This window comes from Miscanthus floridulus, chromosome 1 (genome assembly GCF_019320115.1).
Source record: "Miscanthus floridulus cultivar M001 chromosome 1, ASM1932011v1, whole genome shotgun sequence".
Lineage (NCBI taxonomy): Eukaryota > Viridiplantae > Streptophyta > Magnoliopsida > Poales > Poaceae > Miscanthus > Miscanthus floridulus.
In genome coordinates, this window is record NC_089580.1 from 14,213,255 (window position 1) to 14,284,685 (window position 71,431).

At 47.5% G+C, this 71,431-nt stretch overlaps 2 protein-coding genes, 1 long non-coding RNA gene and 1 pseudogene across 13 annotated transcripts; 1 reads left to right on the plus strand and 3 right to left on the minus strand.

Annotated features, from left to right (window-relative positions):
- Positions 1-30,924: 30,924 nt before the first annotated feature.
- LOC136452328 (uncharacterized) lies at positions 30,925-38,116 on the plus strand (annotated as a pseudogene).
- A 316-nt stretch (positions 38,117-38,432) lies between these two features.
- Positions 38,433-41,547, minus strand: LOC136547122 (uncharacterized). 8 transcript variants are annotated; one of them, XR_010781547.1, is made up of 6 exons: positions 40,727-41,534; positions 40,519-40,633; positions 39,652-39,700; positions 39,405-39,500; positions 39,191-39,303; positions 38,433-39,106 (listed from the first exon to the last, which is right to left on the minus strand). It is a non-coding gene; the product is annotated as an uncharacterized lncRNA (long non-coding RNA). The 8 variants fall into 8 exon arrangements; XR_010781520.1 differs by having other exon boundaries at positions 39,652-40,633; positions 40,727-41,544; XR_010781529.1 differs by lacking the exon at positions 39,652-39,700 and having other exon boundaries at positions 40,727-41,532.
- A 1,743-nt stretch (positions 41,548-43,290) lies between these two features.
- On the minus strand, positions 43,291-49,010 carry LOC136473575 (uncharacterized). 4 transcript variants are annotated; one of them, XR_010762682.1, is made up of 8 exons: positions 48,670-49,010; positions 48,497-48,572; positions 47,957-48,065; positions 47,770-47,867; positions 46,395-46,520; positions 46,091-46,188; positions 45,685-46,001; positions 43,676-43,808 (listed from the first exon to the last, which is right to left on the minus strand). XR_010762682.1 is itself a non-coding variant. In XM_066471229.1 (6 exons), exons 1-6 carry the CDS (start codon positions 48,811-48,813, stop codon positions 43,675-43,677), a joined length of 687 nt encoding a protein of 228 aa, XP_066327326.1. In that variant the 5' UTR covers positions 48,814-49,009; the 3' UTR covers positions 43,291-43,674. The 4 variants fall into 4 exon arrangements, 1 of the variants encoding a protein (XP_066327326.1); XR_010762681.1 differs by having other exon boundaries at positions 45,685-46,020; XR_010762679.1 differs by having other exon boundaries at positions 45,685-46,188.
- A 1,740-nt stretch (positions 49,011-50,750) lies between these two features.
- On the minus strand, positions 50,751-51,411 carry LOC136473589 (uncharacterized). Its single transcript, XM_066471248.1, has one exon. The coding sequence runs from the start codon at positions 51,394-51,396 to the stop codon at positions 50,908-50,910; it is 489 nt and encodes a 162-aa protein (XP_066327345.1). The 5' UTR covers positions 51,397-51,411; the 3' UTR covers positions 50,751-50,907.
- Between the last annotated feature and the right edge of the window lie 20,020 nt (positions 51,412-71,431).

The window sequence follows — 71,431 nt, forward strand, 5'->3', positions numbered from 1 at the left end:
GGTCGCTTCGGGAAGACAAACCGTCCAGCATGATTTTGGTGGGAGAGGATAGGGATCACAGGCGCATGTCCCGCGACGTGACGTGACGGTGCGCGTGGTAGGCCCGGAGATCGAGGCGGATGGTTGCCCTTCTTGCATCCGTCGCCCCTATAAAACCATGGGGTTCGCCCCTAGGGTTCTGTATTTCGCCCCCTTGCCTTCGCGTTCGAAACCTCCACCGCCAATCGCCCTAGCCTCCTACGCCCGCGCTACCGCCGCCATCAAACTCGCTGCTGCCTTCTTCTCCGTGCTGCTCTCGTTGTCGCAATGGACCTAGGGTATAAATCCAACATCTCCCTTCGGCGCCTGGAGGGCCTCGTCCGCCGAGGCCTCCTTTGCCTGTTGACCACCATCGAGGAGTGGCCACTGCTGTAACACCCCAGATGTTTGTCACCAGTAAGCAATGGGTTGAGCTCAAATATGGCATGTTGAGTAGTGATGGAGATGTCAAGATCAAACATATGGAAATAAGCCCCAACCTAAACTCGGATATTGCACCCTTGCTTTACATATAGCCCCTTTTCAAGATATATGCTTGGCTGGTGTTATTGGAATATCTTCATGTGTCTCACATCGATATCCATCTATATTGATCACTGGAAAAGTTTCATGAAGTTTGGAATCAAAAAGTCACATGAAATAATAAGTTATATCCTTGTTGGAATGATTTTACTAAGTGCTTGAATTGCACTATTAAGTGAATGAGAGCATGAGATGTCAACCAAACCTTGCAACCTTGCCAAAATGACTCTAGATGAATTCTACAACAAAAGTCATGAAAGGTTCATGTTGGGCAAATGCCAAGAAAACGCTCCAATGGATCAAAAAGGATAATTTAAGCTCCATCGTGATCCTAGTTTGGTCAAAGTAGAATAGTAGGTTCTATACCAGTTTTGAGGTTGGACCTTAAATGAAAGTTGTAGTCCATATCATGTAGAACAAACTTTGTTTTTGGACCAAGAGCTAGATCAACTTGGAAATAAGTCAAACAGAGGCTCGAAGTTGGAACCTGCTGCTGATTTCAGCACTTAGAAATATTCTAAGTCTAGAAATTCATCGACATCGGCATTGACGTCTCGCGTTCTCCGAAATTCGTTAAGCAACTCGATTTGGTCCAAAGATAAAAGTTGGAGTATACGTTGTGGAGAAGAGCGTGCAAAAAGATAGCACCAGTTTGACTTTGGTTGGATGATCAATTTTTGCGTTTACTTAACCGCTGTCAACACGTTGACAGTGTCAACTTTGGACTTGATTAACCGCTGATCTACAACTCAAATGACTTGGCACCCTTAATAGAAAACGTAGAGCTTCGTGCGGGCTTCGATCTTCGTATTCGGCCCATGTCCTGATTCGGCCCAGATCCAGCCCAAAGCGCCGCCCACCATGCCTCGTTCGTCACCTGCCACGTGCTCGTGGAAATGCCCGAATGGGTAACACCTGCCCAGGGCGTGGCAGCCATGCGCGATTTGAGCACCCCACCGCTCGGCCGCGTGTCCCAGCCTGCTGGCGTCGAAGGGGAGCCGCCCCAGGCTCACTTGGTGCCTCTCCCGCACTCGCTCTCGCCTCTCGCTCGCCCACCCTTGCCTCTGCCGAGCTCCAGGGCGCGCGCCCGCCATGGCCACCCATGGAGCTCCGGCCGCCGCTTCCGTTTCCGCCTCCTACTGCCTTCTCGTGCCGAGCCAGCGCTTCCACGGTCTTCGCATTGCCTCCCTCCCTCCCTCGCATGCGCTCGTCGCGGCTATTTCCGCCAGGGAGCTGCCGCCGTCGGCATGGCCACCACGGCGCCGGCACCCTCGCGTGGCTGGGCCACCATGGGACGCCCGGGGCTGAGCCGAAGCCCTGAGCGGGTGCGCACGGGCCCTTGGTCCCTCCCCACCACTTCCCCCGCCGGCGACGAGGCTCCTCCGGCCGGCAAACAGCGAGCTCCTGCGCTGCCCTTCAAAAATTCGCGTCAGGGACCTTGCCTTAGAATTCGACTTAAGGGAAGGGCCTAAATGCACTGTCATTGACTCAAGTGAATAGTGCCTCGAGGGACCTATTTGTTGTAAATCGGGTGAAACTTTGGAAATTCATAGTAAATCGTAGAAAATTCGTAAAATAGTAAATGAGGACTTTTTGGAATCCTTGTGAAATTCTCTATGCACTAGATCTATAATATGTCAGGTTTTAGTTTAAAGTTGTAGCTGTAAAAATGGATTTGTGCAGTTAGGGTTTGAATGCTAGTCTTATTTGTTTTTTTTATAACTGCAGTTGTTGTGCTCAAATAATTGTGAAATTTTTGTGGAGTGCTACTAAGGTGATTGTTGTTGTCTGGTAAAAATTTCAGGAGTTTAGGATTTATATTTTAAGAGTTATAAAAATAACAAATGCCTTGTATTGCTTTGCTTCTACTCTGAACAGTTCTGCATGTTTGAATTAATTGGCTCAGTTAAGTTATGAATCATGACTTGATGAAAATACATGAGTTGTAGTACTTTTCTTAAGCTTTCCAAAAAGTTAAATATCATGATTTTTGGGTAAGTAGATCTTGAGTTATACTTGCTTAAATCTCTGTGGCTGTTTCTGCCCAAACCCAGACAGGGTTTCCTTGTTCTTACTGTGGGGCCTTCTTAGTAGTAGAATTAGCTTTAGGTGTTTACAACAAAGTTGTTTAGAATTTGCTAAGCTTTCTAAAGAGTCTAGAACCACATTTATTGGACATATATAACTCCATTTATAGCTGTTTAAAGTGGCATGTCAGTTTCTGTCTATGTTTTGGACAGAGATGCAATTATTGGATTAATTGACCCTTCTAACTGTAGAATCATCTTAATATGAGAATAAGAAAGTTGTAGGTAACTTCCTAAGCTTTTCAAAAAGTTATGGTTCATGTTTGTTGGAGGTCTAGAACTCCAGTTATGCTTCTCTGAAGATGCTATCAGTTTTCTATACCACTGCTGTTGGGCTGGATTTGCAGTTTTGCTTGTGCAATTATTTTCGTGGTGTAAATGATGTTTGCTATGGTTGTAGTGAATACAAAAGTTGTAGAAAATTTCATGATCTTGCTTGTGTTCAAATTGTAAGGTCATAGGCCAGATAGTGTAGGAGTTACATGACTTTTAAGTCTTCTGTCAGGTTTTGATTTTAGTCGGAGCAGATCTGAAAGATGCTAGGGTTTGATCTAGTTAGGATTTGAATGAGTTTTTGGTGATAATAACAAAGTTGTAGATAATTCATGTATCTAGCTCCTGTTAAAATTTGGTGGTATTTGGCCTTGTGGTTTGTGAGTTATGCCTATTTAAATTTGGGTTACAGAATTGAGTACTCTCTGCCTTGTTTAGACCAGTTTCTGTAAATGGGTATATTTGGCTTAGTTAACTTGAGAATCATGCTAAGATGATTAAATATCAATTGTCGAAAATTTCATAAGCTTTCCAGAATGTCTTCTTGCAAGTCATTTGGATTTGTGTAACTCCAGTTATAGCTAAATCTTGTAGCTGTTGTTTGCACGTCCAGAAATTGATAGATTCCAATTATAGTTGTTTGCTTGTATATTGCTAAGTGTGGCTCATACCTTTGATGATGGTTGAGTTAGAGTACCTGAGATCTTGGGAAACCTGTGTCATGCTTGGTGTTGTCATCTTCTTTGCTATCGTGGCATGATAAATTGTGCGATATTTATAGTAAGCAATGCGAAGTGCTTGTGCATGTTAACGTAACCTTGTGCTTGTCTTACTTACTGCCTGCGATGCATTGTCTATTGCACTTCCATGTATTCATACACATGCATCTTGCATCTCATTTAGGTACGCTAGATGAACCACGTGAAGGATGTGATGTGGAGTCAAACCCGAAGACGATGTTTGGTGGATCTATCCCGAAGATGGAAGGACTAAGCAAGTGCTAGAACCGGAGATGTCACCAAGTCAGTGCAAGCTAACTGAACTGACTTGTGTCGGATCCCAGGCAAGCCCCGGAGCATTTTAAGTCTCCTAGTATTTTACAAATGATTACTTAAGTACTTATGATTGATGCATTAGGTTATAAGAGTTGAATGGAACCACTTGATGCATATAAATTCCTTGTCCAGATATTACACCTTTAACCGGTATAGGTCCAGGATCGAATATATGCTTAGCCATGCTTAGACCGGTAGAAGTCGGGTGATATCCTGTCACCTGCGAGATATAGGTGGATACCGGAGCACGGTTGGCTATATTTGCTATCGTGGAAAAGAACCATGGGGTAAAAGTAAATCGAGGCCGGGCGGAGTCTATGTCTAGGTTGACTCATGTGATTCCGTCTGTGTCGATTAAGGACCGTACCGTTGTTGGCGCTTCTGACAAGATTGAACGCATGCCTATCACTTAGCTGGCCGGATAACTCGTTCCGACCGCGAAGCCGAGTAGCTCAACTCAGGCCGGGACCCGTTCTGTTGTGCGCTCCTTCCGGGGGACGATCAGACTGAGCCCAAGGGCAGGCTAGGCCTGAACGTCCTGGCATCTGGTGTCCCAGATTGTGCGGCGCGGTACGGACCCGCGAAATGTGTACCTGAGTTGTACCAAAGGTGACCTAAGGTGACCGTTGATCTGGTCTGCCTGGGTTTGTGTTAGGAATAAATTCCCAGCTGGTTGAAATCGATTCGAATCGCCGTCTCTCCCGGATAGTGAGAAACTTGGCTAGTCCCAACATCGTAGTAATTGTATTATGGAAGATGATGGTTCGGATAAATATGGAATTACTACACCTGCTATGGTTACTATTGTATGCTCTTAAAATGATATACCACATGTTTGGCATAGGATAGTTGCTAATCTAGAGATGGATAGTTATAATTAACTTGATGATAGAATTATAATTGTATAATTGAGTTAATCGCTTTTTATGCCAAATGTTGTCAAGCTACCTCCACTTATAAAGCCTTGCATACTCCTTGGAGTCAATTTATTTCTAGTTTATGACGGGTAAGTCTAGCTGAGTACATTCGAGTACTCAGGGTTTATCCCACCATGTTGCAGGTGCAGGTTTTGACCTACTGAGGATGGTGGCTAACCACCGGTGGGCTCGGTGACTCTATATTCACTTCTCATCTACATGCTTTTGTCTGAGGATGTCACTTATGCTAGCAATGTATTTGAAACTCATATTAATGAAATCCTTCGAAAGCTATCTTGTTTTCACCAATCGATTTTGAAACCCCAAACTTGTACTATTAATTGTGAACTCATTGTAATATTATTTCCGCTGCAACTCTGTGTATGTGATGTGTATTTGCTTAATCACGCGATCTTGGTTGTGATGTTGATTTACCGAGGTCCTGCGTGACACTCGGCGGACTACCGGGTTTATATAAGTGAGAGTATGCGCGTGTCAACGTGTTAAGCGGGGACAGCCATACTTGATCTTATATAAATTGGGCGGTTCTGTCACAGCTGGTATCAGAGCGAGATTAAGCATAATATTGTCATGTATGTCGTTTTAAAAACAAAGTTTTGGTTTTAAAAAGCCTATTTTGACTAAAACTTTAGCGATAGGCAAATCTGTCAAAACTTAATTGCAAAACTATGCTAGCGACATCCTCCTTTATGCCCAGTTAAGGAATATTAGGTGGCTATCTAAGTACTAACTTTGGGGGATGTACTTTATTGCATTTTTTTTTCTTTCGTCGTCCATACGGCGTGCTATTGTATGGATGCCATTCACTTGAATGGTAATGTATGGATCAATTGCCTCTACGCCCAGGTAAGTGTGAGTTGTGAGAGCATGACCGTCCGACTATCGGTCTAGGGGAGAGTTAGCTATGGTTACTGGAATATTTACATGTCACATACATGTATATATGAAGGTACTTAATTGCGGGTATAATTATCGGGTAGCTATGGATATCGAAGTATATACATTTGGGGATGTATATATGGAGAGTATCTTAGTTTACTGCTTTCATTGTGTGCTTATTTATCTCTTGTGGGGATGGGCTGCAATGAATTTGCCTGCAGGTATGCTAACCACGAATACGTAGATTGAATGTAGCTGACGACTAGCTATATGTCGAGAGAGTACGTGTTATGCCACCGACATAGAACGTGATTGCCGCCTTAGGCTGGCAATTTTGTGAGGACGAGTAGGACGAGCATGCATCATGAATGTGCTTGTGCATAAATATGCTTCCCTCACCTTGTTTTAATACTAAGTAACTTGTGATCAATGTGATGTTACTATCTTCCCTGTGTGAGGATAGACAAAATGCCTTGTTCCATGCCGCTTGAATAGCTGTGCTTGAAGATAGTGGGTGATTAGCTTTGCCTTGTATGTTTGCTTCTAAAAGAAATAGATGACAAAGTTAATAGTTAGCAAAAGGTTCACCCCTTTGAAAACTAAATTGCTAAATGTAAGTAAAACTTGTTTTGTAGAGATATCCACCTACTCTGTAAAAAGGAAATAAAGGATAACAGTACCTTACTACCATGTTCGCATAATATGTGTAGTAGTGTTGCTGTAGGTGACTGCTTATTATGAACGAACCTTGTGCTTAGTAATAGTCGCTTAAGCTAATTAGATTGAGTATTTCGAAATGCTTGCTTAAGACCATGATGTAGGTGCGGATGCTCGTAATCTAGATAGTGCCGTAGCTGTCACTCCTTGTCCTCGGAAAGCATATGAGTGTTGAAGAGCGCTATCCTAGAACAACGTCCAAGTTTTGGTAATCTCATGGTTGTCATTTTCAATTAAGTTCTCTCTTAGGAGCCTGAGCCTGTACATGTGGTTGCTAGCCATTGAACGTTGTGCTACAGAGACCTTTATCCATGTCTTTGCCTAACCTTAAGCCCAAGCTTAGCTCCATTCTTTGCTTGCATGTGTCATGGTTGTCCCACTCTTGTGTGGGAGGACTTTGCTCTAAAATCCTTGTCGAGCCTTATTGCTCCTTCTTCTACAGATGATCTGGTGCAATGCTAATCGCTATCTATCCTAGCTTTGGAACCTTTTCCTCGTAGGTCATGTTGTTGCTTTATCAACTGAATCCCTAGTCAGTGCATTGGCTCTGTCCCTGGCATCCCGTTGTTTTGTCTCCAACTTTTTCAAGTCTCTGTATGTTCATCAGTCTTGATCTCATGTTGCTGCTCGGCAAGACCAAATCTCATGTTCATCATTATATGGTAATCACTTTGGTGGACACAAGGCGTATTTGGAAATTTTGCAAGAGTCCCCGGCTCAGTTGTCTTCGGCAATTGGACTATGTTTTCTTGCGCTGTGTTTTGATCTTCGGATCCCCTACTTGTTGACTCCTAACCTTGTGACTACCTTTGTTGCTATCCCTCCTTCTCATTGTGCTTGCTCTTATGCAACCAAATTTGTGCTACGTGAGAATGCTTGTGGGTTGTATGTTCAGTAATGGTGACACGATTAGCGAGCTATGGTGCCGCGACGAAACCGAGGGCATCCTGTGGACTGCAGCCACAAGGTTGTGCTGCTCGGCACGCGCTGGTATCGAAGTTTCTAGTCATAATCCATTGCAGGACTGCATCGATGTGTTATTTTCACGTGAGCTCCTCCTTGATTATCTCTCCTTCTCTTGTCAAAAGATCTGTACATCAAACTAGATACCATAGGACTTCCTTCTGGAGTCGTCCAAAGGATAACCTTTGAAGAACAGGTCACTGACATAAACCATAACAGACTGCAAGACGGTAGACAAGTGACTCTACTTGACGGTCCCTGTAATGACGTCGATCATCTAGTGAGCAACTTATGTCATTCTCGTTGGATTGGAAAAGGAGGCTTCAATGTCCAATGTAGTTCAACAAAGCTAGTTTTGCTATAGTGTTAGTCAAATCAACTTACTGCGCCACTGCACCATAAAGTCAAATTGTGCTCAACCTGCTTAGTGGTGTACTATTTCTCCAGAGGGTGAATAACTACAACCTTTGTTGCCTTCCAGACCTCGCTATCATCCTTCTTCAGCAAGGATTTACAAGACGGACTTGTTCTTTGGTACCTTCCAGGTATTTTTACCCAAGAGGTTGCATCAGATTCAACCTAGATCACTGTTGCAACTTGGGTCCAAAGGCTCCCTAAAGAATGATCATCGAGAACATTGGGCCAACAGAGTCAGCTATCACATTCACCGCTCACTCAACGGACTCAGATAATACGGTGTGGTCATCAGAAAAAGAGAACTGCACACATGGAACCATTGCAACGAGTATCCTTCAGGAGATTATGATCTAGTGCAAAGTCCATATGGTCTATGCTATATCCACTAGGGAAGTAGATGTTACAAGAATTTAGTCTACGCTTGTATCACTCTTCGTACATCGAGGATGAAGTACGTAGGACCGTGCTATCTTGGATTCCTCCCAATGTAACAATGCTTTATGGACACCAACGAAGAAAATTCTTCAGACCAAACTTACTGCGAAGAGCAAGTATCAAAAAGTGTCTTGACCCAATTAGCCTCTCTGATACTCCAAATTTAAGTAGCCTAATGCTATCACTGATGTTGGAAACTAGATGACAAGTTTCTCTTCCCTTAAAAGTCTTTCGCATCGAATCTCGGGACGCGATTCCTTTAAGGGGGGAAGGCTGTAACACCCCAGATGTTTGTCACCAGTAAGCAATGGGTTGAGCTCAAATATGGCATGTTGAGTAGTGATGGAGATGTCAAGATCAAACATATGGAAATAAGCCCCAACCTAAACTCGGATATTGCACCCTTGCTTTACATATAGCCCCTTTTCAAGATATATGCTTGGCTGGTGTTATTGGAATATCTTCATGTGTCTCACATCGATATCCATCTATATTGATCACTGGAAAAGTTTCATGAAGTTTGGAATCAAAAAGTCACATGAAATAATAAGTTATATCCTTGTTGGAATGATTTTACTAAGTGCTTGAATTGCACTATTAAGTGAATGAGAGCATGAGATGTCAACCAAACCTTGCAACCTTGCCAAAATGACTCTAGATGAATTCTACAACAAAAGTCATGAAAGGTTCATGTTGGGCAAATGCCAAGAAAACGCTCCAATGGATCAAAAAGGATAATTTAAGCTCCATCGTGATCCTAGTTTGGTCAAAGTAGAATAGTAGGTTCTATACCAGTTTTGAGGTTGGACCTTAAATGAAAGTTGTAGTCCATATCATGTAGAACAAACTTTGTTTTTGGACCAAGAGCTAGATCAACTTGGAAATAAGTCAAACAGAGGCTCGAAGTTGGAACCTGCTGCTGATTTCAGCACTTAGAAATATTCTAAGTCTAGAAATTCATCGACATCGGCATTGACGTCTCGCGTTCTCCGAAATTCGTTAAGCAACTCGATTTGGTCCAAAGATAAAAGTTGGAGTATACGTTGTGGAGAAGAGCGTGCAAAAAGATAGCACCAGTTTGACTTTGGTTGGATGATCAATTTTTGCGTTTACTTAACCGCTGTCAACACGTTGACAGTGTCAACTTTGGACTTGATTAACCGCTGATCTACAACTCAAATGACTTGGCACCCTTAATAGAAAACGTAGAGCTTCGTGCGGGCTTCGATCTTCGTATTCGGCCCATGTCCTGATTCGGCCCAGATCCAGCCCAAAGCGCCGCCCACCATGCCTCGTTCGTCACCTGCCACGTGCTCGTGGAAATGCCCGAATGGGTAACACCTGCCCAGGGCGTGGCAGCCATGCGCGATTTGAGCACCCCACCGCTCGGCCGCGTGTCCCAGCCTGCTGGCGTCGAAGGGGAGCCGCCCCAGGCTCACTTGGTGCCTCTCCCGCACTCGCTCTCGCCTCTCGCTCGCCCACCCTTGCCTCTGCCGAGCTCCAGGGCGCGCGCCCGCCATGGCCACCCATGGAGCTCCGGCCGCCGCTTCCGTTTCCGCCTCCTACTGCCTTCTCGTGCCGAGCCAGCGCTTCCACGGTCTTCGCATTGCCTCCCTCCCTCCCTCGCATGCGCTCGTCGCGGCTATTTCCGCCAGGGAGCTGCCGCCGTCGGCATGGCCACCACGGCGCCGGCACCCTCGCGTGGCTGGGCCACCATGGGACGCCCGGGGCTGAGCCGAAGCCCTGAGCGGGTGCGCACGGGCCCTTGGTCCCTCCCCACCACTTCCCCCGCCGGCGACGAGGCTCCTCCGGCCGGCAAACAGCGAGCTCCTGCGCTGCCCTTCAAAAATTCGCGTCAGGGACCTTGCCTTAGAATTCGACTTAAGGGAAGGGCCTAAATGCACTGTCATTGACTCAAGTGAATAGTGCCTCGAGGGACCTATTTGTTGTAAATCGGGTGAAACTTTGGAAATTCATAGTAAATCGTAGAAAATTCGTAAAATAGTAAATGAGGACTTTTTGGAATCCTTGTGAAATTCTCTATGCACTAGATCTATAATATGTCAGGTTTTAGTTTAAAGTTGTAGCTGTAAAAATGGATTTGTGCAGTTAGGGTTTGAATGCTAGTCTTATTTGTTTTTTTTATAACTGCAGTTGTTGTGCTCAAATAATTGTGAAATTTTTGTGGAGTGCTACTAAGGTGATTGTTGTTGTCTGGTAAAAATTTCAGGAGTTTAGGATTTATATTTTAAGAGTTATAAAAATAACAAATGCCTTGTATTGCTTTGCTTCTACTCTGAACAGTTCTGCATGTTTGAATTAATTGGCTCAGTTAAGTTATGAATCATGACTTGATGAAAATACATGAGTTGTAGTACTTTTCTTAAGCTTTCCAAAAAGTTAAATATCATGATTTTTGGGTAAGTAGATCTTGAGTTATACTTGCTTAAATCTCTGTGGCTGTTTCTGCCCAAACCCAGACAGGGTTTCCTTGTTCTTACTGTGGGGCCTTCTTAGTAGTAGAATTAGCTTTAGGTGTTTACAACAAAGTTGTTTAGAATTTGCTAAGCTTTCTAAAGAGTCTAGAACCACATTTATTGGACATATATAACTCCATTTATAGCTGTTTAAAGTGGCATGTCAGTTTCTGTCTATGTTTTGGACAGAGATGCAATTATTGGATTAATTGACCCTTCTAACTGTAGAATCATCTTAATATGAGAATAAGAAAGTTGTAGGTAACTTCCTAAGCTTTTCAAAAAGTTATGGTTCATGTTTGTTGGAGGTCTAGAACTCCAGTTATGCTTCTCTGAAGATGCTATCAGTTTTCTATACCACTGCTGTTGGGCTGGATTTGCAGTTTTGCTTGTGCAATTATTTTCGTGGTGTAAATGATGTTTGCTATGGTTGTAGTGAATACAAAAGTTGTAGAAAATTTCATGATCTTGCTTGTGTTCAAATTGTAAGGTCATAGGCCAGATAGTGTAGGAGTTACATGACTTTTAAGTCTTCTGTCAGGTTTTGATTTTAGTCGGAGCAGATCTGAAAGATGCTAGGGTTTGATCTAGTTAGGATTTGAATGAGTTTTTGGTGATAATAACAAAGTTGTAGATAATTCATGTATCTAGCTCCTGTTAAAATTTGGTGGTATTTGGCCTTGTGGTTTGTGAGTTATGCCTATTTAAATTTGGGTTACAGAATTGAGTACTCTCTGCCTTGTTTAGACCAGTTTCTGTAAATGGGTATATTTGGCTTAGTTAACTTGAGAATCATGCTAAGATGATTAAATATCAATTGTCGAAAATTTCATAAGCTTTCCAGAATGTCTTCTTGCAAGTCATTTGGATTTGTGTAACTCCAGTTATAGCTAAATCTTGTAGCTGTTGTTTGCACGTCCAGAAATTGATAGATTCCAATTATAGTTGTTTGCTTGTATATTGCTAAGTGTGGCTCATACCTTTGATGATGGTTGAGTTAGAGTACCTGAGATCTTGGGAAACCTGTGTCATGCTTGGTGTTGTCATCTTCTTTGCTATCGTGGCATGATAAATTGTGCGATATTTATAGTAAGCAATGCGAAGTGCTTGTGCATGTTAACGTAACCTTGTGCTTGTCTTACTTACTGCCTGCGATGCATTGTCTATTGCACTTCCATGTATTCATACACATGCATCTTGCATCTCATTTAGGTACGCTAGATGAACCACGTGAAGGATGTGATGTGGAGTCAAACCCGAAGACGATGTTTGGTGGATCTATCCCGAAGATGGAAGGACTAAGCAAGTGCTAGAACCGGAGATGTCACCAAGTCAGTGCAAGCTAACTGAACTGACTTGTGTCGGATCCCAGGCAAGCCCCGGAGCATTTTAAGTCTCCTAGTATTTTACAAATGATTACTTAAGTACTTATGATTGATGCATTAGGTTATAAGAGTTGAATGGAACCACTTGATGCATATAAATTCCTTGTCCAGATATTACACCTTTAACCGGTATAGGTCCAGGATCGAATATATGCTTAGCCATGCTTAGACCGGTAGAAGTCGGGTGATATCCTGTCACCTGCGAGATATAGGTGGATACCGGAGCACGGTTGGCTATATTTGCTATCGTGGAAAAGAACCATGGGGTAAAAGTAAATCGAGGCCGGGCGGAGTCTATGTCTAGGTTGACTCATGTGATTCCGTCTGTGTCGATTAAGGACCGTACCGTTGTTGGCGCTTCTGACAAGATTGAACGCATGCCTATCACTTAGCTGGCCGGATAACTCGTTCCGACCGCGAAGCCGAGTAGCTCAACTCAGGCCGGGACCCGTTCTGTTGTGCGCTCCTTCCGGGGGACGATCAGACTGAGCCCAAGGGCAGGCTAGGCCTGAACGTCCTGGCATCTGGTGTCCCAGATTGTGCGGCGCGGTACGGACCCGCGAAATGTGTACCTGAGTTGTACCAAAGGTGACCTAAGGTGACCGTTGATCTGGTCTGCCTGGGTTTGTGTTAGGAATAAATTCCCAGCTGGTTGAAATCGATTCGAATCGCCGTCTCTCCCGGATAGTGAGAAACTTGGCTAGTCCCAACATCGTAGTAATTGTATTATGGAAGATGATGGTTCGGATAAATATGGAATTACTACACCTGCTATGGTTACTATTGTATGCTCTTAAAATGATATACCACATGTTTGGCATAGGATAGTTGCTAATCTAGAGATGGATAGTTATAATTAACTTGATGATAGAATTATAATTGTATAATTGAGTTAATCGCTTTTTATGCCAAATGTTGTCAAGCTACCTCCACTTATAAAGCCTTGCATACTCCTTGGAGTCAATTTATTTCTAGTTTATGACGGGTAAGTCTAGCTGAGTACATTCGAGTACTCAGGGTTTATCCCCCCATGTTGCAGGTGCAGGTTTTGACCTACTGAGGATGGTGGCTAACCACCGGTGGGCTCGGTGACTCTATATTCACTTCTCATCTACATGCTTTTGTCTGAGGATGTCACTTATGCTAGCAATGTATTTGAAACTCATATTAATGAAATCCTTCGAAAGCTATCTTGTTTTCACCAATCGATTTTGAAACCCCAAACTTGTACTATTAATTGTGAACTCATTGTAATATTATTTCCGCTGCAACTCTGTGTATGTGATGTGTATTTGCTTAGTCACGCGATCTTGGTTGTGATGTTGATTTACCGAGGTCCTGCGTGACACTCGGCGGACTACCGGGTTTATATAAGTGAGAGTATGCGCGTGTCAACGTGTTAAGCGGGGACAGCCATACTTGATCTTATATAAATTGGGCGGTTCTGTCACAACTGCCCAGTGAGGAGGATGAGCCGCAGCCGCCTAAAGGGTACGTAGTGTCTTTTGCTCACTTCCATGAGCGGGGATTCGCCATGCCCACCCATCCATTTTTCTGGGGATTGCTGGACTATTATCAGGTGGAACTGCAGCACCTTTTTCCCAATGGGATCCAGCACATTGCGGCGTTCGTTGCCCTGTGCGAGGGGTTCTTGGGGATCGGTCCCCATTTTAACCTATGGCGGTATATCTTTGCTGTTAATCTGGTGAAGAGGCGGGTCAGGCAGCAAGAGCTGCATGCGCCGGTGGGGTGCGCCAGCATCCACCTCCGCAACAACCAGGGGGGACATACCCACTAATGTGTTTGTCCACCTCCAACAAGGGGTGGCATTCACAATGGTTTTATATCAAGAACGATGCCGCCGCCCCCTTGCCAGCTTTCACCGGGCGCTACATCTTGGAGGCCCTAGGGTCATGGGGGTGGGGCGTCCCAGGCAAGGGGAAGAAGCAACTCAACAGCCTTCTCGCCGCCATCCAAACTCTGAAGCAGAGGGGCATGAAGGGGTCAGGGATCATCAGTGCCTACCATGCGAGGAGGGTGGCGTCGCTGATGGCACGCGCACTTCCCCTATATCAGATGGTGCCCGAAGCGTTGTTTGAAGGGACGGTGCTCGTCGACAAGCCGCTCCCTTACTCTGAAGTGGCGTAGCGAATCAAGGAGGTGATGGAGCCCACGAAGGACTTTGCTGGTGCCATCCTTGACTTCGTGTATCTGGTGCCAGGGCATCCCCCGATGCGACCGGAACTAGGGTTTGTTGACTTCGTAAGTTTTTTTGCCTCTTGCTCCTTTCTTCTCTTGTAATTTCTGATCCCCTGATGTTAACCTTGGGATGGCGGGACCAGCCAGGGGGACTGCACTTCAAGGATAACCCGGCTCCGTTGCCGAAGGACCCAACCCAGGCGGCAGCGAACCACGCCGCGGCTGGTTGGGACAAGAAGACGCGGGAGCTTGCGAAGAAGAAGGCAATACGGAAGCAGCAAGCTCGAGATCGAGGAGAGGAGACAAGCAGTGAAGACGATGATGATGACGATGAGTCGGATGAGGAAGCAGTCGGCGTGGATTTGGGTGACCTGGTGAATGAGGACTCGTTGCCCATGTAGGGACCCTTCCCGTTCCACGCGGAGGGAAACAAGTCTATGGGAGCGGTGGAGCCAGGCCCGCCCCTGGGTCTGGTGGGAGCCGATGGATCCGCCGCTACCCTCGGGGTGCCGGCGGAGGATTGGTGGACGAGAGGGGTTGGATCCGAGACCATCCCCGCGGTGCTGGTGGAGGGGGCGGCTCCGACGCCACGCCCTGAGAGGTGATGGAGAGGAGTGGCTCTACTGCTGCGCGCCATGAGACAGTGGAGGGGAGCGGCTCCGATGCCAGGCCCCGAGAGGTGATGGAGGGGAGCGGCTCTGGCGCCGCGCCCTATGAGACAAGGGAGACAAGCCCCCTGCCTCGGAGCAGGGGGCAGGCTCAAAACGGTCCCACCCACATGAGTTGGAGCAGGGGTCCAAGGGTTCATCCCCAAAATGTACCCGCCGCCCAAAAGCGTCAGAGTACGTCATCGACTCCCCTCGTTGTTCCATTTATTTTTCTGTTCCGATCTTACGCTTTTTCCACTTTTGTAGATTCTTGCGATGGGGCCACCCTCTGGGGCCGGTGCCCAAGAAGAGCCTTGCCCTTCAGACGGGACATCTGGTGCTACCCGACATCACCCCTATTTTGGGTAGGAGCATCGCTGCCTCGTTGGCCGGTCTGGTGGCACCCGTGGTGGCGCCCACGCCCTTGGTGGTTGCTGAATAGGCGACCGCAACCATGTCAGGCCAGGAGCAGCCGGACGCAGCCGTGGTCGTGTCCGAGGGGGTGGCGCAGTTCGCGCCTCTGGTGGCCATAGAGACGGCACCCGACGCGGATCGAGCGGAGTTGGAAGCGGCCACAGTGGCGTCCAAGGGAGTGGCACAGTCCACGCCACCGGAGGTCCAGATGGGGGAGGCCGCGACCACGTTAGGCCCGATGGGGTCGGATGCGGCTGTGGTGGCGTCCGAGGTGGGCCGGACGGGGGAGGATATGACCGGTGGGTCTCCGGGCGTCTTGGCGGTGGTGGGAAGGACTCGCCGGCTGTCGCCCCCAGCCCTATTATCGGGGGGCACCCATTCCCCCACGTGGAGCGAGCCATCGCTCCATTGGATGGATGCTCGGGATCCGTCGTCGGCTCTATTCTCGCTTGATGATGTTGCTGAGAGTGTGGAGCGGGAGAACCTTGACATCGGGTTCTCAGCCATGATCAATGCCTTGAACCAGGCCAATGGAGCCCTGCGCAAAATCATCGTTCCTTCTAGCCGGGTATTCGCCTTGTTCTCCTCCTTTTCGTATCCTTGTGTTTTCATGTTTTTGATACCGGTCTTATTTTCATAATCTTGCTGCCCATAGTCGGAACAAATCCTAGTTTCTCTGCGAGCAAAAGGCGGAGTGGGACCGCCTCATCGAGGAGGCCCGGTTGCGAGGAGATGTGAGCGTGCAGCTTGCTGTAGTCCAGCGGCGGGAGGCTAAGGCACGTTGTGACGTGGAGGAGTTCCATGCAATGTTTGAGGATTTGTCGGCGAGGACAAAGCTAGATGAGGAGGAGATCACCAGGCTCTGAAAGGAGCGAGATGAGTTGCTACAGAAGAATGCCGCGGCTAGTGAGCGGGCCGGCGAGCTCCTGGTGGAGCTACAGACGGAGCGGGACCTCAAGCTGAAGGCTGAGGAGAGGTCCGCGACGTTACAGGAGAAGGCGAACCAGGATGCCGTGGTGGTCGATTGGGCCATCCGAGAGCACGATGAAGCACGTCGGGAGGCCGAGGCACGCTGAGCGGATCTTGGAGTCGAGGTGGCCCGATGGCTGGATGCCGAGGAAGTTTCTGCCGGTCTGCGCGCCGATCTTGCCAAGGCACGGGGGCTTCTTCAAGTCAAAGGTGATGAGTATGATCGCCTATCTTCCACTGTCCTAGCGATCTATGATGACCTACGGGTGACGCAAGAGGAGGGGGCTGCTTCCCTCGCGGTCCGTGCTGCTGGTATCACAGCGCATGTGGGCCAGCTTGAGGAGAGCGCCTTTTGCCTCGGGATCACCCAAGCCTTCACTGTCGCCCATTCCCATTATGCTTAGGAGATCAACCTGGGGGTGATGAGCCAAGGCTTCACGCCTATCTATGAAGACACTGAGCTAGATGAGATGGAGAAGGCGGTGGCTCCCCTTGCGTGGAACATGGCGGACAAGCTGAAAGAAGAGGTTCTCCCTTCATGGAAGTAGTTAGTGGAATTGGTTTGATAAACACTTATTTGTAACATGTGAACAAGTGTCAGTGCTTCTGTGTCCTGGAAATGGTTGCGTAAGTCTCGTTTCGTTTGTTTTGATCTTACCTTCTCTTTTTGCGATGAAAAAGATTTAGACAGTCGACCCTTCCGTTTGTTAAGACCATAGGGCCCAAGGTTTTTTAGGGGAAACTTGATTGTGCTGGTGAGCAAAATTACCGTAGCTGTCTGGTCGTGGGCTTTTTGCGGTCTTACCAGTCTGTTCCGCTAAACCTTGCCACTGGTCTTGATGCGACGAGGAGGTCAAATGTAATATTTTCTCGAAAAGAAAAGAAAGGAGGTTCCCATACCTTTATCAGCCCTCGAGTGAGATCTGACCCCTTGTGGTTGCTGGGGTCGGATGTTACTGGAGACCGAAGCGAGGGAGGCGAACTTACGTTTGTATTTACTCATACCCCTTACCTTAGGACTTTGATGATTGTTGCGTGACCGTGCGTTATGAGCTTGCTAACGGGGATGTTCGGATGGAATTCGATCCTATTTGCTTCACGACAGGGTCAGCGAAGCCCTCGGGTGGCATTCCGCTACTCCTTGGCCCGCCTTCCAATAGATTCCCCCTCAATGGGGTTTCTATGGGCTCGGCTAGAGGCTGGATTTGAACAAGAAGGTTGAGATGACCCTATTCACCTTAATGCGGGTCGAGCAAAGGCCGTTGAGGCTCATCTGTGTTTTCTCCCCTAGCTCTTGTTCGACGCAAGGCGGCCCCAGACCCTTCGCTAGTCAGCCATCGAACCTCGGTCTCTTGATCTTGGATCGAGTGGCTCGAGCCCCCGACCCCTTGAGGGTCTGCTAGGGGTCAGCCGTGTTTTCGCGCGCTACCCCGTCCTCGGTTTTCACGGCCGGAGGGGCTAAGTTGACGACACTTGCCTCAATGGCTCGAGTGTCGCGCTCGATGAGCTCGCTAACGGGTATGTTCATGTGGAATCCGGATCCATCATTCGCTAACAGGGTCGGTAGAGCCCTCATGTGGCTTCCACTACTTCTGAACCCGCCTCCTAGCAGATGCCCGAGCCATTTGTTGGGCTCAGGCAACCCGTTGGCCTCGCCTCAACAGAGATTCTATGGGTCTGGCTCGAGGTTAGAATCAAACGAGAAAGGTCGAGATGTCCCTATCCGTTTCTAAACAGGGTCAGGCAAGGCCGCTGGGGCTCATTTTAGTTTTCCTCCCCTGGCTCTGTTTGACACGAGGCGGCCTCGAGCCCTTCATGGGCCGGCCTTCGAACCCTGGTCAGGCGTCGCTCATATTGAATGAAGCGGCTACCGCTTCGTGACGCAACACGAAGCGTTAGGATGCAAGAATTTGCATATGCAACGTTTGGACGTATGAATTTAACATATAGTTTAATCAAAATGAAAGCAGGGGTCGGTAACGTTACCTTGGTGGTATGAGCCGTGGGAAGTTCCTACCAGACATGTCTGAGCCAGGTTCAGGTCTGATGTTTTCAACAAGGCCGACGTAACCTGCATAAGTATCGCTACTTTTGTTTTTGCGATTGATTTTTAAGCGATCTACCAGCCTTCCCCCTAAAGGGGGGCTCTACAGTGGACCCCTCCAAACTCCTTTTGGGAAGGCGGGAGCCAAGGCTAGTAATGTGAGGAACTATGAATGTGATTATGCTGGTGAACAAAAAACACCGTAGCCGTCAGGGCGTAGGGTCTGTTGGTTTGTCTAGTTGTATTCATCATTTTATTCCCACACGCCGTGCTTCCGGGTTTTTTTAAACATAAGGAGGGGTCGGGCTAAGAGGGTGTTTAAACAAACAGGCACCCTCGGCAGCCCCCAAGTGATGTCTGTGCTCCTACCGTTGCTAGGGTTAGAGGCTCGGTAAAGATTTCAACACTCAAAGTAAGTAAACAGGGGTGCTTATCTTTCAATTGGTCATTCGTTCGTTGTTTTGCCTAGGCCGCCCAATCAACCCAGGAGGCCCGCTGGGCTCCCCCTGGAGGGAGGTTCCATCGTTGGGTCGTTCCATGGTCCTACCTGGGGAAGCGGAGAGTCGCCTGCAGGTGAGCGTGCCCTGGTTCTCGCGTCCGGGGCGCATTAGTGGCGGGCCATGCCTGGGTGACGTTCTGGCTTACCAGGCGATGTCCCATCGACCAGAGCGCGTCCCGTCGTTTCCGGCGTGTCCCGTCAGATTTCTGTCAGCATTGATTTCGCATTTGTATTGAATAGGGGAAGGTAGAGAGTTTTTCGTCCGAACCTTTTGCCTTTCCTTAGCTGCTAAGCCCCCTCTTTAAATAGGGGGGGAAAGAGTTCTCGCCCCACATCCCCACCAGCATCTGAGCCACCACCTCTTTTCCTTTCTTCTCACCGAATGCATCGGCTCCTAAGTGAGAGAGGGTAATGTCAGGGAGAGAAGAACTCACAAGTCTGCCCATGATTCCAGAGCACGATGTCGAGCTGGAGGTTATCCAACGTAGATGAGATGGCGCGGTTCGCCTGTGCTGAGGAGGGGTCGCCGCTACCGAAGGAGAAAAGGCATCGGAGGGCGATGAGCATTGTCGATTTCGCCACCATTGGTTGCGGCCTTCCTTCAGCGGGAGGCACTTTCTGCCCCGACGCCGTTGTCAGGGTTACGGCTGATGATGATGGCGTAGTCCCCGGGCATCCCGGTGGAGGCGCCATTGTTAGGGTTGTGGCTAATGATGATGGCGTAGTCCCTGGGTGCCCCGGCATTGGGACACCACAGTCACCGGCGTGGTGCTCATTGTTGCAGATGACGGTGCTTTCGAAGATCCAGTGAAGCGGTGGGACGTCACCGATGGAGGGCATGGCGCAGCGGCCATAGTAGACGAACTGGTCCGTGTACATGCTCGGTCATTATCGATGGAGAGTTTGGCGCGGTGGCCGTAGTAGACGAACTGGTCCGTGTACATGCTCGGACATTGCCGATGGAGAGCTTGGCGTGGCGGCCGCAGTAGTACATGTAGTAAAACTAAGCAGAGATTGTAACTGAATAAGTTTGGGGAGCCCCCGAGTGAACAGTCCTTTGAATTTTAGGAGTACATTAGTCCTTTGTGTGATGAAATCATTTTGTAAGTGGTTAATTTGTGCAAAAATGAACAAATTTTCATCTTTTGTTACGGCAAACAGCTTTTCAGCTTCCTCTTCTTGTGGAAGAGGTTTCGGTGCCCTTCGACCCTTCCCGTGGCCCAAGTTGTAAGAAACTAGGAGTGTGGGTGAATTAATTCTGATCACGCTGGTGAGCAAAGAGGTTGTAGCCGCTGGGGCGTGGGTCTCCCGCAGTCCTACCAGTTGTACTCAGAATTTGTTCCCGAAATCTTAGTCCTTAGGACTTGTTTACGAGAAGAACGGAAAACTTAGATAAAGTTTTCAAAGATAATATAGGAAGTGTTTGCAAGATAAACGTACTTGTACTTGTATTAGCCCCCGAGTGAGGTCTGGCCCCTCACAATTTGCAGGGGTCGGATGTCACTAAAGATCGGGGTTTTGTAAAGACAAAAACTGATAAGAAGAAACATGCGTTTATTTAAGGGTAAAAACAACGTAGCTGCTCAATGTTCCAGGCATTGATGAAGACCTCTCCGTTGATGGTTTTCAACCTGTAGGAGCCTAGGTGGAGTACTTCCGCGACGACGTACGGCCCCTCCTAGGGCGGGAAGAGCTTGTGGCGGTCCTTGTTGCTCTAGACGAGGCGGAGCACAAGGTCCCCGACGTTGAAGGCTCGGTCCCACACCCGTCGGCTGTGGTACCATCGCAACGCCAACTGGTACTTGGCCGAACGGAGGAGGGCGATGTCATGGGCTTTGTCTAGCTGGTCCATGGCATCTTGGTGGGATGCCTCGGCCTCCTGTTCGTCGTATGCTCTAATTCTTGGTGCTCCATAGTCAAGGTCCGTTGGGAGAATGGCCTCAGAACCATAGACCATGAAGAAGGGTGTGTAGCTGGTGGCCTGGCTAGGAGTTGTCCTTAAGCTCTAGAGCATGGCCGAAAGCTCAGTGAGCCAGTGCGCGCTGAACTTGTTCATTCGGTTGAAAATTCTAGGTTTAAGGCCTTGCAGGAGCATGCCATTTGCGTGCTCGACCTGCCCGTTCGTCCAGGGGTGCGCGACGGCTGCCCAATCGATCCAGATGTGTTGTTCATCTTAGAATCAAATGAATTTCCTACCAGTAAACTGCGTGCCGTTGTCTATGATGATGGAGTTCGGTACTCCGAAGCGATGGATGATGTCGAGGAAGAATAGCATAGCTTGCTCGGATTTGATCATGGAGATCGATCGAGCTTCAATCCATTTTGTAAACTTGTCTATGGTGACTAGTAGATGGGTGAAGCCCCCGGGCGCCTTTTTGAGTGGCCCAACTAGGTCAAGCCCCCAGACCGTGAAGGGCCACGTGATGGGGATCATCTAGAGCGCCTAGGCTGGAAGGTGAATCTGCTGAGCGTAGTACTGACACCCTTCGTAGGTGCATACAATTTGTTCGGCGTCGGTTACTGCGGTGGGCCAGTAGAAACCCTGCCGGAATGCGTTTCCAACCAAGGTCCTTGGTGCGTCATGGTGACCGCAGACCCCGCCATGGATATCGCTCAGCAGAAGTCTTCCTTGTTCGCTAGGGATGCAGAGCTACAGGATCCCGATGTGGCTCCGTTTGTAGAGTTCGACCTCTACAAGAATGAAGGACTTAGCGCGGCGTGCGAGCCATCGGGCTTTCATCTTGTCTGCCGGTAGTGTGTCGTGGAGGAGGTAGTCGAGGTAAAGTGTTCTCCAGTCATTGAGAGGGTCAGGTTCTACCGCTGGACCCTCTTCAAGCTCCATGACCTTGGGGTCGGGCGGAGCAGTCGGCGGATCAGCCCCCGGGGTCGGATTAGATGGGCCATCGTCGGCCTGTTCTGACCCCGCGTAGCGCACCGAGGGCTTGTGTTGATCGCTGGCGAAGACACCTACCAGGACTGGCTCTCGACCAGACGCTGCTTTCGTGAGTGCATCAGCTGCTTCATTGAGGCGCCTTGGGATGTGATTGAGCTCGAGGCCATCGAATCTGTCCTCCAGTCATCGGACTTCTTGGCAATATGCCGCCATCTTGGTGTCGTGGCAGTTTGACTCCTTCATAACCTGATCGACGACCAGCTAGGAGTCGCCCCTGTCGTCAAGGCATCGGATGCCTAGCTCGATGGCGATTCATAGGCCATTGATGAGTGCTTCGTATTCTGCAATATTGTTTGATGAGGGGAAATGAAGCCGAACCATGTACCTCATGTGGACCCCGAGGGGTGATATGAAGACTAGTCCTACACCGGTGCCCTTTTTCATCAGCGATTCGTCAAAGTACATTGTCCAGTACTCTTGATCGATGACTGCTGGTGGCGTCTAGACTTTGGTAGACTCCGCGATGAAGTCGGCCAGCACCTAGGATTTGATCGCCGTTCGGGAGGCATAAGTAATGCCCTGATCCATTAGCTCGAGCGCCCACTTTGCGGTTCTTCCTATAGCATCCTAGCTATGAACGAGCTCACCGAGGGGGAACGATGTCACGACTGTCATAGGGTGTGACTCAAAGTAGTGGCGTAGCTTCCTTTTGGTGATGAGGATGGTGTAGAGGAGTTTCTGGATTTGGGAGTAGCGGGTTTTAGAGTCGGATAATACCTCACTGATGAAATATACGAGGCACTGCACCTTGAAGGCGTGCCCCTCTTCTTCCCGCTCTACTACCAAGGTGGCGCTAACCACTTGCGTGGTGGCCGCTATGTATAGGAGGAGGGATTCTCCATTGCTTGGTGGGACCAGGACCGGGGGTTTAGTTAGAAATTGCTTAACCATGTCAAGTGCCTCCTGAGCCTCGGCTGTCCACTCAAAAGTAAGGGTCTCAGTCCTGTAATTGGACTAATCCCCAAAAGTGATGGGCAGATCGATCTGTCCCAGCGGTACGGCCTGTCTGCCAGGTACGATGCCATGGAAGGGCGCTCGAATGGGGCGGAGGTTCATTCGGTCGATGCCCATCTCGTCGAGTGTCTTGGCATACATGATGTTGAGGCCGCTGCCTCCGTCCATCAGTACTTTCATGAGTTGCTTTGGGCCGACGATCAGATCGACAACCGTGGGTACCTTCCCGGGTGTGGGACGGTATCCAGATGGTCGGTCCGGTCGAAGGTTAGGGCGGATTCTGACCACCAAAGAAAGGCGGGTGTGGCCGGTCCGGCCGTATAGACCTCGCGGCGCGTGACCTTCTGGCGGTGTTTGGAGTCATAGGCCGCTGATGCTCCAAAGATCATGAGGGTGCCATTCAGCGTTGGGAAGGCATCGTCCTTCTCCTCTGCGTCATCTGTGGTAGGGACAGGTTCCTTCCCCTGCTCCCCTTTGTTGAGGCCCCTAGACAAGTATTTGCGCATGAGGCCATAATCCTTGTATAGATGCTTGGCCGAGAAAGCATGGTTTGGGCATGGCCCCTCGAGCATTTTCTCAAAGTGGTTCAGAGCGCCCTCCGTGGGCTTCCGGCCACCCTTGCGATCGGCGGTGGCCACGAGCGAGCTGTCGCGGCGTTGCTTCTTGTTTTTTCTTTTGGCGGGACGGTTGGAGGCACCCTCGCCGGTGTCCTCGTCCCACCTCGCCTTGCCATCGGAGCGGTCCAAGATGGCTCCAACCGCCTCCTCCCCAGAGGCGTGGCTGGTGGCAATGTCTAGGAGCTCCTTGGTAGTCCGCTGGCCCCTTCGCCCTAGCTTGTGAACCAAAGACTCACAGGTTGTCCCGGATAGGAAAGCTCCTATCACGTCAGCGTCGACGATGTTAGGGAGCTCGTTGCATTGTCGGGAGAAGCGCTGGATGTACCCGTGGAGGGTTTCATCTGCCTTCTGGCGGCAGTTCTTGAGGTCCCATGGGTTTCCGAGGCATTTGTACGTGCCCTGGAAGTTCCCCATGAAGATCTCTGTCAGATCCACCCAACTTTGAATGGCGTTGGACGGTAGGTGCTCCAACCATGCTCACGTCGAATCGGCCAAGAATAGTGGGAGATTGCGAATAATGAAATCGTCACCACTCGCCACCACCGGCTTGACATGCAAGCCGATAGTCTTCGAGCCAAAGCCTGGGGTTTGTTTCCCCAGAATATTTAGGGATGTTGGTTGGTGGTCAGTACCTTAGTGGGAACGCAGTGTTGAGGATGTGTCGGCTGAAGGCCTAAGGGCCTAGCAGGCGAGGGCTCGGGCTTCGGTCCTCGTCGCTGTCGTAGCGTCCGCTGCATCGAGGATGGTAGCCACGGCGGGCTGCCTCTCCTGCGCTGCCATGGGTGCGCCTACAGGCGTTGATGGTGCCGCGCACGTCGCGGTCGTGGCCGAGACGTTGATGTACCAGGACAGTGGAGGGCTGCCTGCCGCCTGGCGGTGTCTGGTGAACAGACACGTCCTTGGTGGGGCGCACCGAGGGCGTGCGCTAGCTGGCGTCGGGCTCACGTCGTCGGGACAACAAGCTTTCTGCCTGCTGCGCCGCCGCATGCTCGAGCAACATGCGAATTTCTCAGCGAGCGCAGCGATCCTCGGACGTTGCGGCCTTCTGAAGGTCGTGTAGCAAGGCCGTCGCAGCGGTGATGTTTTGACTTGCCCAAGCGAAGTAAGGGAGGGTCCCGTCGTCGGTGAGGATCCTCTGGTGTGCAGTCCGGGCCATGGCACGCGCGCGCCCCCCGTCTACACGGCGTTCAATCTCGCGATTGATGTCCGCGTACTCCCGGACGAGCCCTTGCCAGGCCTCATCGATCTCCAGCTTGCGGGCCCTCAGCTGCTCCAACCTTAGGCGAGATGGGGCCACCGTCTCCTCCCCAGACCTACCACCAGGGTTGCTTGTCGTGGTGGCCTCTTCCCCAGAGATGCTTTCGACGTGCCCCTCGGGGGGTTTGCGCCATGAAGCATTCCCGGGAAGGGTGGTGGCTCCCCCTGCTAGAGTCAGAGCTGGAGGACGATCCTAGCTCCTCCGTGAGGAGCCTGTGGAGAGTCTCCGTATCATGTTCAATTGTCCCCATGAACTCGCTGTCCGTGGGTGGCTGAACCATGCGTAGTGCTAGAAGGTGGCCAGCGGTCGCCGCGGCATTGTGGAGACCGAACGGAAACACTGTCGGGGCGCTCCGCACGGGGCCTTCCAGAGAGAGGGTGATGCAGCGCGAGGCCGCCCTGGATAACTGGGGTCCAAGGGAGTCGCCTAGCTGGCCCTCAAGCCTTCGGTGGCTGAGGCTAACGGAAGGGAGAGGCTGCACGGCCGTGTGGGCCAGCGCCAGCTCTCCTCCTAGTGTGACGATGAAATCTAAGTCACCGAAACGCATGTGTGCGCCCGAGACCCAGTTGATTGCGTGCGTGGCCATCCGAGGCCTAATTTGGAATGTGCAAAGGCCCCTACCTGGCGTGCCAACTGTCGGTGTTTCGTACAAGCACCGGCAAGTAAATTTATAGTAATGCGCGTTAGACCCGGATGGTGTGCTAAAGGACACAAGATTTATACTGGTTCGGGCCGAATGTCCCTACGTCCAGTCTGTTGCTACTCGTGTTATTAGCACCGAAAAATAGTTCATAGTAGGGGGTACAAACGATCGAGAGAGGGACTGGTCCCAAGTCTCTGATGGAAGGATTGAAAGGATGCCAAGAGCTTGGTAGCAGCTTGACTGTGTGTGTTGTCAAAAGTCGGTCCCTTTGTTGGAGGAAGCACATCCCCTTTTATAGATGAAGGGGACGGCTTTACAAGTGAGAGGGTTAGGGTGTGTACGCTACCTAGCCTTGTTGTTCACGTCTACCCAGCCTTGTTGTCCATTCTGGTGGATGTGAAAGGATGATAAACGCCTACAATACTGTCGATGCCACTGTAGAATGTTAGGATGGCTACAGAGTACTGCCCCACGCAGGGTATGGACTCTGATACAATGGTTTTGACTTATGAGCCTCGCTCAGCCTTGCTCCGCACGCCTTCTGGTTCCTATGAGTCTCTGTCGGAGGGACACGGGGTCGGGGTCCAGAGTAGCGTTGTGGGCAAGGTCTTCCGATTGGAGAGGACGTTCGGAGGCTAAAGCGAGCTCTCCGATCTGGTGGACCCGAGGAGCTAGGAAGCGGACGCCGCTCCCCTGTGATCATAACGTGGTGACCGCACATCCGTCATTTGTGGAGGACGCGAGTCCTTTCCTGGACCGTAGTGGTTGTCGCATATCTACATCGGGTTCCGTGTCCCAGAGCTGAAGGCGGCGCCTACAACTCTATAGGGCGAAGAGCACGCACCCGCAATACTTTTCAGACTCTACTACGTCCAGGAGGGTCTAGAGCACCCATCCCGTCGTTCCCTGGCAGTACTTTTCCTACCGGGGCACAGGGTATGGTCCTTGAAGCTGCGGTTGACCCCAAACGTCTTGTCCTACCCTGCACCTATCATCATGAGGGAACGGGGAGAGGTTGTCAGGCAAGACGAAACCAGTCCTTGGACATCGAGTGAGGCGAGGTTCGTCCTCGGACGTATGGCGAGGCGGAGTCTAGTCCTTATCCCTCGGGCGAGACCGAGCCCATCCCTCAGGGGTCGGGTGAGGCGGAGTCAATCCCTAAGCTCTCGGGCGAGGCAGAGCTGGCCCTTATCCCTCGGGCGAGACCGAGCCTGGCCCTCGGGGGTCGGGCGAGGCGGAGTCTGTCCCTAAACCCTCGAGCGAGGTGGAGCTAGCCCAAAGGCGTCGGGCGAGGCGGAACCAAACTCCCGTCACTCGGGCAAGAAACGTAGCGGCGCCCTTGTCCGTCCAGAAGTTTTTAACGTTAGATGGTTATTAGTTCCACCTCCTGAGGTACCGCGGTGTTAGGTCCCCGATAGTTCGAGTGAAGCTTTTGTTTCTCTTGGAGCTTTGCTTTTAGATGGCTTAGTGGTTGCCGACGAGTCACCAAGGTGTGGTACATGGCCGGATGTTTGTGAGGGCTTGATCGTGCCTCTAAAAAACAAAAAGAGATTGTCTTAGTGGAAAGTGGAAAGTGGTCTATTTGGACCCAGCTACAGTAGACCTTTATTGGGTCACTCACGGCTTCCACAACGGAGACGTACGGCCTCACTTGATGAGGCCCGAACTTCGGTCAAACAAATCACTGCATCTTCTCTATTTGGTTTGGCTCACGCTCTTTTTTTACATTGCATTTATTTCATATATTGTGAGCCACCATTTGTGTCTACTTGGGTGTATGTGTTTGTGGGTATAGGACTGTAGATACATCTTGAGCAAGTTACATTTGCATCAAACACCTCCCACAACACCCTAGATTGAAGATGGGAAGAAGGAAGATCAAAACAAGCACTTGACAATCTTGTTTTTGTTCTGCCCGAAGAAACCAACTAAGCCGGTTCCAAGAACTAGCTAAGCCGGTTTTGCTGTGTCGGTGCTGGTTCTAATATGTTTTGTGTAGATTTAAATTTGTAAAAAGCCTATTCACCCCCCTCTAGACATCGTTTAGATCCTTTCACTCACACACCTCAACACTCTCTAGGTGATGAGGGAATCTCCCCCCTTCTTCATCTTAATGGCCTCAAGGCGGATCAAGCAACCTAGGGGAGAAAACACATAACTTGAATATCCAAGCTGAACAACAGCACACAGGGTCATCTTTGTCCATGGACAATGGAGTTCTAACTTTTCAGAATGTGTATAACTGCACCTATATATAAGGATGCCATCGTTAGTGGTGCGCACCACCAAGGCCTCTTTGGATAGAGTACTAATTGGTTCAATAATCAATACCGCCTAGGCAGCCTTTGAGATGAATCTGTGAGGGTTGGATTGACTGTCAAATCTTGGTACCTTTGGTTTGTAATTGTGCCCACAAATGCTCTTGCAATTGCTTCATGAGTGGAGACCTCCCGTCAAAGAACAATATCTCCCATGTCCGTCAAAAATGATGCCTGAAAACGATTTAAGACCTCCATGCCATATTTTAGAGCTAAAACGGAATACCTATCTCTCTATAATTTTGGACAACATCTATACGACCTTAAGTATGCAGCTACTGACTAGAATCTCATGAAAATTGTTTCGAGTTAATGACCGAGGTAGTATCTAAGTTATAAGGATCTCTTCTTCTATACATTCATTTTATATATATTCCAACACTTTCCATCACATAGAGACTCTGTCAGGCCCCAAACGTGGAGCAAGCAAGCCAGGATTCAAACTAAAAAATTTATATGATTTTGATAGCATGTTAAGTTGTATGCATCAATTAATTTAACCCAAAAGCATAAGCCGATAGAAAAAAATAGGCAATTTACTTTATATTTCAACAGAGATCCTCTCGTGCAATTTGTAACCGAATGAACTTGTGGATGCGATTCACCCGCAGCTCCTGCACCGGTGCACGTACGTCCTCAGCTCCTCCCGAGTCATGAGCATGGCGAGGAGGAACACGTACGAGCAGACGATCCAGGTCTTGGCCCAGCAACTTCTCGAGCGACACCAAGCCAGCACGCGTTGAAGTTGTCGAGAACTAGCGCCTCCTAGTGGTGCCAGGAAGAGCTCACCGCGGAAGAGACAATAGGATCCATCCTGCTGGCCTTCAGGCTTCAGCTTGATGCCGATCTGCACCAGATGGCTGATGATGCCCATGTGTTTTATAACGGTAATGCTCTCTACCGAACGTCCGGCCGATCGGACACGCGTTTTCGTTGGGCCTGCGAAACAGGTCTGACCAACCCATTATTAAAAAAAATCTGATCGCTTCTACCAGGATGGAACTGTCTCGTGCTGTGTGCCCCTCGCCTCGTGCCTCGCACCACGCCCCTGCGCTTCACGCCTCACGCCGGACCCGCCTCGTGCCACGCACCCCGCCTGTGCCTCGTGGCTTGTCGTCCGCGCCGCGTGCTACCCGCACCTCGTGCTGCGCTCCCCCACGCCCGCGTCAACGAGGCTTCATTGGACGGCAGCAAGTAGATGTAGATATGCACATGTTGCAACCGTATGTTTTATTCATTTCAGATGTATGTTGCATATGTTTCATCTGGATGTTGCAAAAGTATATCTGGTGTTGCATATGTTGCAATGGCTATACACGTGAGTTGCAAGTGTACGTTTCAAATATTTCAGCTGTTTCAAACATATGTTGCAAGTGTTTCATCTGGATGTTGCATATGTTACGGTGGCTATACATGTATGTTGGAAGAGTGTTTTACAAATGTTTCAGTTGTTTCATCTGGATGTTGCATGTTTTCATCTGGATGTTGCATATATTGCAGTGGCTATACACGTATGTTGCAAGTGTATGTTCCAAATATTTCATGTATTTTAGACGTATGTTGCAAGTGTTTTATCTGAATATTGCATATGTTGCGGTGGTTATACATATATGTTGTAAACGTATGTTTTAATTGTTTCACCTGGTTTCAATATGTTGCAGTAGGTGCTGCTCCCCATGCGCTATGACTCGCGGGCACGCATGCATTGCACGCACCCATCCTGTGCTGTCTATCTCTGTCATACAGGCTAACTCCAATTATCCAACGGGCGGTCAGTGCCCAAATGGTCGAGAACCTCCTGATCAAAGTGTATGCGCACATGCAGAGCGCCATAGTGGACCAGCACCCAACAAATGCAGAACCAGACGCCCATGCATCATTAGGCTTGGCCCCCCCCCACGGTGGGGCATGCAGCTGGAGTCAACACGGGTACGCACTTTGTGCTCTCACCCTCTCTCTCGTTGGAGCCGAGCAGGCCCCACGCACATGCTCGCCCGTGTAGGCATAGCAACAGCAGACGTGGACCCAGCAGCAGCAGACGCGGGACGCAAAGCACACGGGCAGACGCAGCAAGCCAGCAGGCGTAGCAGCACGTGGGTGCGCGGGCATTCAGAGGCGCCCGTGCGTCTGAACGGCCGGACGCTAACAAGTGAGATAAGCAATCTCTTAAAATTCTTCTTTTTTTTAATCCAAATAATAATAATAAATAAATAAAGAATAAAAAGTCTTCGTGTCTTGTTCGACGTCAAGACCAAGAACTGGACTGTGGTGCGCCCGCCGCCGGAGTTCGCGGGCTTCGTCTTCTCCGTCGCGTTCGTCCGGATCTGAGGATCTGGATCTTGTTCGCCCCGTGCGTCCGTCCGCGACGAAGAGACGTAAAGGAAAGGAAAAGGCTACTACTAGTACTAGTACGTACTCCTATGTCCGTGCACCGTTTCCGCCATTGCTGGATCGGATGAAGACTCGTTTCCACCCCTATCCTGTGTTTTTCCATCACTTCATTAGTGGATGTGGATTGTTTCTTTTATTACGTTGTTTGGTAAAATGGTATGGATGAGCATATCTATTTTCTAGTTGAATGAACATATATATGGCTACAAAGATGTAGATCACAGCAAATTGCATACACACGGGACATTAAATGATTACAATATGCAACCAACCAAATAGCTAACCTATAATCACTATGTTCGTTTGTTGGTTTCAACCAGGCTTATTCAACCAGTCAATAGTATTTTTCTCTCATAACAAACCAGCACCAGCCAGCTCAAACTAGCCCAGAAACCAATCAGCGAACATGTCGAATATAAGTTGGCTGTATAGCCAGCTGTATATGACCTGACATGAATTTGCAGTGAGCAGCTGGCTAAATTATTAGCCTTGCTTTCGGTACTGGAACATGATTTCTGCGGCCAAGAAAGCAGATTGCGTTGCTGCATAGCGTGATTGTTACGACTTGCGATTGCGAGTCCAAGGAAATCGATGCAGCATCTAAAATTGCGCACGTTGTCTCCGCCGGCGGCCGCGGCCGTGACCGTGACACCCTCAGCCCACAAAACCCGCGGAGTTCTCCATCATCACGACTACGCCGGCGCCACCGATAAGCAGATACACTTTATACAATGTACTATCGTAGTACCTCCGTGCGTCTACGTTTCAGTTTTGGGGACAAAGATTTCCCTTGTCGTGGTCTCTAATAAGCAGATCAAGTCAGGCGGTGATATGCCCGTTTCTTCGTCGTCGTCACCAACGGTTGCTGTCATCAACTCCGACATGTCGACGACATCCCGCTGGGCGTCGTCTTTGCCTGACGATTTGGTTCGCCAGATAGCGTCGCTCTTACTGGTCGGCGACCTGCCGGACTACGTCCGCTTCCGTGCCGTGTGCGCCTCCTGGCGATCCGGCACGGCGTCCCCGCACGGCCGCAGCGTCGTCGACCCACGCTTCCATCCGCGGCGCTGGATGCCGCTGCCCGAGGGCAACGGCCTCCACCCTGGCCACCCCAAGCTGCACAGCTACGCCCGTTTCTTCAACCTCGACACAGGAGCCTTCGTCCGCGTCCACATCCCGCTGTTCCAGGACCACTGCGCTCCACGGTTCTGGTATTCGCCCCGAATGGGCCGAATTTGCCCATTTCGGTTGGGCCCGAAATAAAAGCGAACCGGCCAAAAAAAAATTCGGCCTCATTTGAATTTTCAATATGGCCCATGGCCCAAATCAGCCTAGAGATCCCGACCTCTAGTATAAAAGCCTGAACACCTCTTGAAACCCAAAATTTTCACTTGTTCCTAGTCTTTCTCCCTAGTGGCCGCCGGCAGCAATTCTGTAGAGGTGTGAGCAGATCTCGTCTTCAGCATCCCGTCCTCCCATGTTCCCCCACAGCCATCTCTAACCGGGGAGATTTAACTTTTTAGCATTATAAGGATCGGCACCTTGTGAGATCTCACTGCAATGGCTGGCAATACGACTTCGGCACGCAACGGAAAGAAGAGATATAGAATTGCCACTTTTGCACTCGTGGCACGACAGCGCGTCAGTCCAGGTGGGATCCGAGGCAGCATGGGGGTGGCAAATGACCGTGGCTGCCCCTGCCCTCTGCTGCTAACCCAGCTGGGCCACACTCAGTCGCCTCGCCCGGCCCATTCGCTCGTTCTTCGTCTCCCCACTCTCATTGTAGCCCTCCGACGCCGTCACCGCCTTCCTCTCCCTCCTTTCTCTCCCAACTTTCTCGATGGAGCATTACTCAGAATCGTCTGGAGGTGGACGGGCAAGGAGCAGGCTTCACGGTGGCCCGAGCACCCACATTGCCTCGGTCGGTCTCGATCCCATTGGTGAGCTCAGCGGTTTCCCGTTGATCCCTTGTCCGGATTGCCATCTTTGCTCGAGTGGTGGAAGGGTGGACCAAGAAGGACGGTGAGAATCATGGTCGTCTGTACTTCAAGTGTGCAAGGAATGGGGTGAGTTATCTCCTAGATTTTCCTAAATTAGCACAGTCAGGTTTGTAATTTGTGTCCTTTTTTTAGTTCCCTAAGTTGTGTGGGTACTATCGATTCAAAAAGCAGTACTTCCAGCAGTTGAAGGATCTCGGCATCGTCATTGTTCGGCCATCGAACTAGGCAGAGGTGGTGGAAGAAGAAGCTTCAGTGGGGAGTCCAGATGGTGACAAGCAGAGGAAGGAATTAGAGCACAAGCTGGAGAAACTGATGTTGAAGATGAACATGTTCATTGCTTGTGTTGTATGTATTGTCTTTGGGTGTGTAGTGATGTATGCTGTAATGAAGTAATGGATGAATGAAACTGAAAAATGTTGTCCCCAAAATTTTATTGTCTGGATGGATGAATGAAACTGATGGATGACTGAAACTGAAATGATGAATTGACACATAATTCACAGAGGTGTGATAAAAATAGATCACATGAACATCATTTCATTGAGCAGTGGCACATAATTTAATACAAACCATAACAGGTTCAGATAGTTGGGATGTCTACACATCCATTGACATTTGGCCACTTACATCATAGTAGCTTACGGCCACACATTACATAGTCATTTGGCCAGTTCCAACACAAAAGCTTACGGCCACACATCATATTGTCTTGTGGCCACATAAAGCACATAATGTTCAGGCCATGCATCACTACACAAAAGATCACACAAAAGGTTCACTACAAGTTTCACTTTTTCTTCCCCTTCTTTGTTGGAGTCTTCTTTCCTGGACTCTTCCTGACCTTGGATGCCAGTTGCTTCCTCCTTGGTGTCATCTTCCTTAGAGCACCATCAGTAGGCATGTCTTGAATCTGGTTTACAACTTGCAAATCAAGGCAGGTGTTCCTATGTTCAAACATCCAGGAGTTCAGGGTTGCATTCTTTGGCAAGCATAGAATTGTAAAGGTTGTATCATACCTTGGAGGTGTTCTTGGGCTTGATGGTGGAATTCTCTCTAGTGGTGGCACATCCAGGAGATGCCTCTCTGCTTGTTCTGCTGCTTCTGTTGTAGCAGCAGCCTTATCTGCTGCTTTTGCAGCCTCTCTTGCTGCCTTTGTCGCTGCCTCTCTAGCCACTGCTGCTCTTGTTCTCGATGTTCCTTGGTCAGTTGGTGGCTGGTTCTTCTTGGCCTTCTTTCTTCCTGGTCTAGGTGCTGTCTTCTTGGTCCTCTTCCTGTAAATAAACACCATAGTTAGGTTAGTTGTTGCTTATTTGTTGAAATAAGATAACAGTTCAGTATTTACCTTTTCTTTGTCCCTGTCAGTGCACACCTCTAGCTACCAGTTCTGTGGCCATACTCACCATAGCCAGTACATTTTACCTACCTAGTTCTTTTTCCAAATCTTTCAGTTGGAGATAGGTACCTGCTCTTCTTCAATCTGCATGGTAGTTTTTTCTTCTTGGACAGTGGTGGCAACAACTTGAAACCCTTGTCAACCTCAGGCCATTGGTACCTATCAGTGATGTTTGGGATAATACCATGGTAGGCAGCCTGAAACTTCTTAACAGAGTAGTATTTGTCCACATATAGGTCCATTTGGGGCTGCCTCATAGTGGTGATGATAGCTAGTGCATGTGGGCATGGCTTCCCAATTACCTGCCATTCTCTACAGGCGCAAATATGCTTTGTAAGATACACAACATGCCTCCTCACTTCTTCATCTTTGTATATCTATGTGACTTCTGCTTCTTCTGGATGCCCCTTGGTCACTTTGAGGTGGCCTAGACCCTTGGAAGCTGCATTGAGCTGGTGTATGACAGCAGGTAAGGTTCCTCCAGTCAAGGCAGTGGAGATCTTCCTTCTCTTAGCAAACAGGACCATTGTTTTCTCCCTGATAGTATCAGCCAAACAATGCACAGGCAAATCCTTCTGCTCTTTGATCCATGCATTCCAAGACTCAGCTAAATTATTGTTATGTAATCACATTTGATGTCACTGCTGAATTTGCTCTTGGCCCAGAGTAGGTTATGGTGCTCTTTTAACCAAGTAAGCACACCAGGGCTAGTTGCCACAACCTTGTCAAAGAAATACTTGAATTTATGAGGAGTATAGGTCCTAGCTACAGGCTACATGTTTTTGGCATAGACATCTCCACTGTAATATTTCTTCATATTCTCCATCAAATGTTTGAAGCACTCTCTCTTCTCACAATGAGGCCACACTTGAGCCACTACTGCCTCAAGACCCTTGCAAGCATCAGTGCATACTGCTAACTTGTCCATAGGTCCAATTGCTTTGCTAAGCTGCTCCATGAATCAGATCCAGTTTTCCTTGGTTTCTGAGTCAAACAATCCAAATGCTAAAGTACACATCCAGTTATGGCCATCTAATGCTTGGGCTGAGGGCAAGTGGCCATTCCACAACCCATTAAGGTTTGTGGAGTCTATACTAATGTATGGTCTAGATCCATTTCTAAAACCATCTATGGCTGCCTTGATACAACAAAAAAAAATCTGCTGAAATGAATCTTCCCATCAACTTCTTCAGTAGCTATCTCAACTATAGTACCAGGTGATCTCATCTCTACATATGTCTTAAATCTATACAACCAATCAAAGGAGTTATCCCACTTACTAAAAAGCTTGATGGCTGCTCTCTGTCTGCCATACACTATAGTTTGGTAGGGGATCTCAATCTTGTATTTGGTCTGCAGCTTCTCCTACACTTCCTTTGGACCCATGCTTGGCTTCTTCTTGAGTAGTGGAATAGCCCTCTCTGTCATCTAAGCTTGTGAGGCCATCCTGCCAACCACTCTGCTTCTAGATGCACAATTATGATGCCCTTCATTTATTTGCACCTACACATGCACAAAACAGCCAAACATAAGTAACCAGACAAACATAACATCCAGACAGTTTAAATGAAACAAAACAAATCTATAAAAAAATACCCTGACACTCCCATCATGTTGGGTTCTAGCTCTAATAATCCAAGGACATCCAAGAGAAGCATAATTTTCCCTAAACCTTGATGTATCAGAGTGTGCAGTGTGAAGCTCAAACTCCTTGACAATTGCATGTTGTCTCACAGCTAATCTGAAATCATCCATAGAAGGGTAAGAAACCCCTACAGACATATCTGGATTATCCCTGTCCCAATCAAACATTGGCTCTTCACCCACATGATCATCAACTGGTACAGCTGCATCTGCCATATCACTCTGCATCTCAGCTGTCATGGTAGGGATAGGCACAACTTCCCTAGCTGCTTCCTCTGCTGCTTTGAAACCCATTGCCTCATACACTTTGTCCTCATCAGCAACTTCCTTGGCCTCTCCATTCTCATTAGGCTCTGCCAATATAGTCAACTCAGCCCAATCAACCTCTTCTGCTTCTTCCACTGGCACAGATGAAGGTGGAGAGCTACAGGTGTCACCACTGCCTTCAACATTATAAGGAACATCACTGCCTTCTACATTATCAGGAGCACCACTACCTTGTGCATTACCAGGAGCGGCACTGCCTTGTGCAGAAGTGATACCAGATGCACACCTAACCCCAGAGCTAGCATTGGCAGTTTGAGCATGTTTGCTGACTACATCCACTACAAGCACAGCTACCCTATCATTCCATCTATCCTTTATTAGCTACTCAAAATATTCATCCCTCCTAACTTTCCATTCAGATTCACTATCACTGTCAACCACCCAAACAGTCAATGTCTGTGAAGGTCCCCAGATTATCTTACCGGCCATTTCATCATGAAATTTAGACAGAGAAAACTGCACAGTCCTATCCAGCCATAGTTCATGCTCCTACGATGACATTTCTACTTGCCCGTACTCACCATCAGCAACATACTTAGAAACCTTAACAACTAATCTAAAAGCGTTGTCATGATCAATCCTGACACAATAACGAATAGAAACACAAATCAAACTGTTAGACGGTATCCTACTACACAGCATCTTCCCAATCCGGAATCAAAGCGAGGACGAAGTGTACTGAAGTTTACCTTACCAAATAGGGCAACCACTCCAATCCATTGCGTCTCCAATCTCCACCGTAACAGAAGCCACTACATCAACGGCTTACGAAGCAAGGAAGGCGGACAATTTCACCATCACTGGTAGGAACCCTAACCTAACCTACAATCCCATCAAAACCAGTGCAATAAAACGAGCGGGGTGGCGACAATGGCGGTCCACACGTACCTTCAATCCATCGAGAAAGCTAGGAGAGGAAGGAGGGAGAGGAAGGCGGCAGTGGCGGAGGGCTACGGCGAGAGCGGGGAGACGAAGAACGAGCGAATGGGTCGGGCGAGGCGACTGAGTGCGGCCCGGCTAGGTTAGCAGCAGAGGGCAGGGGCAGCCGCGGTCATTTGCCACCCCCATGCTGCCTCGGATCCCACCTGGACTAACGTGTTGTCGTGCCACTAGTGCAAAAGTGGCAATTCTGTATATCTTCTCTCCGTTGCGTGCCAAAGTCGTATTGCTAGCCATTGTAGTGAAATCTCAGGAGGTGTCGATCCTTATAATGCTAAAAAGTTAAATCTCCCCTCCAACCGTTCCCATCCATCTTCTTCGTGGGTCCCTTGTCCATGAAGCTCCCACTTGCTCACATGGACCATGGCCAGCAGCAAGTAGGACGGTGGCGACGGCGACGGCGCCGGCGCAGCGACGCTATGGTCACTTTGCGTGTGCCGGTGTCGTTGCTGCCCTCCCTGCCGCCTGTGCATTGCACGCCGCCACCAGATGCACCCTCTCCATGCCCACGACCTTGTTTGACTGTTTAGAGAAATTTTGTTCAAATTTGCTCAAATTTCATTCAAATTTTCACTGGATACCGGTCCGAATTTTCGGATTTTTCTGAATTTCGTCTAATTAGGTGGTCACCAAATTTTTTTTTCAGAATTGAATCCCAAAACCTTGCTGCGCTCTCGACTCCATCGATGGCCTCCTCGTCCTGCAGCGAGACCACGACACCACGGTCCGCCAACTCCATCCTTTCACCAGTGACATTGTCGATCTCCCCCCGCTCCTCCACCCTCCTCCCGCAGTCGCACCTATGCGGCCTCACCGGATTACCGATGAAAAAGAGGCTGTGATTTCTTAGAAACATATCTACAGCCGCTACCTTCGTCGATGGCGTTGTCACCGTCATGCTTGCTTTCGTGCGCTTACTTCACGTCGCCGTTGCAACTCCACAGGACCGGCAATGGACTATGCCACCATGGTCATGCCCTGGTCAACCATTATGGTCATCCCAAGGCAAGATCTACGTGGCGTATGCGACGTTTGGACTTCCATCTGTCATACAGATTTTCCAGATAGACACACCCCTACTACCAGATGAGCTACCGCAGCCGCCAAAGCTGATTGCCACGTGTAATGGAGTAGGACAACGCTACGTAGCTATCTCCTTAGTAGAGTGTGACTCAGAGATCCTGGTGATGTTCTACGCGTACGCTCTTTCCAAAATGCTAGTTTACAAGCTCGCGGATCTTGTCGTGGGAAGGTATATCCCAGTGACGAGCATAGGAGGCAAGGCCATTTTCATTAAACAGAGGAGTATCAGTGCCTCAGCCAAGGCATTTCCCATCCTCAACCTCAAGGGTGATACAATCATATACAGCCATTACTTCGAAAATGAAAGCTACCTTTCGGAATACCACCTTAACAACGACACGAGGTCGCCAGCCATGGATCATTGCAGCTTTGATGGCACTGAGCCGGGTCCGTGCAGCCTCATTCACCACATGATTACATGCTGCAGTCGTAGACACTGGTAAGTACAGCAGTACTGTTTTCATACATTGTTTTTATTTCTTTACTAATTATGCTCGTTTGATATCTTTCCTCTCCGATCCAATTTCTTCATGCTGCTGGCTTATGTGCTTGTATACAGGAACAAAGGGCTACTAATCGGCCGGAACAAATGGCCGTATAGTAGTGACATTCGATGGCCGATGACAGCTGGGGGGACCTGCGTAGGCTGCGTCACGGGGTTAGCCTTTTTATCCATTGTTTATTTACTAAAAAATATGCTAACACATCTGTTCAGACACATGTGTTTCTCGGCAAAGTGTATTTTTTTTCTGTTAGTGGTTCAAAATTAGTTTTCACTAATAGACAGAGAGTACAACTCTGTTTTTATCTATAATTTTGCCCTAATCTTACCCAAGGAAAATGAAGAGCAAAATTGACACATTGATCTTGGAAAGCTGTAAGTATGTTGGCACGCATATATATATATATATATATATATATATATATATATATATATATATATATATATATATATATTGCTTAGATATAGCTAGCTCACTGCACTTTCTGGAACCTTAACATATATAATTCTTTTTCTTATTAGAAACCATCCAAATATCTACTGGTTTTTCAAGCAAGGTATAACAGCATGTCAGATTGCCTTCTGTAAACAAAATGTTGAAATTTTGATTAGCTACGAGGCTGATCAGAGGTCTCCTGTCTTTTTGTTTACTTTCATTCATTCATGTTTCATCATATTACTGTTTATTACGGAGTACTTCTTTTTAACTTTTGGTGGGTTTTTTAGTTTATTGTATATAACTAGCGGGTAACCCCACGCTTCGTGCGGGCAGCAAGCTGATGCAGACAACAGACTTAGATGCAGTGATAAAGGCGATATGTATCAGCCAATGATGATTCAAACATAACATTTAGTTGTCTTGCAGGAGGGGCATGAATTAGGTAATATTTGAAGATTAAAGAAAATATCAAAGGAGTAAACTGATCTGAGCTATGTAAGGGTACACATAAGGTCACTTAACCGTGTAGAAACATATTACAAATAATGACACACTTTGTACATGGAGAATATGACAATTGGTGATGTTGGGAACCTACTCATCTTGCATATGTTCTGAAGGAAGAAGCATCTAAATCTGCTCTAGTTTGCACTTGAAGCAATTGGTCCCTGTGTACATATCCTAATCTGATGATAAAAGTAAAGGAGGGTAACGAACCGGGTGTTGTATCCATAACAATTTTCAGGGGTGAATGTGATGGGGATTATTACCTGATAACAAAAGAGTGTAGTGCTATGGATCATGGAGGTAGCAGAATCGTGTATGAAGGGCACATACCCTATGTGGGCCTTGGTATGATGTTGGCGTCTAGTACAAATAAGATCTAAAATAGCAGAAGTTGCATTAAGTAACAAAGACTGTTACTATTGCTATGAAGGACGGACATGATTGTCAGGGAAGAATTAATATGTCATATCTATTTACCCAAAAAAAAATCAGGCGAGGGTAAGGCTTGCCACTGACACCCTTCCCCAGACCCCACACAAAGCGGGAGCTCTCTGCACTGGGTACGCCCTTTATCTATTTACCCAAAAAAAATTCAGGAATCAATGCTGTGTCCTTTCCAAGTAGAGCAATTGATTGTTGTGTAGGTAGCAAAGAAGCAGTAAAGTGTTGAATTGATAAATGGTGCAGGATATTACGAAGAAATCGTGGGCGAAAAAATTATTACGTTGTAAGAAAGGATTGACGTTTTAGCCATGGACTATGGAACAGAACATCTGAAAAGACCATATAGCATATGTAGCCTTCAGATTGAACTTGAAATATAGCAAGAGTTGTGTCAGGGGATAATTAATTGTAGGCAGATCTTTTTGAAGAAAAACTGTGCAATGGGAATAGTTTCCTAGGCCGAGAACAATTGATCTTTATGTACATATCCAAACCTGATGGTAAAAGTAAAGAAAGTTAACAAACAGAGTATTCTATTGATAATATGTACGTATGCAGTACGTTGCCCAGTTTGATTGTTGTTAAAGCACATAGGCCAATGGTGCATTACTGTGAGTATGATTTGTGTCAAAATAACTTCAGTACAAATTAGGTAAAAAATAAGCCAAGAACTTGGATGCATCCGCCCGATGCCTTGTTTGGTCCAACAATCAAATGCTACATGCAGAAAGAGAAAGAGGCTTGATGCATCTGAACCTAATGGATGGAAAGTATGATTTTTTTTCCGCGTCTTCTAAATCAGGTACATAGGAGATTTGATGGACAACAAAGGTTGAGTAAGCACAGATGAAGCTGGAAGCACATTTGTCTGAATCCAACTCTAGTGCTGGCACAGGTACAGAAAGTGAAATTTGAAAATGGGGCTATAAGTAATCAATAGTCTCATTTGTAAGACCGGAAATAAATTTGTTACACCTAGTCATGAGCTGGGATGTGTAGAGAAGGCAAATAGGAGGAACTAAATTGGTTTTTGTAGAAGCAATCCAAAAAAAGAAACATTTGGCTCTTTAGTTAGTTTAGCACACTGTCACGCCATACCAATTTTCAGGTAAATTGAATCCATAAATTGCAGGGCTTAGAAGATTACCTCAAGTGTGAAAGGTGAACGAAAGATGGAGAAAATGATAAGGTGCACTACAGGAATAATAACGACAATAAAAAGACGAAGCCAGGAAACAGCACTGCAGTAATGGTTGTTGGTCCTGTAAAGAAGAAAGAAGACATAGCTTGCATTATGTTGTTATTAGTAGTCCACTCCAAAAATACACATACATACCCCAAGGTTTTACAGATACCTGAGGAAAGACTGGTCGGAACAGCAGGATAAGGGAGTCTAAGGCAACCATCTGTAGCATAAAAATTCATGAACCTGCATTATATGGCATGGACAGGAACCTGCAAGGCAAACGAAACGGTGTAAAATTTCGCAGGAAAAGGCAATTTTATTTTTTAAATCCAGTACCAGGCTAACAACAACAAAGTAAAATTGTGGCAGTGCATAAACAAAATTTGAAGGTAAACATGGAATCAATTTGTACACACGCAGGGTCCATTCTGACTGGCTAATGTAACCATAGTAAAGACATGATGAAGTAGACGAAAAACCACTGAACCGTAGATTGGTTTCCACTTATATAGATGAACCTACACTATAGCAGCAGAGGGGGAGATGAGCAGAAAACGTGGAATATGTACGTAGTACCACGGATTTGAGGATCGAAGAGGCACTCGAACCACGGGTTGCTGAGGAAGCACCCAGATCCGGCCTGTGGAGTCCTTCGCATCGGGTAGCTGGCAGCCCAGTGGGCTCCTTCGCGGCGGGCGGCATGGCAGCCGCGGATCCGGTCGCCCCTCACACGTGAGGAGATGGAGGACCCGGGGGGGAAGGGGGGAGCGCCGGTTTGGCCGCCGCGACCCACGGGTGAGGTGGCCGGAGGCAGCTCTGCGCTGCGCGGGGCGACGTCGCGACGGCCGTAGGGCGCAAGTGGGGCGGTGCTCCGGCGGGGTCGCGTCGCGGCTGGCGGAGGCTGCAGGAGCGGCGGATTTCGTGGGTGGCGCCGCCGCGGCAGTTTTTTTTTTTTACACCGCTGAACTATAGATGTCCAACGGCCGTGCCGAGGCGGGCACCGACCTACGGCCCAGGCACGGCCTGCTGGGCCGATTTTCGGGCCAGGCTGACCCGATAAGCACAGCCTGTCAGGGAGGCCGGGCCAGCTCAAGGCCCGCTTCAGCCGGCGATGATGGCGTCGAGGTCGAGGGGGCCGCTGGCCGTGTCGACGGCATCAGAGAGAAGAAAGGGAAGAACAAGAGGGGCAGTAGGGGGCGAGGGGCAGCACGGGAGCACGGTGGCGACGCCGGCGCGCTCGCCATGGCCTCGAGGCAGATCCACAACATCAACCGTCGGAGCAGGCAACGGGACGCCAGATCCGGTCGCCCGAAACCGGCTACCGCGCTCGAGGCCGACGGCGGTGCATGGAGGAGGCCGCAAAGACGAGAGGGAGGCGGGGAAAGCGAGGCAGGCAGGCAGCTGCTTGAGCTGGATCCGGCGGCGTCGCAGGCCGCGGCAGCGCACCTGAGGCGTGGAGCCTGGGGCCGGCGCACTCGCTCCCGAGGCGCGCCCGCAAGGAGGGAAGGAGCCGGCGGCGCCACCTGCCGGCGAGCGGAGGATGGGGGAGCAAAGTCGTGGGGAAGGGCGGAGTGCGGCGCTGAGGAGTGAGTGCAGCGCGGCCACGTGGGGAGAGGACTGCGTGGGGCGACGGGGAGGGGGAGGGGAAGGGAGTTAGAGCTCAGGGGTGGGTGCGAGCAGGGAGTCCCCACTTATGTATGCGGGGCGCGGGGAGGCGGCAGGCTAAGCCGCCAGCGGGCCTCCGGTTCCGGAGCGAGCCGTGCCGTGCCGACCCACATGCCTGAGGTAAGGCCCAGGCACGGCCTGCTCCTCCGGGCCGTGCCAGCCTGGGCCCGCTAGTCGCCGGGCCGAGCCGGGCTTGGGCCGAGCTAAAAAAACAAGCCTCGGGCCGGGTCAACGGGCTCGGGCTACATGGCAATATATACGCTGAACTGCGTGCCTACCGGTGTGCGTGGGGGTTTGGATCAGTGGATAGGATGTGCAGGTGGGCCTGCTGGACGCGTCCGCGGCAGCCATCCGCTGCGGGGCTGCGTGATCGGACGGGCAGTGTGGATGAACAGGCTGTGAGGTGAGAATGGGGCATGAACAGTAGAAGTCACCACGTTAAAGGCTAATTATTATTATTATTATTATTATTATTATTATTATTATTATTTATAGATATAGGTATTCACCCTGTTCGCTTGTTGGTTTCAGCCAGCCCAAACCAGCCAGCCAACAGTATTTTCCTCTCACAACAAACCAGCACCAGCCAGCCCAAACCAGCCCAGAAACCAACCAACGAACAGGCCGATTGATGAATCTGACATTATGTTTGAAATTGTGTGACCCTGTCCTTTTACTAGGCGTGAATGACTTGTACAAAGTGGGACTGGTTGATGTGCGCAGTCAGTCAGTTTTCACGAAACTTTTATAGCTAGATAAATGGACTAAATGTGAAGCAAAAGATATTGGGGTCAGGACACATATTTGGGCAGTAGTTTCTGTATGTTCATGTGCAGGCATCACACGGCAAGGACTTCTACTGATACATGGTCCAATAAACAGAGATGATACTTTTGTCACGGCAACTTTTATCTGTATCTTCTACTGAAGTTCCTTACCCGTTTTGAAATGTTGTGTAATTTGGTGCACTGGCTGTTGTTTTACAGGAATATCATAATTATGCCCATCTTATTTATGCTTGATCTTATTTGTGTTAGACAAGCAAAGAAAAGTATTATATTAGAGATCTTGTATTAGACATGCACCCATTGTGAGGGTACGTACAAACCACAAATGGGTTGCTACTTGCATGTTCTTACGTCGCATACAAACAGCTAAATAAATGTCCCATGTAGACATTGAAGGCACATGCAATCTGTTTGGATTGTAACCCGCTTTATACAAAAAAAAATAAAGCTCTTGTTATTGGCCCACAAAAGGAAAGAAGGTGCTGCCCTGTTTGAAACAAATGAACCAGACATGCACTACCAGCAGCAACCCAATACTTGGTCAACAAAGGAGGACCAGGATGTTGTCGAGATAAATTACGTCGATTACAAAATTTGGACATTAACCGCCACGGCAAAGTGTAGAATTAAAATGTTGCTCAATATACCCATTGCCATTAGGACATCATGACTTCAGTTGATCAAATGCTGTCAGAAGACTAGTCTTGTAAGTTTGGATCTCAGCATATTCTCCAGAGTAGGGAGTGGAACTGACTATTGCATAGGCACCTGCCTTGTCCAAAAATCCTGCAGCTTCTTCTGTACATTACAAGAAAAAACGTTACAGGATACTGTACATGAAAGGATAGTTCAAAAACACAAAGTACTAATGCAGTCTTCAATCTTCATATATGTTTGTTGGAAGGGACGGAACAGGTGGACCTTCCAAATGAACTCTGTTCAAGTGCCAATTTTAACATGGCCTGAGAGCAATCTTTGATCATAATGGGTGGCCTGCATATGATTTAAGGTTCGTGTGTATTTGGCTCCAGCTCGACGAGCAAATTTAGCCAAATCCACCAATGGCGACGAGGTGGCCACCGTTGGCGGGATTCTTCTGGGAGTAGGAGAGAGAAGGAGTGGGGTGCGGCACACCGCCGGCCGGGCAAGGAAGGGACAGGGGGCGCAAGTGAAGGAGACGATGGGGAGAGAGGCCGACCGGCGGTGGGGAAGGGGCCGCTGCCCCGGCGATGAGCACAGCTCCTAGAGCGGCCTAGAGAGGGAGGAATGGGGAGAGAGGGAGAGAGGGAGGCGGGTGGTCATGGGGGGGAGGCGTGGGTGGTGGCCTCGGAGGCGCCGACGGCGGCAGTGGGTGGACACGGGCGGTGGCAGTGGCGGACGCAACAAAAAAGCTTTTTAGTCCCAAGCAAGTTGGGTTAGACTAGAGTTGAAACCCAACATAAGCCCCTAGTCACGGTTCAGGCACGTCAATAGCTAATTTCCAAGCACTTCTATCCAAACAAAGATCTCTAGGTATTATCCCAACCCTTTAAATCTATTTTTATTGTCTTCCCCAATGTCAGCTTCGGTCTTCCTCTACCTCTCATCACATTGATATCTCGACTTAGGACTCCACAATGCACTGGTGCCTCTGAAGGTCTCCTTTGGATATGACTAAACCATCTCAACCGATGTTGGACAAGCTTTTCTTCAATTGGTGCTACATCTAGACGATCACGTATATCATCGTTCCGAACTCGGTCCATCCTTGTGTTACCACAAATCCACCGCAACATACGCATTTCCGCGACACTCAGTTGTTGGACATGTCGTCTTTTTGTAGACCAACATTCTGCTCCATACAACATAGCGGGTCTAATCGTCGTTCTATAAAACTTGCCTTTAAGCTTTTGTGGTACCCTCTTGTCACAAAGAATGCCAAATGCTTGGCGCCACTTCATCCACCCTGCTTTGATCCTATGGCAAACGTCTACATCAATATCTTCATCCTTCTATAGCATCGATCCTAGATAACGAAAGGTATCTTTCTTAGGCACCACTTGACCTTCCAAACTCACCTCAACCTCCTCATGTGTAGCGTTGCTAAAGTCGCATCTCATGTATTCTGTTTTATTTCGACAACAAGCAAATTTGATGGCTCACCAAAGTTGGCTGAGGATTCTGCCATCCTGAGTTCTACCTGCAGTTGGCGAGAAAACCAACGGCAGCATGAAGCAAGTTTTGGGTTGCCAATTATTGGCGTCTATCCAAACAGACCACGCCAAGCATGTTCAAAAAACCAACGGCAGCATGAAGCGAGTTTTGGGTTGCCAATGATTGGCGTCCATCCAAACAGACAGCCAAGCATATTCAATTGCATAAATATGGCAAGACAGCGATTGACATCGATCCAAATGAGCCCTTAGTCTATTCTACTACCACAGGATGATCTGGTGCTTTCTTCCTAGAGATTTAAACTGTTATGGGTTTCTCTGTTGTGTTCTTCTTGGCATATTTTGATGTTGCCAATTTTTTTGTTTCTACTGCATCTTTGATGAAAAATAAATAACAAATAACAAATGGGTCACAGTATGCACATACAACAAGTTTTAAATGTACGGTAACACAAAATAGTGTCATTTTAGCAACAGTGATGAATACATGCACTCCTAGAGCCATGAGTAAAAAACTCAACCTGCAGGGGAAAGGCTGCCCTCACAACATTGCACTTGAAGTTTCCAGCATGAAGGTCAAGAAGCACCCCGAAGGCCGGCTGCCCTGGATGTGCCAACAAGTCTCGAGGGCAAATGCCTGCGGCCATGTGCATCTCCCCGAAAGTGACTCGTTGTTACACATATAACTCAGGACCACAGCCGACAAGGGTGTTTTTTTAACACAGGCCTGTTTAAATTCACTCCCAAGGAGAGTTAATCCAGGACCTGGGTGCTACCTGAGCTCTGCCAACCAGTCAGGTAGCAAGCTCGTTCGCCCTGGAGTCATGACTCATGAGAGCTGGACCAAAGCGGCAATCCTATTATATGATCAGTTAGAAGATCACAAAGTTGAAAGTAGAAATCAAAGAATTTGATATTCTTAGGAACCTTAGATAGGCATGGTTCTCTTCTTTGGTGTGTAGTATCTAGAATGGACATTCAAAACATCAACCACCAAAATTGAACTTGTAATCATTGCAGATGACCTAGATGAAGAGGGAAACTAGTTGAAAGTTTGTCACTGGGGTCTCGTGTGTACAAAAATTAATCAACAGACACATGATTCCAATCATGAGAATATGTAAATGTAAAGTAAAGAAAAAATGCAAAGACATAGGAATATTTAAATAAACCAACCACTTTGGAGCGACAGATCATAGGGATGGGAGGTGGCTAGTATGTTTTTACTCACCGGATTTTGAGAGTGCAGCAAGAGCTTTTAGTGTTTCTTTTCGTGTTTTATCATCTTTAGCACCTTCCAATACATTAAGAAGTTCCTGAGCTCCACCCATCTCTACCACCTTCATTCTTCTTTGGTCTATGCCCAAAGGAAATTAGTAAGTACATTCCAATATAAAATAAAAAGAATTAAAGACAGTTTGCAATGGATGTTTAAGGCAAGTGAAGACTGAAGTTAAATGTCATGTTATAGGAAATAGAATGGAATATTTAGCCTAGACTTGGAACTACAGGACTCCATTTTTATATTTCTAGGTAGAGTTAGGACTCAGAGTATGGAAGCAGTGATATGTAGCTATTGGCAATCACACACAGATTACGGAAGCAGTGATGTATGGTTATTGGCAATCACACTCAGATTACGGAAGCAGTGATCAATAGGTATGGGCAATCGGCTTAAACTTCGGGACTTGGCCAAGATCGTACAGTTATGGACCACAGCAAGTGGATAATTCTAAGATAAGACAATGTGAATGGTAACAGCCAATGTGATAGACTGATAGCAACCTTTAAGTATGACAGCTGACAGCCTTTAGTCAAGAAACCCATAACTCATGGGCCATGGACCCATTTGATCAAACCCAAGTAACTGGTAGCTGGAAGTCTGGATTGTTCTCATACAGTCATACATGGAACATGTGTGCATTATAATATTGTTGCAAAATATAGGATGAAAAGGCAACGATATGGTATTTTGCAGATAGCTTCACACCGGAAGATGAGAAACAATTTTCTTTTCATAGTTAATTGAATTTGAATGATAATCTGGACCAAAATAAAAATGTGTAGTCAAAGTCCTATCAGCTCTAAAATGCAATCAAATGAGGCAAGCCAACACTGTAACCTTTAGGCCTCAATCTTAAGCACCAGGACAAGAAAAAAATAGAAATTCAATTTTGCTACAAGACATGGCTAGCTAGGAAACCAATACTTTGTATACAAGTGCTTAGGAGATAGATATTCAAAGGTTTCTTAATTAACCGACAATCTTTTGTTAGCCAACATTCTTAGTTCTATGGAATAAAGAAACAATGCCACCGACCAATGGACTGTACTTTTGTGCAATTTTCCAAAAATTATAAAAGCAACACAAAAACATTAGTGTTAACAATAGCATCCTTCATGTTGTCATAAAGGCCTTGTCCAGAGAAAGAAAACCATCACCAATACGGTAACAATTGTAACAAGCATCCAAAAGCAATTATATTAAAGTACTATATAGCAAGTTTGGTTATTTCTCTCTAAACAGTTAATATCATTTTGGTAAGACCAATATGCATTAGATAACTCACTTAAGAACTATAAATACTCTTAAATAAATTAATTACCATCCACTGCAAAACGAGCTAAACGGGAAGCTCCCATCCGCTTGAACAAGGGATCCTTGACACGCAAAAGCGAGATAGATTGCTGAAGTAGGTTATCCCCCGAAAACTTGTCAGGCAAAGTAACATCTTGAGGCCAAATAAAATAGACTATGCAGGTAATTCAATCCCAGTAGAGACAGGATCAGTACCCATGTACGGAAAGAATTGGTAACCAACTAGGCCAGCAGTTCCTAGGAAGAATATCTTCAATATCCATCCAAATTTCTTCTCAGCTTCTTCCTCAAGTGCCCTGTCATCTATGCACCATTTCAGTTCATGCCAAAGGGCATAATCCACATTAGTGTTTTCCCAGGACAAAATTTTAATTTAAAGAACAGAAAAATGAATAAACTTCACACATTCTTGTTGATCATATTACTTCGAGCACGGTTATGTCAACATCACACCTGACTGTAGTTCCAAAATAAGGACATAACCTAACAATATGTGAAACAACGCGTAGTCCAGGGAAACGGCATTGCATCATGCCACTGAGATTCAGTGAGGAAATTCTACGAAGACCAGGGTAGGGTGGAGAGTTCTAAACTAACTTGTGCAGAAAATATCGGTTATGTGCTTCATCAGAGAAAGTGATACTTCAAAGAAAAAAATCAGGCATTCCTAATTATCTCCACCAGATAGATCAACCACAGAAATGAAGCCAACAGGGCCTGGAACCTGGATGTACCTCTCTCGTCGTAGGTGCAGAGCCTTCGAGCCAACCGGAGTCCCGGGCCGCTGCCACTCCATCCGTTCGCCGCTACCTAATGCGAAATCGCAAGCGTCACAGGAGCACAGAGTTCGGCAAGGAATGGATGGAACCCAAACCCCCCCAAATCTAAGAGGGGATCCAAGACGTACCCCGGCGACACCACCCCTAGGTAAGAGGACACCACCCCCGCCGGAAACAGCCTCCGCAGCAACCGGCGCGGCCCGGCGAGCGGCCGCGGTGGCGGACGGCAGCGACAGGAGGCGGCGGAGCGCGAGCTGCGAGACCCTCTGCATGGCGATGCGGTGTGGTGGAGTTCGGGGCCCAGTGGGCCGTAAGGGTTTTGAGGAAGGCCAGAGTGCACGGCAGCACGGGCCTCCCTGTATCGCGTCTTTAAGCTTTCAGAGTTACCGTATTTTTTTTTAAGGAATACACGACGAAATTTGCGCTCTCAGCCCGTGTGAACTTAGAGGACGCACGGCCCATGAACAAGGCTTCGCTCTCCCAAACGCGTTCTGATTTCTGCTTCCTACTCCCATGTGGCCATGTCCCATCCCCCCGTCGGCCGTTGCGCAGTCAAGTGCGACGGCGACGGCGACGGACCACGTGCCATGCCATGCCGCGCACGCTCTCCTCGCGCGGCGACGACGCTGCCTCCCCGATACCTGACGCCGTGATGCTCTCGCAATCCATCAATTGGATTGGCAGATGCATGTGTCGGCCACTCGATCGTGACGGGAGCTCGCCGTCTGAAAGGTTGTAGTCTGGCGGCAGGAGATGCAGGCGTCCCCGGATCATGCGCGCCCACCAGGTGCTTGACGGATTGCGCGGGCAGAGGACGACGCACACCGCAGGTGCTTGCTCTCTGTACTCGATTGTTAACTTGTGGCGACCGCACCATGCACTGTCTCGCTCCTCTGTTAGTATTTCCCTTTTCTTAATCATGCAAAATCATTAATGACCCATGACTTATGGTGCTTGGGTTCTGGACAGCATGGTCGTTTGCAACGCTGCACTGCCACTGCACGTCAGTGCCATTGCAGTTAGGACCGTTTGTGCCAGTTCTGCAGTTTATATGATAACTATTCTATCCACTGCAGCATCTGAAATTCTGAATCAACGTCCCTGAAATTAGCTTGCATATAGTTTTGCAGTTTGTGTCAGACTGTCAGTGATGTGATGGCACGGTAGATATGCAATAGAAATGGTGTTTCACGCGGCTAAGTGGAGCTTACTAGATGATTTGCAATTGAAATGCATCGTTCCACTGTGATTAATTATTGACTACGAACACCTCTAGCGCTGTGTTTTTAGGTCTGCGCTTTTCACCTTTGATCTCACTGGGCATCACACACTAGAAAAAATAGGTAACGGTTTTGCAGCCATAGGACGAGAATAATTGACAAAAGCAAGATCATAAAGAAGATAAACTACTCTGTTCCATGATCTATAATTCCATGGACTACAGAATGGTGCCCAAACCATATCAGTTGTCCAGTATTCAGATAACAAGACCACAAGTTGAATTGTTATAAAATCACAGTATCACAACTATGTTGCTAACTAGAGTTTCACTTTATCCAGAATCATCCGTTGCCGTTACACACTGGAAGGGAGTTCTCCAAAGGTTATAGTTGTCTAAATACTACCTATGTAATACACTATACATGAATGACTTTGGTGTTGAACTATTTAATTTGAGAAGGGATGTTGAAACAATCAAGTTTTTGCAATGTGCATATTAACTCGATATCTTCAAATCAATACTAGTATTCAATCCAATACAGAAACAGCATTGGTGGTTCTTAAAATAAGTGACCATGGATTACACTACTATGCGGCAATATTACAATTTTAGGAAGCCATATATTGCAATTGTAGTGTTATTGCAAGCTCGATTCAGTCAGTTAATATTTTCTCCGAACAGATTTGGTTTATTATCACTATTGCGAATATCAGAAGGCAGAGGAGTTTCAGAGAGAAGAGAAGAGCATTGTGGTGCAACGTGCAACCACCAGCTAGGTAATATGCATGGATCCCTTGATGGTGTAGTGTCCACATCACGCATCAAGTCAGATAGAGCAAGCTTGGCGACCTGAGGTGTGAACAATACCACTAGCACATGCTAACCATCTCCGTCTCTTTTGTTAGGTCCCAGACAGAAACAGATTAGTACATCTAAGCATATCCTATCAACTCAATGATTGTGTTGTGAGCACAGAAAGAAGGCCAATTCATCAAAAAGCCAGACATTACTAGCTTCTATTTGCATGAATCTTATGTACATTCCAAGCATGATAAGAACATACAGCAAACTGACAAATGGTGGAAGGGATTTCAGCCTGAGAAGAGGGCTAGACAGTCTACAACTCTTAGGATGGATGAACTCTTCAATACAGTGTCACTGATGATTCGTCTCCAACCTGCGAGGTGCTGTACTTCTTGGCTGATTCCGGCTTTGACATATCACCGGACCGCCTCCGGAGCATCTGGCGCATGCCGTCGGCCACGCGGACAGCGGGGTTCGACTTGAACATCTTGCAGAACGCCATGTGAGCCCTCACAGCCTCCTCTACTCCTGGGTGAGCCTTCTTCCTGCATACCTCATCTCTGACGGCCTCACAGCACAGCCCACACAGCCATTGGCCATGGAAGCCTGCTCTCACGCTGGCAATGTAGTCCGGGGTGCAGTCCTCCCTCAGGCCACAGCACTCGCACTTGACCGACTCTATCTCCATTGCTTGCTTGCTGCTGCTGCTTTGTATGTGTCTTGATTCCTTGGACTGGAGGCTATTTGTAGGGAGGTTATTATGGTTGTGAGGGGCAGTGGTGGGGAGGGGTGGAGGAGGGTATTTATTGATGGTGAGGTATTGGTGCATGTTCTGAGGTCAGAGATTTGAGACAGAGTTAGTTGGGTGTGAGCCTCATTTGCTGGCCTTTTCCTGGCATTAAAAATTTTTGGCATCGGTTGGTGGCTAGAGGGGACGGGCTGCTGGTGCTGTGGGTCGGGGCCTCACGAAATGCAAAGTTTGTCCCTTTGCTGAATTCTGAGAAAGAGCACGCTTTCCCGTGCAAATCGACCCACCTTGCCACCTTGTACTTTTCTTGGTTAACAGTTTTTTCGTTGGCCCTTTTTCAAGTTTCAGTTTTCTTCACTCATGGATTCCTGTTCCTGTAATATTTGAACTTCAAACTTTTTGTTCCTGATAATATCAAGGCCAATCATCTGTCAGGCTGAGGACACCTCACCCTTCTACCTGATTAGATTCTACGTGTCGGCAGTGGCGGATGCACGATGCGGGATAGGGGGGCTAAAACAATGGAGATGTTGATTTGCATGAAGATTTAATGGTGAAATCAAGCTTTTGCTACAGTGATTAAGCTTGAAATCAAGAAATTAGGGGGGCTGGAGCCCCCCATCCCCCCTGTGGATCCGCCGCTGCGTGTCGGTGCGAAAAGTGACCAACAAGTAAATATTTGTAGTTTTGTCGTACGTAGTGATCGGATGTGACATAGCACTCAATGACACATGATTTATACTGGTTTAGGCAACGTGCCCTACGTCCAGTTTCGGTCGGTCGGTGACTTTATTCCTGAGCCTAGGTGCTCGAAGTTTGTTGTGGGGTTATAAACGAATGAGAATAAGAATAGGGTGTTAAAAGTCCTATCGGACTTTGAACTGAAGGGCTAAGAGTGACGGAGTATTGGAGCGTATGCTCGGTGTAGCTTTAGAGTTCTAGAGTTGTGGAGCTGTTCGAATGCTCAGATTGTCTAGAGCCAGCCAGAGAGAGTCTGAACGACCGTCCCTGTTGGGGAGAGAGCGCATCCCCTTTTATAGGTGAAGGGATGGCCTTACAAGTTAAAGAGAAAGAGAGAGAGAGTGTGTACGTGTGCTACCTAGTCTTGTTGCTCACGCCATCGGGTGCGAAATGATTGTCGGCGCCCACAATATTGTTCATGCCTGGACGCATCTGACAGGTTTTACCGTGTTCGCCTGGTATGGTAAATGCCGGCGCCTACAATATTGTAGGGCAAATGTCGATGCCCACAATACTGTTTGGATTCTGACACACCTGAAAGGTTGCATAGTACCCGTCTGGCATGGCCTGGTGGCACTGCCCTATAGGTGTGCAGGGTATGGCAGGATATGGTCCTCGGTATTGCGGTTGACTTGAGCGCCTTATCTCATCTGCTCTGCCTAATCCTTGGGTCCTCATCGAGCGGGCGTCCCTGGTCGGTCGTTTCCAGTCGGCTCCGACCGTGTCTGTCGGGGAAGAATCATGAGCGGAGGTCCGGCGTATCCCTGGTCAAAAAAAGAGGTCGGAGTCGGACTGTGTCCCCTCCTTGGCCAGGCCTTTCGGTCGGAGACCGGATCGTTCTCCCGGACGGTCGTTAGGTAACTAGGCCGACCCAGGAGGCGCGCGTTGTCGCTACACCGTCTACTAGGCTAAGTTTTTGCTGGGAAGCGGGTCCATTGGGGACCTCGGGTTTATAAACCTGACAGGAGCCCCTGAGTCCTTTTGGGACTTCTGTGAAGTCGTGAAGGGGCTGTTTATACTCGTTTTACGAGAGCACCCGGTGGGTGTAAGATCGTGGGTCGCCGTCGAACAAGACGGAGTGCCAACCCAGGCGTTGGGCGCGGCCGAGCGCGTCCGAGGGGTCGGGCAAGGCGGAGTCGCCAATCTAAAGCGTCGGGCGCCGACCCAAGTGTCGGGCGCGGTGGAGCACGGCTGAGGGGTCGGGCAAGATGGAGTCGCCAACCCAAGTGTCGAGCGTGGCGGAGCGAGACCGAGGGGTCGGGCAAGGCGGAGTCGCCAACCCAAGTGTCGGGCGCGGCGGAGCACGGCCGAAGGGTCAGTCTAGTTTCGTGTGTCATCCCGTCTGTGGTTTTCTACAACCGGAGGGGTTGAGCTAACGTCGCTTGCCTCGATGGCTCGAGTGATGCGCTTAATAACAGGTACATTCGAGTGGAATCTGGGTCCATCATTCATAACGGGGTTGGCATAGCTGTTGATGCGGGACCCATGGGATACCCCTCAAGGAAGAGAGAAGATCTAGTCTAACTAGGATTCTTTCCATATAATCTTAGTAGTAGTATTATTCTGTAATCCTACTAGGAACTCTCATTGTAAACCGACTAGGACTCTAGCCTCCTGACTATATAAAGGAGGGCGGGGTTCCTAGAGTTAGAGACAACTCTTTACAATAAATCCAAGGCAAAGGCTAACGCCGACTGGACGTAGGACTATTACTCGATCACGGTCGAGGGCCTGAACCAGGATAAATCGACTGTCTCTTGCGTTTACCGTCAAGTTCTGCATACGCTAAAGTCCGAACAAACTGCCCCGGATACCCCCGTGGTAGGCTATCGGTGGTGAAACATCGACAGCTGGCGCGCCAGGTAGGGGATTTTGGCGAATCTGCATCAGAGAGCTCGACAGACCTCAACAACATGATCTTCTCAACGGGATCAACCTTCATCTTCGGCTCATGGATCTACGAGGCAGGCGACGATGGCAAGCTCCAAAGCTGTCTCCTCGAAGATTCGGATCACCATGAAGACCTTTCTATTTTGGCGACTACGACAGATCAACTCGCTGGAAGATTCACGCAGCTCGTGGTGTCCGATCCAACTCAGATTTTGCGGCTTTGCGCATCCAACTCAAACTCAGGCTCTGCATCCGAGATGGAGTCTTACCCAAGTTCTTATGAGAAACCAAGTTCTTTTCTGGCAGGGTTCCAGAACGTGGCTTCGGCCTATCAAGAATACAACTCGGAGTACACTCAGAATCCTTTCAAGAAGTTGGGTCCTTTTCCGTTCGGACTCCACAGCATGGCAAAATCTTATCAGGCACGGCCCAAAGGATCCCTCGATCCATTGCTTAGAATGCCACTGAAGGGAGCTCAAAAAGGTCTTGTACTAACTATAACATCTCAAGACTGCATCGTCCACTGGCCAGGTTCTGTTCCTGAGGATAGCGGTACCCGACTAGTCGACACGACGACAATAGCAATTCTACCCTACCAAGAAGGAGACTCGATCTGCGACCTTAAAGCCTCTACTAAAGTCATCAACAACTACGACAGTGTGGAAACCGACACCGATAACAGAATAATTCACGTACGAGAAGTATTCATGGTTCGACGTCCTCGATCACCATTAGTCCCCCCAGAAGCACCCGACATTAGGTCATCGGATGAATCTGAGTCCAACATATCACCCTTTATCTAGGGGCACGATGGTGAGACCGAGAATCAGAAGCAAGCCAGAGAAAGAAGAAACAAATTAAAACAAGGACGCCAACGCTGTGCTAGGCAGCGCAAGGAAGCTTGGATCAGATATGAATCAGATCTGGCCGAGTACAACAGAAGAAAATCAGAGCAAGAAGTCGAAGAAAGACGCGCGGCGAATACACTCTACAATAGGATCTGAGAAGCACTAGAACTCGAAGCGACCTCACATCCCAGTGAAAGGCAGGAACAGTTCCGGGACCTTCTTCGGTCAATAGCCCTAAGGACACACGATGGAAGGACCCACTCAAGACTACTTGCCAGGTCAATATCTCATGGGTAGGAAGATCAAAATCAAAGGAAGCCCGCTTTCGAGAGACTCGGACCAAGTGGAAGTCACAATAGAGAAAGTAGAAGGGACCATAGTCAAAACTACCGAGTCGAACAACCAAGAAAGATCATAAGCAAAGTACCTATATAGACAGCCCCGCAGAACTACTCTCTCCAAGACAACAGTTGGCTAGAAGGAGGTGCTGAATCAGAATACACAGAAGCCGGAACGCACGATAGATTCCCCTGTTTTGCAAATAGACTTGCTTCAATACGACTACCTCACAAGTTCAAGCCATCCAACCACTCTAAATATGATGGCAAGACCGAACCAAGGCAGTGGCTCAGGATTTACTCGTAGTCGATTGAACTAGCCAGAGGAGACGACGATATCAAGACCTTGTTCTTTCCCATGGCCTTAGAAACCATGCCCCTCCAATGGTTCGACAAATTAAATCCAGGGTCAATCAGAAATTGGGAGGACTTGCAAAGAGTTTTCTATGAAAATTTCGTGGGTATCATTACACACCCCATCACCCACGCAGAATTAAAAGGACTCAAGCAGAAAGGAGGTGAAAGTCTCAGAAATTACTATCGACGATTTGGCGAACTACGTGCTCAAGTACATGACATCACTGAATGAGAAGTAATCGAAGCTTTCTCTCACAGAATCATGGCTAGGTGGCAATTTCAGGACTTCTGCAAAGAAAACCCAAGAAACAATGAAGAATTCAGATGCACAATAGAAAAGATGATTACTGTAGAGGAGAAGACACGAGAAAGGTTCCTGGATAGAAACAACCAAGACAACCCAGACAAGCAAAATCATCGAAATATCAGACATCAGGAAAGAAAACGTGGACCAGACAACACCGTAGCGGTGGCTGACAAATCAAGGAAGTTTTCTAAACCTAGAAGGTATGACGACATTGAAAACATGCATTACATCTGGCACCCTAAAGAAAATCACACCATCGGAAATTGCTACACCTTCAACGATCGATACACAAGAAAAGATAATAAGGTAAACACTAAAGAAGACAATCAGAAAAAAGATGAAGACAACCACAAAGATAAGGGATTCTAAAAATATAGGGGGACAATAGCAGTGATCTTCGCTGGGTCCCTAGATTCCAGAAGCAAACATCAAGAAAAGCTAGCTCTACGAACCATCATGGCAGCAGAACCGGCTACTCCAAGATATCTCAATTGGTCACAGTATCCAATCCAGTTTTCAAGAGAAGACCAATGGACTAGCATAGGAAATACAAGCCATTACCCACTGGTTCTAGATCCAACTATCGCCGGTATGACTGTCACAAAAGTACTAATCGATGGGGGAGCCAGACTCAACATCATTTTTTAAGAAACGCTAAGGAAGATGGGACTATAACTCACCGGGATGATTACACCAATGAGCACCCCTTTTATGGGATAGTACCCGGCAAGGCAGCCATGCCACTTGGACAAATCACTTTACCGGTTACTTTTGGAACTCCCTCAAACTATCGAACAGAGTTCATCAAGTTTGAAGTTGTAGACTTCGATTCATCATATCACGCAATCCTCGGGCGCCCAGCACTAGCAAAATTCATGGCGATACCGCATTACCCATACCTATTGCTTAAGATGCTAGGGCCTAACGGTGTCCTTTCCCTTCAAAGCGATTTGAAGCATGCTTTTGACTGCGATGTTCAGGCAATTCAAATTGCAGCCAAAGCACAAGCCACCAATGGTAGAAAAGAAATAGCCAATATTGCCGCAGAAATGAGCCCAGAAGAACTAGAGATACCAGCTAAAAAGCCCAGCATCCTCGCACCACCAAAAGAAGCCGATGTCAAGCAAATCGACCTGGGCACCGGTGATCTCACCAAAACAGCAACTATCAGCGCCCACCTCTCGGCAAAATAGGAACTCACGCTCACCAACTTTCTTTGGGACAACAAAGATATCTTCGCTTGAAAGCCGGCCGACATGCCAGGTGTCCCAATAGAGTTGGCTGAGCACAGAATCGATATCAATGAAGGCTCCAAGCCTGTGAAGCAACGGCTACGATGATTCTCACCTGACAAGAAGGCAACAATTAAAAAAGAAATCACAAAGCTAATGGCAGCCGGATTCATTAGAGAAATCCTTCATCCAGATTGGCTAGCAAACCTAGTTCTAGTACAAAAAGAATACGGACAAGTGGCGTATGTGCGTCGACTACACAGATCTCAACAAACACTGCCCAAAAGATCCATTCGGGCTACCACGCATTGATCAGATAGTTGATTCAATAGCAGGATCTGCTCTATTATCCTTTCTTGATTGCTATTCAGGATATCACCAGATCGCATTAAAGGAACAAGACCAGAGCAAGACATCTTTCATTACTCCGTTCGGTGCCTACTGCTACAAGACCATGTCGTTTGGACTCAAGAATGCTGGCGCCACATACCAAAGAGCTATCCAAACATGCCTTGGTGATCAGATCGGCGAAAATGTAGAGGCATACGTAGATGACGTAGTAGTAAAAACAAAGAACCCGGACACACTAATTGAAGACTTAGAGCAAACCTTCGAAAACCTGAAAAGGTGGAGGTGGAAATTGAACCCAATCAAGTGTGTATTCGGAGTTCCTTTAGGACAACTACTCGGATTCTTGGTTAGTCATCGTGGAATCGAAGCCAGCGCCAAGCAAATTCGAGCCATTACAGAGATGGGCCCTCCTCGAAGTGTCAAAGATGTGCAGAAACTAACAGGCTGCATGGCGGCCCTCAATCGTTTCATATCAAGACTTGGCGAAAAAGGGTTACCTTTCTTTAAACTACTAAAGAAGACAGACAAGTTCGAGTGGACAGAAGAAGCCAATGAAGCTTTCAAAAGACTTAAGGCATACCTCACCTCATCACCCGTTCTCACACCTCCAAAGAAATACGAAGACATGATGTTGTACATTGCGGCAACTTCTACTGTGATCAGCACAGCGATAGTCGTAGAAAGAGAAGAAGAAGGGCGCGTATATAAAGTACAACGCCCAGTATACTACATCAGCGAAGTACTGTCAGAATAAAAAATTCGGTACCCGCATGTGCAAAAACTACTCTACGCCCTCCTGATCACTTCACGCAAGCTTCGCCACTATTTTGAAAGCCACAAGATTACTGTGGTGACAGACTTCCCACTCGGAGACATCCTACACAATAGAGACGCAACAGGGTGCATATCTAAGTGGGTAGTTGAACTTGGTGCTCTCAATATCGATTTCACCCCATGGAAGGCAATTAAATCTCAAGCCCTTGCCGATTTTGTTGCCGAGTGGACAGAAATTCAACAACCTATGTCAAATACCATCCTTGACCATTGGAAGATGTACTTTGATGGATCACTCAAGCTAGGCGGAGCTGGTGCAGGCGTTCTCTTCATCTCTCCAGACGGAAAACAACTCAAGTATGTCCTTTAGATATTATGGCAAGCTACAAATAATGAAGCAGAATACGAAGCCCTCATCCACGGGCTTCGAGTGACAATTACCCTTGGAATCAAGCGATTACTCGTATATGGCGATTCGACAGTAGTCATCAACCAAGTCAACAAAGATTGGGACTGCACCAAAGAAAACATGGGCGCTTACTGTGCTGAAATACGAAAACTCGAAAAACATTTTCAAGGATTAGAAATTCTACATGTCCTGCGCGATTCTAATATTGCAGCAGACGTCCTCGCCAAGCTCTGTTCAAACAGGGCAAAGGTCCCACCCGGCGTATTCATAGAGGAGTTATCAGCTTCCTTTATCAAACAACCCGGTGAGATAACCCCTGAACTCCTAGCTAAAGGCAACCAGATTTTGGTAATCACCACCTCATGGACCTAGGTTTTTATCGATTATATCAAAGAGAACAAGTTGCCAGCAGATAAAGCGGAGGCTACCCGAGTTGTTCACAGAAGCAAGAACTACGTCCTAGTAGGGGACAAGTTGTACAGAAGAGCCATATCATCAGGAGTACTCCTAAAATGTGTCTCGTTTGAAAAAGGCAAAGAGATCTTAGACAAAATACACTCAGGTTGCTGTGGAAATCATGCCGCTTCAAGAAGACTAGTCGGCAAAGCATTCCGCACCGGATTCTACTAGCCAACCACTCTGAAAGACGCAGAAGAACTCGTCAGAAAATGCAAAGGTTGTCAAATGTTCGCAAGACAAGCTCATGTACCAGCTCACAATCTCATCTGCATCCCTCCCGCTTGGCCTTTCTCCTGCTGAGGGCTGGATCAAGTAGGACCTCTCAAGAAAGCAAAGGGCGGTTTCGAGTACATCTTTGTAGCAATTGACAAGTTCACTAGGTGGATTGAATACAAACCACTCGCAAAATACAGCGCAGCTAAAGCAGTCGAGTTCATCCAAGACATTATGCACTGCTTCGGCATGCCCAATCAAATCATCATAGATTTGGGTTCCCCCTTCACAGCTACAAAATTCCAAAGTTGGGCACAGGATTGCGGCTTCGGCATAGATTACACATCAGTCGCACATCCAGAAGCCAACGGATAGGTAGAAAGGGCTAACAGACTTATACTAGCCAGATTAAAACCAAGATTGTATGAAGAACTAGTGGACTATGGATCCAAATGGATTGAAGAATTATCCAAAGTAGTATGGGGGCTATGAACTCAAATAAGCAGAGCCACCGGATACTCACCTTTCTTCCTAGTTTACGGATCAGAAGCCATACTACCTGCCGACTTGATCTGGATGTCACCAAGGATAGAACTATATGACGAAGGAGAAGCAGAACACACCCAAAGATTAGAACTCGACAGTACAGAAGAAGTCAGAGTAAACGCTACCCTTCAATCAGCCAGATACCTCCAAGGTTTAAGATGCCACTACAACAAGAATACCCAGCCTCAATCACTCCAAATCGGAGACCTAGTACTAAGAAGAATACAAAAAACTAACGGACGCCATAAACTACTCAGTCCATGGGAAGGTCCTTTTATTGTCACAAAAGTCACCGGACTAGGCACGTACAAGTTGATAACTGAAGATGGAAAAGAAGTCAACAATACATGACACATCAGCCAACTAAGAAGATTCTACGCATGAAAACAACTCAAGGAAAAATATATATACAAGCCACAAGAGATCGACGTTCATGATCAATAAAGATGGTGTTCCTCGACAACATATGTCTTATTATGGCTTTCCCAAAGTTGTTTTCACTATGCATATCAACGTTCATGATCAATAAAGATGGTGTTCCTCGACAACATATGTCTTATTATGGCCTTACCCTAGTTGTTTTCACCAAGCATACCGGCCGAGAGCAAAAGAGCTGAAAAGACGCTTGAGCCCGCCGATGAGGGTAGCTAATAAGCTAACACCCGAACCAAAAAGCAAAATGGCTGAAATTATGCCTGAGCATACCAACCGAGAGCAAAAGACCTAAAAAGACGCTTGAGCCCACCGATGAGGGTAGCTAATAAGCTAACACCCGAACCAAAAAGCAAAATAGCTGAAATTATGCCTGAGCATACCGGCCGAGAGCAAAAGAGCTGAAAAGACGCTTGAGCCCGCCGATGAGGGTAGCTAATAAGCTAACACCCAAACCAAAAAGCAAAATGGCTGAAATTATGCCTGAGCATACCGGCCAAGAGCAAAAGAGCTGAAAAGATGCTTGAGCCCGCCGATGAGGGTAGCTAATAAGCTAACACCCGAACCAAAAAGCAAATGGCTGAAATTATGCCTGAGCATACCGGTCGAGAGCAAAAGAGCTGAAAATATGCTTGAGCCCGCCGATGAGGGTAGCTAATAAGCTAACACCCGAACCAAAAAGCAAAACGGCTAAAATTATGCCTGAGCATACCGGCCGAGAGTAAAAAAGCTGAAAAGATGCTTGAGCCCGCTGATGAGGGTAGCTAATAAGCTAACACCCCAACCAAAAAGCAAAATGGCTAAAATTATGCCTGAGCATACCGGTCGAGAGCAAAAGAGCTGAAAAGATGCTTCAGCCCGCCAATGAGGGTAGCTAATAAGCTAACACCCGAACCAAAAAGCAAAACGGCTGAAATTATGCCTGAGCATACCGGCCAAGAGCAAAAAAGCTGAAAAGATGCTTGAGCCCGCCGATGAGGGTAGCTAATAAGCTAACACCCGAACCAAAAAGCAAAATGGCTGAAATTATGCCTGAGCATACCGGCCAAGAGCAAAAAGCTGAAAAGATGCTTGAGCCCGTCGATGAGGGTAGCTGATAAGCTAACACCCGAACCAATCATGAGTTGTTTTCACAACCAGGGAAAGAGCCAGATGTTGGCCACACCCCGAGTTAAGCAAAAAGCTGAAAACATGCTTGAGCTCACCAGAGGAAAGCAAAGAAACTGAAGATGCTTGAGATCGCCGATCCTAAGTCTTTTCAATACTGACAAGAACAAAAAGGCAAAGATCTACATACCCCGAGTTGTTTACATGGCGCAGATGAAAGCCAGACAAGCACTCGACAAATCAAGAAACTTTGTCAAGCCAACGATCTACATACCCCGAGTTGTTTACATGGCGCAGATGAAAGCCAGACAAACACTCGACAAATCAAGGGACTCTGACAAGACAATGATCTACATACCCCGAGTTGTTTACACGGCGCAGATAAAAGCCAAATAAGCACTCGACAAGTCAAGGCTCAGATAAAAGCCATACAAACGCTCGACCTATCAAGGAATTATCCTACAACGGATGAAAGAACACGACCACTCTAAACTATGGATGCGTGCCACGCCGAACAAACGACTACTCAGAAAAAATTCCGATCACTTGGACAACTCATTTAAAGAATAAACAAGACGAAGACATCCAGGCAAAGAAGACATCAACAAAAAAATAAAGAATCTTCATTCAAAAAGAAGTATAATATCCTATTACAGAGGCTAGAGTACAAAGGTCAATTACATCAAGCATCGTCATCAGGAGAAGAAATATCAATATTAAGATTATCCACAATCCTCCTGGCTAAATCTTCGACCTCAAGCTCCACCTTTTCAACGGCATCCAGATATTCTTGACTCTTGGCTTCCTCTGCAATCTTGGACAAAGGCACCTCCAGAGCAAGAACCCGGACCTGGGCAAGAATATTTCTGGTACATAGTTGGGCGCACCTCTTCACGAACTCCTGGAAATGGGTCGGAACTTGAGGAATAAACTGAGCCCAAGATTGACCATCATCTGTTGGAGTCCGGAGAAGATCGGCTACTGACCAAAATGATTTCCACAAAGCATTCCAGTTCTTAGTAGCCGTTGCCAACTTGCCAGTCAAGACTTCAATAGTTTTTTGGACCTACACAAGATCCCTGTCAGCTCCACGCCTAATCAACTTGGCAAGCGCGAGTTCTTCTTCAGCACGAGTAATTACCTCCTCAGCCCTGTTGTGACTATTGCGAACAAGTATCTTCATTTCCTTAATACCCTCCGAGAGCTTCTGCTTTTTAACTCAGAAAGCTAGACCAGGCACCAAAAAATAAGTCAGCAGAAAGGGAAGTTTGAATACAAAAGGAAACAAAAAGAACCTGCAATACCATTGCACTCATTCTTCATGGCCTCCACATTCTTCAAGGCCTCCTGGACAGTAGCATCCCTCCGCTTTTCTGCCTCAACCACCCGGGCACGGAGAGCCTATTCCTCCCTTTGGTGCATTTGATGCTCGGTCTCCATCTCGGCCTGACAGAGGTCAAGCTCTGTTTTTAGGACACTAACCTCAAAACACAACTTTTTCTTGGTTTCAGACGAGAAAAAGAAGTCGGTAGGATCCTGAGAAAAAGACCGAACAAAGAGAGAGAGAGAGAGAAAAACAAGACATAAGAATAGAAGAAAGACAAACATCCAAAGAAAGAACTTCAGAAAAACTAACCTGGAGTTTTTCCCCAAAAGAAGTCGCAAAGGTTCCCTAGGCAGCGGTCAGCTCTAACAACCGATAAGTGGCAACACATCATCATCCAAACGCTGACCACCAATAGCAAGAGGAGCAGAGGGAGAAGCCGGCCGATGCAAAGAAGGCAAGACCAGGGCCATATCCTGGGAAGCCCCGGCTACCTCCTCAGATGGATCCACCGCCACGGCCACGGTCACCCTCGGAGCCAGCAAATCAGCAGCAGCGTGATCACCATGGAACCCTGTCTCCCTCACAGCCACCTCGCTGACCGTACATTCTGGGTCCTGAGACTCAGTACACAGGGGCGCACCAGAAGACTGACAAGAGGTCGATTGAGGGTTAAGGGAAGGCGATGGTCTGCAAGATGATAAGGAAACTCGATGATAAGAATATGGATTAGAAAAAAAGCAAAACAGAAGCAAAGAAACATAACCAGGATTCACTCACTTAGCTATCTTCTTCTTCATAAAACCCTCAAGACGAATAGAAGACCTTAGAGGGGGAACTATAGCAGCAAAAATATCACCACCACTCTATGACAGGAGTGGCGTGGTCAGCACCGGAGCCCCAGAAGAACTCGAGCTCGATGACTGCTTACTACAAGAGAACAAGGCCAAAGTTACAACAAAAAGAGGTGTTCAACGACAGAAAAACAAGAAAACAACTCACTGACGCATGACAAGGACCGCATCATCATCCTCATCTACCTCACTCTCAAACAAGCCAACCACAACGCCATCTGAAAAAGGAGAAAAGTACTCGGTTAAAGGCACAAACAAACAACAAAAAGACAAAACGTATTAATATGCTCACCTAGGAGCACGCTACCTATAACTTGAGTACCTGGACGAGTACTCGACTGGCGAGACTTCTTGGTAGCAGGCAAACCAGAAGAAGAACAATCCGCTCGCCCCCTTTTTCCGACACTATGAGGAGCTCGAGGAACTAGACGAGGAACATACTCTACATATGCATCAAGAACTACAGAAGAAACACCAGGAAACATCGTGGTGGTTTGAAACTTACTGGTTAAAGATGCCCCAGCAAGACTCTCCCTAGTCTCCACCATGGCAAGGCAGTCATCAAGGGGGATCGGATCAACGAAGTTACGCCCCAATTCCTATAAAAGAGTAAAACAACCAGACGAGAAAGATTAAGCAAAAAGTGGAGACAACAAAGGAAATACAAAAAGTACCCGCATAAGAAAAAACAACTCACAGCAGGGGGCAGGTTGTTAGCACAATACTTAGGGACAACATATGGGACGACGCTTACTTCTTTCAACATCTTCTGAAGGCGCTCGAGCACCTCCTCATCAGTCAACTCATGGGCAAGGACCATACGAGAAGGGTCCTCCGCCCTAGAGTACTCAAAACCATAATTCTCTCGCTCCTTCAGAGGTTGAACATGGCGGCGAAGAAAACTAGAAACAATCCCAAAGCTGGTCAAGCCTTGTTGTTTCAGAGTACATATCCTCTCAAGAAACGGCTTGATCACCTGGAGCTCATCCATCGTCAGGAGATTTTTATCCCATCGGTCGTTAACCATGGGACCAGAACCAGAATGAACAACAAGAGGAGGAATCATATTGGCGGCATAAAACCAGTCGGCGCGCCAATCCCTCACAGAATCAACCAAGTCATAACCAAAGAATTTACTCTTACGACCCTGAGGAAACTGAATCCCGCAGCCACCAAGAACATGGGTGTCATCGCTGCGGGGTTGGGGCTTCAGACGGAAGAAGTAACGAAAGAGAGAAAGAGAAGGAGGAATTCCAAGAAAAGTTTCACAAAGATGAACAAAAACAGAAAGATGAAGGACAGCATTGGGAGCAAGATGGTTCAAGCTAATCCCAAAATAACTGAGAAATCGATGAAGAAAAGCAGAAGCAGGAAGGCAGAGTCTAGCACGGATAAAGGAGACAAAAAGAACAATCTCACCAGGGCCTGGAGTTGGGACCCGATGCTGGCCTAGAGCTTTCCAATCAGCAAACTCCTTGCCCTGGATCAGACCATCACTGACAAGCTCGCGCAACTGATCCTCAGTCGTAGTCAAAGCTAGCCAGATCTTCTGAGCAGCCCTCATAGCCATGAATTCTTGATTTTCAATCACAGAAAGCGATGCCTTCTCGTCTACAAAGGTTGCCTAGGACTTGCTCACTGATTTCTTCCTACCCATATACTAGCGAAAGCAATAAAGCACTAAGAAACGATGATGCTCAGACGGCGGCACTCAGATGACGGCGACAATGGCGACGGTGGAGTTTTGAAGACTAGGGTTTCAAGGCAAAAGTAGGGCAGCAAAGAAAAAGAAGAAGAAAGGCCTTTAAATAGATTTTTACAGCAATAAAAATGCTGCCCACTAGGCCCGTTTAAACACGGCATGAGAACGCAACGATCCATTTCTCAACACAACTGACATAGCTGAAATGATGGACGGCACACTTCTACACAAAGGTATAGTTCAACTGGTAGATTTTAGACTTATCCATCCAGCACCACGGCAGAGTTATCATATTGCTACAAAAAGAACTCATCAACCATGAAGCAACGAAGGGTTACCTCACAAGGAACACAAGAACTCAGTTCTTATAGAAAGAACTCAGGAATCTCATAAACAACCAGGACACAGTGAAAAGACAGAATTCAATGAAAGAGGACTTAGGCGTGAAGGAACAGTACTCAAGAACAAGCATATTCGGAAGAATATACCAACACTGTATAACTCATGAACAAACAGTATTTACACTCAACCACCACCATACAACTACATCTGACAACAGCAGACTACCAGAGAATATGCCAAGATCCAGTTCTTTTTGAATAAAAAAACCAGATATATGCTCGGGGGCTGCAACAGGAGAGGTTTTCAGTTCTTTGAACAACTCAGATTCAAGACCCTCCAACTCTTTGTTCCAAATAGCAAGAGGCTCGGGGGCTACACTCAGTGAGTGCACTTTTTCTTCAAAAAAAGCGCACATCACTCAGAAGAATTCTTCAAGACAGGAGTTTTCAAAAAACATAAGATTCAAGACCCTCCAACTTTTTATTCCAAATAGCAAGAGGCTCGGGGGCTACACTCAGTGAGTGCACTTTTTTCTTCAAAAAAGCGCACGTCACCAAGAAGACTTCTTCAAGACAGACCACTTCAAGGCCTCAAGACAAAAAGAACCCGGACCGAGCTATATCCGAGTTCTATTTGATAAAGAACCCGGGTATATGCTCGGGAGCCCTTCGACGAAGAATCAGAGCAATTTCAAGACAAGACCCTCCAGCTCCTTGTTCCAAATAGCAAGAGGCTCAGAGGCTACACCCAGATGGGAGTATTTTTTCTTCAAAAAAAAAGGTACACATCACCCGAAGATCTCACGAAGCGCTACATGGTTTTGCTCAAGAAAGCACTCGGACGACGCTTGTTCCTACTCGGCAAGACCTGAAGGAACAAGACGAGGCTTCCAGAGCTCAACCATGAAGTGCTCGGGGGCTTGTCGATGTGGGACCTATGGGATACCCCTCAAGAAAGAGAGAAGATCTAGTCTAACTAGGATTCTTTCCATGTAATCTTAGTAGTAGTATTATTCTGTAATCCTACTAGGAACTCTTATTGTAAACTGACTAGGACTCTGGCCTCCTGACTATATAAAGGAGGGCGGGGTTCCTAGAGTTAGAGACAACACTTTACAATAAATCCAAGGCAAAGGCTAACGCCGACTGGACGTAGGGCTATTACTCAATCACAGTCGAGGGCCCGAACCAGGATAAATCGACTGTCTCTTGCGTTTACCGTCGAGTTCTGCATACACTGAAGTCCGAAAAAACTGCCCTGGGTACCACCGTGACAGGCTATCGGTGGTGAAACATTGACAATAGCCCTCATGTGGCATTCCACTGCTTCTGAACCCACCTCTCGGTAGATGCTCGAGCCGTTCTGAAGACCAACTCAGGTGGCCCGCTGGCCTCCCCTCGATGGAGATTCTGTGGGCATGGCTCGAAGTTAGGATCGAACGAGAAGGTTGTGATGACCCTGTCCGCTTCAGAGCGGATCGGGCAAGGGTCTGAAAGCTCTAGTTTGGTTTTGGTTAATTGATAAAACCCTAAGTGCTAACCTAGTTTATCAAAGTGATTATGAGATAGGTAGCACTACTCCAAGTGATGAAGCAATGGCGAAGATCATAACGATGGTGATGGCATGGTGATGATCAAATGCTTAAACTTGGAAAAGAAGAAAGAGAAAAACAAAAGGCTCAAGGCAAAGGTAAAAATTATAGGAGCCATTTTGTTTTAGTGATCGAGACACTTAGCGAGTGTTATCACATTTAGGATCGATAGCCGTACTATTAAGAGGGGTGAAACTCGTATCGAAATGCGGTTAGCAAAGTGCCACTAGATGCTCTAACTCATTGCATATGCATTTAGGATCTAGTGGAGTGCTAACACCCTTGAAAATGTTTGTGAAAATATGCTAACACATGTGCACAAGGTGATACACTTGGTGGTTGGCACATTTGAGCAAAGGTTAGAAACTTCACCTGCGGAGTGTCCGCTCGTAGAGTGCGAACAATCCAATGGTGCCACCGGCGCTCTTTACAGAAAAGACGAAGGTCACTGAAAGTGACCGGATGCTGGTCTCGGTTGGACCAGCGCGTCCGGTCAGTGGCAGCAGAGGGCGCGTGTTTTGGTCTTCGACCGGACGCTAGTGCTAAAAGTGACTGGACGCTGGCAGGGTGTGTCCGGTCAATGCTAACGTGTGGTGCAAAGTGGAGACATTGAGTGACCGAACGCTAGGTGAGTCTGATCGAGCATGACCGGACGCGTCCGGTTGTGATTTTACGCGAATGGAACCTTACTAGAAACGATCGGACGCTAAGGTCCAATGTCCGGTCACCTCGTAGAAGCGCATCCGGTCATCACTTGACCGTTGAAATTGGGCGATCGACGTTTGAAGCCGATGACACGTGGTGCACATCGCATGACCGGATGCTGAGGTCCAGCATTCGGGCAATATGACCGGAGTGTCCGGTCGGCCCGTGTTCAGTGCAGTGAGGAGCCCAACGGCTCTATCTCATGGGGGGCTTCTATTTAAGCCCCATGGCTGGCTCAAGCTCACTCTCTTGGCCATTTTGCATTGACATAGCAACCTTGTGAGCTTAGCCAAAGCCCTCCCACTCATCTCCATCATTGTTTCATCATCATTGTGAGATTGGGAGAGAATCCAAGTGCATTGCTTGAGTGATTGCATCTAGTGGCACTTGGCATTCGTGTTTCACTACAGGATTCACTTGTTGCTCTTGGTGGTTGCCGCCACCTAGACGGCTTGGAGCAGCGAGGATCGTTGAGCGGAGGTTGGTGATTGTCTCCGGCTCCGATCGTGGTGATTGTGAGGGGTCTTGTGCCTTCCTCGGCGGAGAGCCAAAAGGTAACTCTAGTGGATTGCTCATGTCATTGAGTTACCTCACTTGTGGGTAGGTTCTTGCGGTGTCCGATTGTGTGGACGAGGTTCGTGCAACACCTCTTAGCCACCGAACCACCAAGTGTTGGTCGACACAACGGGGACTAGCATGCCGGCAAGCACATGAACCTCAGGAGAAAAATTGGTTGTCTCTTGCCCTTTGGTATTCTCCTGGTGATTGATTTAGTATTCATCTTGTGATTGGTTCACTCCTCTACATGGTGGTATAATCACCCTACTCACTTATTTATATTCTTGCAAACTAGTTGTGGCAAGCTCTTTAGTGTAATTAGAATTGAGAGCTTGCTTTGTTATTTAAAGTTCATCCAGTGGAGCTCTTTAGAGTAGTAAGATTGAGAGCTCTTAGTGAGTAGTAACATTACAAGTTGTGTGCTTAGGAATCATTGCAACTAGAATTGTTGGATATGTGGCTTGCAACCCTTGTAGAGCTAGAGCAAGTTTGCACTTCGCTATTTATCATACTAATCAAATTGCTCTAGTTGATTTGTAGATTTTTAAATAGGCTATTCACCCCCCTCTAGCCATATTAGGACCTTTCAAGTGGTATCAGAGCTGTGGTCACCGTTTGATTAAAGGCTTAACAACCTCGGTGTCAAATTATGGCTCAAGTTGTGTTCAACCACATTGGGGGCAAATCACCGTTCTTTGATGGAACATGCTATGATTATTGGAAGAGAAAGATAAGGATGTATCTTGGTTCAATCAATGATCAAGTATGGGAAGTGACCGAGAATGACTATGCTATCATTGATCCCGATGATCCCACCAACCAAGATAAGATCAACAAGCAATGCAATACAATGGCTCTCAACACCATATACAATGCCATTGATTCCAAGGTGTTTGAGCAAATCAAGGATTATGAAAGAGCAAATGAGGTGTGGAAGAGATTGGAGGAAACATATGAGGGCACACCGGCGGTGAAGAGTGCCAAATTATATATCCTCAAGGATAAATTGACAAGCTTCAAGATGAAGGAAGATGAGAGCATTTCGGAGATGTTCCATCGTTTGCAAGTGATTGTCAATGATTTGAAGGCATTGGGAGAAAAGATCAAGGATGATGATGTCTCTCATCAGTTCTTGATGTGCCTACCTCTAAGATTTAAGATGTTGAGATTGCTCATCATAAGAGGAGGATTGAAGGAGATTACCCCCAACCAAGTACTAGGTGATGTCATGACCCAAGAGACATACCGTGTGGAAAGGAATGGGGATGACAAGAAGGAAGAAGAAGACAAAAAGAAGAAGAGTATAGCATTCAAGGCTAGCTCATCATCATCCAAGAACAAGGGCAAGTCCAAGAAAGAATCAAGTGATGATGATGATCTTAGTGATATTGATGATGAAGCTATGGCCCTCTTTATATGCAAGATGGGAAAATTTATGAAGAAGAAGGGCTATGGTGTAAGAAAGAGAAGAGATCACACCAAAAGCAAAGAATATGTGAGAAGATGCTACAATTGCAAGAGCCCCAATCACGTTGTAGCAAATTATCCCTACAATAGTGACAATGATGAGGATGAGAAGAAGAAGCTCAAAAAGGATAAGAAAGAAAAGAAGGAGATGGAGAAGAGAATGACCTTCCAAAAGAAGAAGAAAGGTGGAGGCTATGTGGTCACATGGGATAGTGATGGCTCTTCTTATAGTGATAGCTCTAGTGATGATGACAAGAAATCTATCAAGAGAGCACTAGCAAGCATCACCATCAACGACAAGCTCTCCATCTTCGACACTCCATCGACATGCCTCATGGCAAAGCCTACCAAGGTAAAGTATGATATGAGTGATGATGATGAATGTGAAAGTGATACTTGTAGGAATGGTGATAATGATGATGATGAGGATGAGGAGTACACCAAGGAAGAACTCTTGGACATGTGTGAGCAAGTGCACGCTTGCAATGAGATGAAGAGAAAGGAGTGCAAAGAATTACGTAAGAAGGTAAATTTTCTTGAGCAATCCTTTGATGAGCTCAATGTCACTCATGAGAGGCTAATGGAAGCCCATGAGAAGCTTGGCAAAGCTCACTCTAAGCTTGAAAAGGCTCACTCCTCTCTCATTGAGCAAGTCAAAGTGGAGGAAGCCAAGAAGGAGCAAGTGATCGTATCATGTGATATGGGACTAACTTGTGATCTTATTGATGAATCTTTTTATAAGCCCATTGTAGTTGCTCCCACTAACTCTTTTTGTAGCACTACCACTTCCACTTCACCTTTGAGTGATGGTCTCTCTTGTGATGCCTCGCTAATGGTGGAAAATGAGACCCTCAAGAAGGAGGTGAATGAGCTCACTCGTGCCTTAGGCAATGCCTATGGTGGAGATGCCCGCTTGCTAAAGTGCTTGGGTAGCCAAAGGTTTTCTCTCAACAAAGAGGGATTAGGCTATACCCCCAAGAAAGGCCAGGCGGCCTTTGTCACTCCCAAAGTTAGCTTTGTGAAGGGCAATGGTCGGTTTTGCAATAGATGCAAGCAAGTTGGGCATATAGAGCAATATTGCAAGATTAACAAGAACAAGCTACCTAATGTATCCTCAATTAAATTTGATTCTTGTTACATGCTTTTTAAGGGTGCCAATGGTGTGAAGGCTAAGTTCATTGGTACACCAATTGTGGGCCCAAAGAAGAAGGCCATTTGGGTACCAAAGACCTTGGTAACTAACATTTAAGGACCCAAGCAAGTTTGGGTACCTAAAAAGAATTGATATTCTTTTGTAGGTCAATTATAAAGTCGGAGGAAGGCATTGGGTGCTAGATAGTGGGTGCACACAACACATGACCGGTGATCAAAGAATATTCAATTCAATCAATGAAAACAAGAGCAATGGGATTGATAGTATCACATTTGGTGACAATAGCAAAGGCAAGGTCAAAGGGTTTGGTAAGATTGCAATATCTAATGACTTGAGCATTTCCAATGTGCTACTAGTAGAGAGCTTGAACTTCAACCTTTTGTCGGTAGCTCAATTGTCTGATCTTGGTTTCAAGT

Bases quoted from the DNA above. Each gene is read 5' to 3' on its own strand.
- LOC136473575 (XM_066471229.1), bottom strand. From the start codon at position 48,813: ATGCAGAGGGTCTCGCAGCTCGCGCTCCGCCGCCTCCTGTCGCTGCCG. The intron at 47,868-47,956 runs TACTGATCCTGT...CAAGTTTTCGGG, and splicing joins CAATTCTTTCCGTACATGGG to GGATAACCTACTTCAGCAAT. The intron at 43,809-46,394 runs GTGAGTAAAAAC...TGTAATGTACAG, and splicing joins TGCTGCACTCTCAAAATCCG to AAGAAGCTGCAGGATTTTTG.
- LOC136473589 (XM_066471248.1), bottom strand. From the start codon at position 51,396: ATGCACCAATACCTCACCATCAATAAATACCCTCCTCCACCCCTCCCC.